Source organism: Helianthus annuus, chromosome 11 (assembly GCF_002127325.2).
Source record: "Helianthus annuus cultivar XRQ/B chromosome 11, HanXRQr2.0-SUNRISE, whole genome shotgun sequence".
Taxonomy (NCBI): Eukaryota; Viridiplantae; Streptophyta; class Magnoliopsida; order Asterales; family Asteraceae; genus Helianthus; species Helianthus annuus.
In genome coordinates, this window is record NC_035443.2 from 30,960,392 (window position 1) to 31,032,480 (window position 72,089).

Consider the following 72,089-nt stretch of genomic DNA (forward strand, 5'->3'; position numbering starts at 1 on the left):
TTATGGTCGGGTGGTCGGGTGGTGTTGAGTTTTTGATGTTATGTTTGGGTGGTGGAAGTTGGCGGTGTGTTGTTTAAAAGAAAAAAATATAAAAATATATAAAATGAAAAAGTCCAAAAACAAATTTGTGGTTTGAGTGTTTGAACTTTTGGTTGGTGTTGAAGAGTTTAAGTGATCAAAGCCGCTCAAAACCATACATTGGGGTCAATGTATCCCAAGTGTGGGGATGAGGGGAATTTTTGAGATTTTTGAAAAATTTTAAATCAAGCGACATAATGTGAAAATTTGAAACAACTTGGATTAACCCCAATTGATGCACCGGCAACCCTTAATACCCTTTATTCTTGGTGAGAGCTGAAGCTACACATGTAAATAAATAATACTTGTCTTTGATGAGAGTGGCAACGGGTGGGGGTGCATTAGAACTTGTGCCTTGATACGGTTTAAGTCTTTAGTTGGATATGAATGCGAAAAGGATAAGGGCATTTAGGTAGCTTCGTCATTGGTGTGTGCGAGTGTGGGATTTGGGGGGTTGGACCTCATAAATTATATATATGAGCTTGGTTGCGAGAGGGGCGGGGGTTTGGACATTTAGTTGCCCATTTTGTGCCTTAAAGCCTATCGTTTGTTGCCCTTAGCTAGTTCCTAAAAGTTACCCAACTTAATCCGGTCTTATAGTGTTAGTAGTAGTTGTAGTATTTTGTAGAGGCATTTGATGTTATGATGTGTTTGCTTTGTTGAAAAAAATATGAAAGAAAAGGAAAGAAAAAAAAATGGAAAAAGCAAAGGAAAAAGAAAAAAAGATTGATGTTGCATTGTCTTGTCTTGTACATAGTAGTTTAAGTTTGCTTTTTGTTAGTTTGTTTTATTGTGTAATAAAAGACTGGGTTAAGTTTTCGCTACTTCGTATATATTCCATTTCCTACCCATTCGCCTAGCCTTGTTACAACCTTAAAGTCCCTTTGAGTTGCATTCATATTTGACAATTATAGGAGGAGGACCGATTTAGGTACAAGCATATAGTTGTGACCCACTTGTTTGCCTTTTGTGTGTCTAGCTTGTAGTTGCTAGTGCTTACTTGTTGCCGAGAGGAGAGACATAGCGAGGGGTGCATTATTTTGGGTGTTAAGAAAAGGGGTAGCAAAAGGATTGCATGTTTGCGCTTGATTTATGTTGATCGCTTGTTTTAAAAATGGTTTGATGAGTTGCTTGGGACAAGCAACGGTTAAGTGCGGGGATGTGACGGGTGGTCCATACGACAACCCTTAATGATGTTAAAAGATGAATTTATCCTTCACTTAATCGCGTAATTATCTTGAATTAGATAACTACAGTTGCATATCTTTCAGGTATGTTTTGGGAGCCAAAAGTGGATAAAACGCTGCTTAGGATGGAACGGAGTGGAACGGGGCATGCATGGAAGGAAAGAAGGAAAGAAACAAGAAGATCAGGGCTCCACCGTAATTTACGGTGGGTACTGTAAATTACGGTAGACCCTGAATTTGCCCAGATCCCACCGTAACACAGTTAGATCTCACCGTAACACTTTGCAGACCACCGTAATTTACGGTGGAGACCGTAAATTATGGTGGAAGTGACGGAAAACTTGTAACTGCCTCATTAAAACAATTTTGGTGGTGCCTTTTCATCTTATCTCATCATTGGACATTTTCTCTGCATATTGGGGGCGATTTTGGCTAGTCTTTCTTGGTTCCAAACATTTCTAAACAATTTGTTTGTGTTTTCGATTCGTATGAACACTAATCGTTGTGTAATGATGATGTACCAAGTCATGCGTGGCTAAACTTTTGGGGATCATCCTAGATGTAAGGTTTGCTTTTGAAACACTATGTTTATGCTTGAATTTCTAGAATAATAACTTTGAATGTTTGTTTAAGTTATTATGGTGTTTGAATGTTTGTTTGTAAAGTGTTGATTTTTGTTTGATGATAATCTAAACCATACGTTCTTGGTGCCGTTGGCAATCGAGATATCATGGGAGGGATTAGGGTTGGATAATTGTCAATTGATCATCGGGTAACAACCTCGCATTTTATAATCTGAGTACTTAGTTCCCTTTCATCACAAACAGGTAATCAAACATGAGCCATGTCTATGTGGTTCTTTCTAGTTAAGCATAAACATTAGTGTTGATTAAAACCTGAAATCTAGGATGATCGCTTGTTCCTAATCTGTTTACAAAACCAATCTTTGATTTGCAATTTAATTAGTTAATATTAGTTCTTAAAACCAAAACAATCAACTCTTGAATTTTAATTTCTGCATTTTAGGTTAATTGTAGTTAAATCACAAAGCTATGACATAAACACATTTTCCACATACTCCCTGAGTTCGATACCCATTTACCACTATCTACTAGTTGTAATTTGGATTAAATTTGCGTGTACCGCGACTGCACGTCACCACTCCTCTATCATCTCTCTTGCATTTAAATACCCACTTAGTATTTATCTTTCGATGACCGTTGGGTAAATCAACCCGCTTCCAAATACCCAGCTTTTCAAATTAACTCAGTTCTTCCTACATTGCCTTGACCCATGACTCCTAAGTCAATGCTTCCTTATACACTTAGGTTCCACCTACGAAATAAAGCACTTGAGAGAAAAATCATTTTGCAATGGAGAAAGTTTAGAATAAAAACACGAAAGGCCCTGATCAATTTGATGGCTGGTTCGGACTCCCGTTTGTAGCTCTCCAATTATAAACTCCTCGGGGTGATATGAAAGTGTCCTCGGCATCATCTCACCAGGAACTATCACCTGTCCTCTAAATTTGAAACATTCTGCTCCATATCTTGATTAACAACGCATGTCTGATCATCAAGCTGGATTTGCTCCCCCTCAGATTCAGTATCACCTTAATCGAACGTAGGACTATCTGAACCATCTGAGTTGTCGAACATCATGGCTGGAGCATTCTCTACAGGTGTAATTGTTTCTGTGGCCTGAGTTTGATCATCATTCCGAGTGTGATTGGGGCCAGCTTCTGAATCATTAGTACCACCCTGTTGTTCATCAGTAACTACCATCGGTCTTGGTACTTGTTCTTGTGAGGACGACTTATGTTGCTGAAACAACTTTATCAAATCATCATCAGACGGTTCCTCTAGAAGCTCGAACGAATTCCATAACCCCTCGTAGTCGAATAGCCATGCATCGCAAGGTTTTTGTGTAGGCATTGTATACCTCTGGCAGTCAACATGTTGAGCTTGAATAATTCAGTTGAGACTTGGTAGATACACTCGTCTGAGTGGACTAGAATACCCAACAAATTATGCTTCCAAACATTTTGCCCCGAATTTTCCATCTGGATCTATTACTGTGCACGATGAATCAAAAGGTTCAAGAAACTCCAAATTTGGCCTTCGATTATTTAACAACTCAAAACATGTCTTGTTGTACGACATGACTGTCAACACTCTGTTTAGGGTATAGCATGCCGAGGCTACTCCTTCACTCCAAAAACTCACAGCGCGTTTTGAATCAGCTAACATTGTACATGCAGCCTTAATTAGCGTTCGATTTTTCTGTTCTGCTACTCCATTCTGCTGTGGCGTATATGGAGCGCTGAATTCATGCAGAATCTTCTTTTCTTCGCAAAATTCTGCCATTCTGATGTTTTTGAATTCCATACCATTATCGCTTCTGATTCTTCTGATGGGAACTTTGTACAGATTCTCCATCTTCCTGAACAGCATCATCAAACTCGTAAAAACCTCATCTTTCTTCTCCAGAAACAGTACCCAAGAAAATCTCGAGTAATCATCCGTTACAACGAGGCAATACAAATCTCCTGAAATGCTTTTTACGTTTACGAGACCAAAGAGATCCATGTGTAACCTCTCTAGTGGCATCTTGATTGAGTTTAGAAGTTTCCATGGGTGCGACTTTTTGGTTTGTTTCCCTTTTTACAGCTGATACACTCGTCACCCAGATGGAAATTCTTCAGATTAACACCTTCCACCAGATTGTTATGAACGAGATGATTCATTTTTCGCAAATGAATGTGAGACATTCTCCGGTGCCACAAGATTGATTCCTTTTCAGTCGCTTTAGACACAAAGCACTGTGGTTTATTGTCTGTCATGGTTGTGATGCTCATGTCGAGGACATAAAGGTCGTTCTTCTGTGGTGCCCGCATAAAAACCCACTCTTCAGGGATGACAAATCCTGCTTTGAGTATCAGACACTCTTTGTCGTTAAAATGTGTTGTGAACTGGCTGTCGCATATCTGCGAGATACTTAGTAAATTGTTCTCCAGTTTGGCGATGTAATTCACATTCTCAAACGACACTTTTCCATTTGACAAAGTTCCTTCCCCGATTATTCTCCCTCCTTGGTTACCCGCGAAACCAACATAACCACCTTTGATTGCTCAAACATCATATAACAGGGCGAGCATCCCTGTCATGTGCCTAGAAGCTCTGCTATCCATTATCCATTTTGACAGTATTGATCTCGGGAGCTCCTGCACATATCAAATGTGATTAGATGAATAGAGCAACCCAAGCCTCTATCGACTTAGGTAGCCGAATGCGGCTTTTACACAATACGGGAAATTCTTATCATTTTTCTCTAAACAGTTTTCTGTCTCAAGTTCAATCTTCTTGATTGAATCAGGTTTTGGACCAGAAGGTTGGACAGATTTTGGAACATACTTCTTGACCTGTGGGGCCGAAGAAGTTTGTTTCTTCTTTTCAACAATCGAAACTTTAGGAACATACTTCCTTACCTGTGCGGTTGATGAAGTTTGTTTCCTTTTTGTTTCATTTATAGAAACCTTTGGATCAGGCTTCTTGCCTTGAGCAGTCATGGTAGCTTGTTTCGGTTTTGTTTTAATAGATGCTTTGACTTGAGATTTTGGCTTCCTGATCAAAGACCACCTACGCCACCGGCGCCACCGGGACCACCGCCACCAAACCCTGGCACCATCGGGGTCACCACTACCAAACCCCGACACCTTATCCAAAAAATCAAACTGTAAATTTTATAAAACACTCATCCAAAAATCAAGAAAAATGAAGCTTTTTACATAAATCAAAAGAAACACATATAGTTACCAGAGCCTAGATCAGAAGCGGTGGACCCCCCGGCCCAACACCACGACCACCGCCACCGGAGACGGAGGCAGAAGGGGAGGAGAAACCGGCGGTGAACTTGATCACCGGAGCACACCCACGGTGGCGGCATCACTATCGGCGGTTCTGATGGTGGTTGACGATGACGGGACGGTGGTTGACGATGACGGCGGCATCACTACGGCGACGGGCATCACTACCGGCTGCTGTGGGTGGCTGGAGAGATCAGAGATAAGAGACAGAGAACATCATATTCGTCATCATTGGAGAATGGCCGGAGTCAGAACAACACCTGAACCGTCGCCGGCGGCATCATCTTTCTTTCTCTCTCTCTTTCTGTAGCTTTCTCTCTCTTTGATCTCTATCGTCGGAGCAAGAACGGGCTGACATAGTCGCCAGAGTCCAGCTCTCTAACACAGAAACATCACAGAACACATCACAGGGGCATCGCTAGAGTAAATGCATAGAGAGAGAGAGAGATTAGGGGGTGAAGGGTTTTTAGAGAGACGGGGGATTTAAAATTTAAGAGAGAGAGATGAGAGATTGAAAGTGTGGTGACTTCAAATGAAGAGGGAGAGGGAGAGATTGGACATTTGGAGGAAATGACCAAAATACCCTTTAGGATTTAAAATAATAGTGTATAGGTGACATAATCTGATTGGTGGAGAGTGGTTCTCGCAACTAGGGATGGTTTTCATTTTAACCGGTCCCTATATATCTATATATATATATATATATGTATATATATATGTATATATATATGTATATATATGTATATATATATAGGACAAAGATCCGTTAGGAACCACCCTTTATTGCGAGAACCGCGAGAACCAGTGTGAACACAAACAGTAATACCTAAAAAAATCTAAAAAACACCCAAAAATTTTTTTTTTATTTTTTACTATTTTTTATATAAAAATCGCTACTTTTAGTATCCAAAAAAAATTTTTTTTTAAATTTTAAAAAAAAAAAATTTTTTTTTGGCTACTAAAAGTAGCGATTTGAACATAAAAAATAGTAAAAAAATAAAAAAAAATTTTAGATTTTTTTTTGATTTTTTTAGATTTTTTAGGTTTTTGGGGGGTTTAGTTTTTAGCATTTTAGCTTGGGGGGGGGGGGGTGGGGGGGGGTTTAGGTTTTTGGGGGGTGGGGGAGGGGGGTTTAGGTTTTTTGGGGGGGGGGGTGGGGGGGGTTAGGTTTTTTTTAGGTTTTTAGGGTTTTAGTTTTTAGCATTTAGCTTTGGGGGGGGGGGGGGGTTAGGTTTTTGGGGGGCGGGGGGTTAGGTTTTTTTTTTGGGGGGGGGGGGTGGGGGGTTTAGGTTTTTGGGGGGTGGGGGGGTGGGGGTTAGGTTTTTTTTAGGGTTTTTTTAGGTTTTTTTTAGCTATTTTAGCTTGTGTTCACATTGGTTCTCGCGGTTCTCGCAATAAAGGTGGTTCTCGCATGAACCTTACCCTATGTATATATATATATATATATATATATTATATATATATATATATATAGTGGAAGGTTCAAATGAGAAGAATTTTTTTGTAAGAAGAAAAAAGAAGAAGTTTCAACCAATAAGAATGCTTCATTTTACTTCATTTAATATTTGCATTTAATTTTAATATAAGGGTATATTGATAAACTTACATAAATCATTAATTTGTATTCTTCCTCTTTAATAACTAACTAAATTAAATTTATAACTTCTTTTCAAAATATATACTTTTTCCAAATCAAAAAGACAACTTAATTTAAAGTGTAGAATAAATTATTAGTTGTGTAGGATAAATTACGAGTTGTGTAAGATGTATTTCGAGGTGTGTAGGATAAATTTCAACTGTGTAGAATAATATTCTATAATGTGTAGGGTATATGTAGGAAAATTTTGATATGTGTAGGTTTTGTAGATTATATATAGGATAATTAATGATTAGTTGACTAATTAATTAAAGAGAGAAAAATTAAAGATATGAGTTATAAATGAAATAGTATTTTACTAATATGCCCTTTCTTCTTTTTCTTCTCACATTAAAAGAATCTCAGCCATTAGATCTGAATTAATTGAAAAGGGTAAACAAGTAATTTTATCATTAATTCAATTAATTAAAAACTTCCCATAACCGCCACCTTAATTATAGGAAGTATATAACACCATTCAGCAAGTATATAACACCATTCAGTAAGTATATAACACCATTCAACAAGTATATAACACCATTCAGCATTCAGCAAGTATATAACACCATTCAGTAAGTATATAACACCATTCAGCAAGTATATAACACCATTCAGTAAGTATATAAACTATTTAGCAAGTATATAACACCATTCAGCAAGTATATAACACCATTCATTGACTAAACATTTGATCGAAACATATTTTTTTTCTCTATATAAGTATAGCAATATGGTACTCATATTAAAGATTAAAAAATGCTCGTTATTATGGTGTAATTTTTTTTAAAAGTTACGTATAAAAACTTATTGACGTTTAAAAAAGACGGGGGGAAGTTACATGTGCATTACCTAATTTCTAGTGGGTTTAAAAGACTATATTGCCCCTAGATATTTCAAATCAGTCCAAATTAATGAAAATATTTTACAATTTGCTCCATATTGATCTCAACCATTAGATCAAAAGATCTAATGGCTGAGATTCTTTCTTACCCTTCTCACACTTTAGGCCTTTTTTACAGGATCCTCTACCTATATATATATATATATATATATATATATATATATATATATATATATATATATATATATATATATATATGGAAACGGTGAAAAATGTGAGAACGGTGAGAACGCTTATAGGTCGTCCGATCAAAACAATCCATAGACTAGATTGCGCGGCGGCATTTTCGTATATAACATCAATTTTATTATGTGGGACACGCTTCATTAAGGGTAAAAAGGGTCTTTTACCGCTCATATTCAAAACGCCATCAAATGATAAAACGTCATTCAAAAAATAAAAAAATAAAACGCCATTAAAAACAAAACACCAAAAGTTAGTCATAAAATGCGTTGAATATTACAGGAAGATGAAACAACACAGAAACTGAATTTCAGTTATTAACATTTATTAGAAGAAAATTCCCTCCTAAATTACGCGCTAAAAACATCATTATATAAACAAGGTAAAACATAACTTCCATAATCACCTCAATCTATCCAATTCTGCAAAAAAAAAAAACATCTTTAACCAAAAACGCCAACTTAACCAAAACGCCAAAAATTGCAACAATCGTTTCGTGGAGATACTCTGGAAATCAGGCGATATGTCCTGCGTTTTGACAACAGAAGGAGGGTGTAAGTTAAGATGGTCAGGGCAATTCTGAAGATGGAAGAAGAGATACAGAGGGGAATCTTATACCTTGTCATCGCTCTAGACAACGAATGCCATGAAACACATATGCTTATGAAAGCATTAACCAGGAAATTTGGACCAATCAAAGCAGATGTGAAGCCGGACCCTGTCATGACATCATGGCGTTTTGATGATGAAACAAACACGGTGACCGTTACATACGATAGCGGAGAGCAGGAAGTCTACTGGCTAGAAAACATCATGACAAAGCAGCGTCTTGGTTTCATGGAAGAATTGCATAACACCACTTGTACCAACATAGAAACAGACTCAAAATTGGAGTTAATGCAAGACATGTTCAAGTGGAGGCTTCAGAATCTTCAGGAATAAGAAGCTGATGAAGGTGAAGGTGATGACATGGATAAAGATCCAGATGAAGACTCCGAGGAGGAAGAAGATGACGCAAGTGATGGATAATTTTCGGATAAAGTACTTTCTGACGAAGGCTTTTAATTTTTTTTTCCTCTTTTTTTTTCTGTGTAATCTTCTTTTGTTTAAGATAATTAAATGATATATTTCTCTCTTTGTTAGCAAAACACCAAAAATACTAAAAATGGTTATTTCTTACAAAACGCCAAAAATAACAAAAAATATTTTTCCTGCTTAATATTTTATTTACTCAGTTATTGTATCTTGTCATCTTGGTCTATATAACGCCATTTAAAAAAACGACAAACTTAGAAGATGGGACGTCTATCACCTGTAAAACTGTAAAACTGATAAAAGCTGATCAACACAATAAATACAAAAACAGTAACTGAAAGGACAGTTACTTTATTACTATCATTTATTACAATAAAAAATCACCGCCTAAACTACGCGCCAAAAAACTCCTATAAGAGAGGGGTCTATACACAATGAAATTGATCACACCCAGAAAACACAAACACCGTATCCTCTAGAAACCACTCACTTTAAAACGCCACAGATAGCAAAGCTTTCACTGAAATGGATTCTTCTTCTGAGGGGGTTATCTCAATAATATTTTACTGAATGAGATGGACAAATATTCAAGAAAAAGAGACTGATGACAATGATATGCCATCATGTGAGCTTTGTTCTTGATGAATATTGGCATGGAATAAAGGGTTCAACACAAGTGTAAAATGCTATTTTGGACTCCATTATTATAAATAGCATCAAGCAAGAGTTGATCTTCAACGACATGCCACCAAACAAGAATATTACACCAAAACACAGGATGCCACTAAGCAGCTTCTTCTGAAAAAGACGGGGTTTATGTAGGAAAGTTGGCATCTAGCTAAAGTATTCAAAAAAAGGCTCAAAACGCCAAAACAAATTCAAGAAGATAGAGGTTAATAACAGTGAAGATTCAGAAGAGAAATTAGATTACCATTTTTTATTTTTTTTATTTTCATTTTATATTGTTTTGATATCAAGTTATATGTTGTTTTGTTATCTAATTCTCTATAAACAAAATACATTATTATATAAAACGCCAAAAACTACAAACACCAAAACGCTAGAAGTATGAAAACTGGGAGAACGGGTGCTGGCAAAACACCTTGTAAAATGTATTAAACGCCAAAAAGTTCACTAAACGCCAAAAAATTGGTCTTATTGTAATCTTATGCAAATATTAATGACTCGTAGTGAATTATTATACAAAACAACACAAAACGCCAAAAAAATTGACCAAAAAACGCTATAACGCCAAAAAATTATCTATGTGACACAAAACAATTAATTCAACGCCAAAAAGTTTAATAAATACAATTAACGCCAAAAAAAAACTTAGACGCCAGAAAATATTATACCGCGTTGGGAAAATAAAAGAAGATTGAAAAGACAAAAAACCCCTCCGCCCTTCTCTACTTCACGTGACACGTGTTGGGCCAGGATGCGTTCTCACATTTCTCACACTTTTGAGCGTTTTCTCCTGATCCCGTGTTTATATATATATATATATATATATATAGGTTTAGGATCCTGTAAAAAAGATGACATTTGTGAGAAGGATAAGAAAGAACATGATGAGGACACATGTCATTATTTAATTTATTACGATAAGGACAAATAAGTAATTTAATAAAAAAATCTAATTAAAGATAAAATTCAAAAACTCACATGCAATACACATGCAAGTCCCCCCCCCTGTTTTTAAACGTCAATAATTTTTAAAAGAATAAATTAAACCATAATAATGAGTGTTTTTTATCTTTAATATATAAGCACCATATTACTATACTTATATAAAGAAAAAAAATTACGTTTCAATCAAATGTTTTAGTTCATGGTGTTTTCTCTATGTTGTTTTAATTGTATAGTAATAAAGGCATTGTGTTTTACACTAAAACACCATGAACATATATAAGACACCATAACATTGCAAATACCATTTACATTCAATCTTTCAGTCTTGTTTTCTATGATGTTTTATTTTAGACATTCAAAACAGATTATGGTGTCTTGTAAAATAAAACACTATAGAAAACAAGATTGAATGTAAATGGTATTTGCAATGTTATGGTGTATAAACGTTTATGGTGTTTTGCTGTAAAACACAATGCCTTAAATCACTATACAATTAAGACAACATTGACAAAACACCATGGACTAAAACATACGACCGAAACGTAAATTTTTTTCTCTATATAAGTATAGCAATATGGCACTCAAATTAAAGATAGAAAAACACTCGTTATTATGGTGTGATTTTTTTTTTGAAAAAAAGTTATGTATAAAAAGTTATTGACGTTTAAAAAATACGGGGGAGGGGGGGGACTTGTATGTGCATTGCATATGAGTTTTTCAATTTAAAAATTTTAAATTTACCTTTATACCCTTAATATAGAAAATTAATTATTTTAATGGTAAACACTATTTACAATTTTGCCGTTACAATTTCGTCGCTAAAGGTTTCAAACTTTGTATTTAGTAGAATTGGTTTTTCTATTCAAAATGGGGTGGCGGCGCAACTTGTTGCCCGACTACCTGCCATTGCTTTGTAATTGCCCTTTTTCGTGTGGAATGAAATAGAGATTTTCTCAAAAAAAAAAAAAATTATGGATCAAAGGGTGTATATTCCTTCCTACACTTCTCATAAAACACACCCTTTTTACAATAACCATACCATATATATATATATATAGGGGAAGGTTCAAATGAAAACCACTAGTTATCACGAAAACTAACTAAAAAATCCTAAAAAACATACCTTTTTTTTTGCATACGAATTTTCGCTATTTAAATTATATAAAAAGAAAACTTTTTTTCAAAAAAAAATTTTTATATAAAAAAACCAGCGATTTTTAATAAACGAATGAAAAAAATAAAAAAAAATTGGGTGTCTTTTAGGCTTTTTTTAATTAGTTTTCGAGTTTTCGCGATAAAAGTGGTTTTCATTTGAACCATCCCCTATATATATATATACATATATATATATATATATATATATATATATATATATATATATATATATATATATATATATAAGGTGAGGTTCGGCTAAAAAGTCCAAGTTTCCTAAAAAGTGTAAAAAGTCATAAAACACAGTAATTTCAGGCATAAAACACACCTAAAACTCACAAATAATAGAATGAACTTTACTAAAACACCATATTCAAACTCTAATTGTCCATAAAAACTTCAAATGCACCATCGTATAACTATGAATATAAAACACAAAATGCTAAGCAACATAAAACACAGTAATATTTGTCATTCCATAATCAGAGCCTTAACATCTAAAACACAACACAAAACCCACATACATGATGTTTTAGTAATCTTCATCATATTATTTGTGGGTTTTTGGTGTATTTTATGGTTGACATTATGGTGTTTTATGACTTTTTACACTTTTTAGGAAATTTGGACTTTCTGGCCAACTCCTAGCCTCTCTCTATATATATATATATATATAGGAGAAGGATCCGTTAGGAACCACCCTTTATTGCGAGAACCGCGAGAACCAGTGTGAACACAAACAGTAATTCCTAAAAAAATCTAAAAAACACCCATTTTTTTTTTTATTTTTTACTATTTTTTTTGGAAAAATCGCTATATTTTGTTAATAAAAAAATAAAAAAATTCAAAAAAAAAAAAATCGAGTAACAGTTATCCATGCACATGTGCATATGTATAATTTCTTTGACAAATTCCGTAATTCATTACAAATATTAGTCAATTGCACTTCCATTTACACTACCATATGTAATACACTACTTTTTACGTTAACAATATTAGAAATGCACATGTGCATCTATATGTATCAGCATGAAATAAAGTGTTTTGGTACACTACTTTGAATACACTTTCTCTTTCATCTATCATTCCATCCCTAATACACAAACATGCATATGTGCATATGTATCATTTTTTTGACAAATTTCGTAACTCATTACAAATATTAGACAATTGCACTTTCATTTACACTACCATATGTAAGACACTACTTTCTACATTACCAATATTAGAAATGCACATGTGCATCTATATGTATCAACATGAAATAAGGTGTTTTGGTACACTACTTTGAATACACTTTCCCTTTCATATATCATACCATCCATAATACACTACCATTACCTCCTACCATCTATAATACAATATCATTACCTCCTACCATCCATAATACAATACCATTACCAACTATAGCCAAACCATCAACCACTAGATATAACTAACCAAAAAACATGTATATGGGCCTACTTATCCATTCAAAATCACAAACTTTTTGTAACAAAACATGTTATATCATGGTTATACCTAATGATGCACATGTGCATTTTGAATATTGGTAATGTAAAAAGTAGTGTATTATAGATGGTATTGTCAATTAAAGTGCAATTGTCTATTACTGATAACGTATTACGGAATTTGTTGAAGTAATGATACATATGCACATGTGCATAGATAACTGTTACTCGAAAAAAAAAGGTTTATTTATTTTTTTTTTGGTAACTAAATATAACGATTTTTGTTAAAAAAATATTAGAAAAAAAAATAAAAATTTTTTTGAGTGCTTTTTTGATTTTTTTTAGATTTTATTTTGTGTTCACATTGGTTCTCGCAATCGCAATAAGGGTGGTTCTCGCATGAACCTTACCCTATATATATATATATATATATATATATATATAATTGCGCTAAAATAAGAACCATCTCGAGTTGTAAGAACCGTGAGAACTTTTTGATCCGGGCCGAGGTTGACCAAATTTTTTTTCATAAACGTAGATGCGTGTATTATAAACACATTTGTAAAAAAAGATTCAAAAAAAAATGTCGTGTGTGTAGTTTGAGCACCACAAGTTTGTGTTTATGGTACCCGTAAATTTTCCGGTTGGATTTACGGTACCCGTAAACACACACTTGTGGCGCTCAAAACTACACACACGACATTTTTTTTTGAATTTTTTTTTACAAATGTGTTTATAATACACGCAACTACGTTTATGAAAAAAAATTGGTCCACCTCGCCCCGCACGGTGTAGTTTTCACGGTTCTTACAACTCGAGGTGGTTCTCATTTTAGCGGTCCCCTATATATATATATATATATATATATATATAGGGAGCCGCTAAAATGAAAACCATCCCCAGTTGTAAGAACCATAAGAACCACTCTCCACCAATCACATCAAAGGGCATTTTAGTCATTTGACTAAAATGTCTAATCCTCTTTTTCGTTTGTCAGATCATTTTAAAAGTCACTTTCATTTGTCTCTCTCCTCTTTTATAACTCCCTCTGATCTTCACTCTTCACCATCTTTACCCATTGTCCTTTCTCTCTCTTCAAAATATAAATCCCCAACAACCATCATCTCTCCTTATTTTGAATCTGCAACAACCATCACCTCTCTCTCCTTAGGATATCAACAGGCAGCCGACAACCCCCCCACCCTCGTCTTTCTGATCGGCAACCGGTGGAGCCGGTTTCTGTTCCGGCGGCTCTCCTGTCCGTCAACAACCACCAGTAACACCCATACCCCATGTTAATCGAGAATACGCGGCCAGCCACCATGTCGGTGGCGGCGCACGGCTGTAGCGACAAAGACAGAGAAGACAGGAAGAAAGAGATGTGAGAGAGAGAAGCACATAGACGAGATAGAGAGAGACTTGAGAGAAGGAGAGAGAGAAGGAGGTTGGGAGCAGTGCCGCCGCTCACGGCAGCGGCAGTGAGGGGCGACGGCGGTGTTTCTAATGCCCGACGAATTTCCGGTAAGAATTTGGCTTCCCCTCTTCTTTCTTTCCTCATTTCTTTTCTGATGCTTGAAGATGATAATGCTAGGCAACTGTTGATGTTGAATATGATGATGTTTTGGTTTGGGTTTTCACGGGTTTCATCGGTCAAATCTAGCAGGTTCGGTTCTTAGAAGTTTCGGTTTGGGTCAAGCTGTTTTGGGTCAGATTATGGTCTCGGCTCAGGTCGGGTTTGGTTCGGTCAACCACGGGTCTCGGGTCTGGTTCGGGTTTGCTTCGGGTTCATGTTCAGTTCGGATGTCGAGTTAGTGGGTCAGATTTCAGGTTGGTCAATAACGGTCAACGGACTCGGTTCGGGTCAGATTATGAAGCGGTTCAGTTAGTTGGAAGATAAGGTTTCGTATAACTTGAAGAGATCGATTTGGTTGTGATTCTGTCTTCCATTGTTTGAATTGTTGTTAGTGTCGCGTTGGTTTGAACTGTTGTTGATTACGAATCGGTCAAATCATTGATTAAGCAAATTTTTTAACTGATTCTTGTTAGTGTCGCGTTGGTTTGAATTGTCGTTAGTTGGAAGAAAAGGTTTCGTATAACTTGAAGCTATCGATTTGGTTGTGATTCTGTCTTCCGTTGTTTTCTGTGAATTGTTGTTAGTTAGAAGAAAAGGTTCCGTAAAGTTTTTCACGTAAAACGTAAAGTTTTTAACGTAAAATGTAAAAAGTTTAACATAAAGCGTAAAAACGTAAACCGTAAAAAGTTTAACGTAAAACGTAAATCGTAAAAAGTTTAACGTAAAACGTAAAAAGTTTAACGTAAAACGTAAAACGTAAAAAGTCTAACATAAAACGTAAAAACGTAAAAAGTTTAACGTAAAACGTAAAAAGTTTAACGTAAAACGTAAAACGTAAAATGTTTAATGTAAAACGTAAAGTTTTTAACGTAAAACACAAAAAGTTTAACGTAAAAATGTAAAACGTAAAGACGTAAAACGTAAAAAGTTTAATGTAAAACGTAAAAAGTTTAACGTAAAACGTAAAAAGGTTAAAAAGTTTAACGTAAAACGTAAAACGTGAACTTTAACGTAAAACATAAAACGTAAACTTTTATGTTAAAACTTTTTAAAGTAAAACGCAAAACTTTTTCTACGTAAATTGTAAAACGTAAAAAACCGTGTGATAAAACTGCGCCTAAACAAGGGGCGTGAATACGAGGCATAAAAACGCCGCGAAAAAAACAGGACGTAAAAAATGCCGCGAAAAAAACGGGACGTAAAAAACGCCGCGTTAAAACGTGACGTAAAAAACGGCGCGTTAAAAAACGACGCTTGAAAAAGCCGAGCGTAAAAAAACGGCCTGCAAAAACGACGCGTTAAAAAATGATACGTGAAAAAGCCGGGCGTAAAAACGGCGTGCAAAAACCGGCGCACAATAAAAATTGTTTTGTTAAAAAAATTTGAATTTAAAAATGCTTCCAATAAAAAAATTTCGTTTAAAAAATAAAAAGTAATATAATAAAACAAAAAATTAATAAAAAATAGTAAAGACAAAAAAGAGTAATTTTACTAAACTACCCTTTTGGATTAAAATATTAAAGACATAATAAGACAAAATGTATTTAATATTAATTTTTGTTACTTTTAATCCCATCCATCCATCTTGTTGATCTAGTGGCTAGGAAGTGGTTCTCTCGGTTCTTACAACTGGAAGTTGTTTTCATTTTAGCGGTCCCCTATATATATATATATATATATATATATATATATATATATATATATATATATATATATATATATATATTGCGAGAACGCTAAATATTGCGAGAACCGTGAGAACGAATGAAAAAACCAATCAAAACCAATTTTTTTAATACAAACCTCATTGTAATTAAGATACAACATCAAAAAAAAGAATTTATAACATCAAATAATTCATTTCTCCTTTCAAAATCATTTTTTTGAGATTTTTTACACATGTGTAAATATAACAGATTTACACATGTGTAAATGGCAAACTTACACATGTGTAAATTTTCTTTATTTACAAAATTCACGTAAATTTAAACGTGTAAATTAAATTTCTAACATTGTATTCAAATAATAATGTTAAGTGTAGAAAAAAATTTGAATTTGAATTGTTTTTGACCAAGTTCTTGCGGTTTTTACATTTGATCTCACGGTTCTCGCAATATTTTAGCGTTCTCATTTAAACCCTCCCCTATATATATATATATATATATATATATATATATATATATATATATATATATATATATATTGTAACTCCCGGCTCTTTTGTACTTTCCATTTATAGAAAGCCTTGTTCGCATTTCTATTTTTGGAAACCTTGTATTCTTGTATTTGTTCCTTTCTTTGTAATCATTATCAAACCGAGACTTGGATCATTAATGAAGCTTGCATTTTTGTTACATTTATGTTAAACACACTCTATGTATGCTCGTATGTTCGACTTCGTGAATCAATCAATGTCTAATCGTTATTCTTGGAAACTATGTGCGAAACTTGTAATTGATCTAAACTTATGCATTGAACGTCTTTTGAACGAGAAGGATACTTGGTTATGACATTTATACGCTTAAACATACCTTGGTTATGATCATCATGCTTAACTACACTTTATACTATGCTTTTATATCAAAACAAGTCCCTAAACTATCAAAAATGCGCCTAATAGAATCAAGCATAAACTTCAGGGGGGTAAAATGCAAAACTTTGAAACTTGCCGGCACTAGGGCGCCGCGTGACGCGAGGGGGCTTGGCGTCACGCGAGCCCCTTGTTTCGGCAGAATGTGTGTTTCCTTTCAATTTTTGCACGAAATCCCAATAATCCAACCCACCCAATCACCTTTAATCCACCTCTAATCACCTCCAATCACCTTCTAACTCATTCATTATAAATACCCACCTTCTCCAACCCATTTGACACTTTCACAACTCTCTAATCTTCACAAAATCACTCTCAATCTGCAGTAAATCTGAGTTTTTGGACAGATTCTTGTACCTTCACTAAAGTGAGTATAACTTGTTCATTTCTTAACCAAATCACTTGGTTCTTCTTCCTATTGCTTTGTTATGTCCTTGGGTTTGAATCCTTGGTTTTTCCTTGGAAGAATCATGCTTGGATTTGCCCTAAAATGGACTAAAACTTTCTGTTTTGTTATTTATTAATCAACAACTTGTTATTTCTTATCCAACTTGTGTCTAACACATCTCACACCAATGTCCTAATGCTTACAACCTCTCCTATGGTTGGGTAAGCTTAAAAACATGGTTGAGACATTCAATATCAGAGGATTAAACCTCATAAACCTTGTGTTTTGTCTAGGGTTTCAACCCACAAATCATGTCAAACATAGTTTTTGATTTATGAGTGATTATGGAACAACTTGGGTTGTTCCAAACATAAAATCCTCACATGGTTTGATGATTTCTAATAGATAGTTTACTTTACTTACTTGTAATGACCTTAGTTCATGACCCTCCTTGGTTGTTTTTACATCAAGTGTAGTGGTGAACATCTAAGGGGTCCCTAAACGGAAGCATGTTCTTCCTACCCCGTACATGACATTCATGAATGACTCGAGGTGCCTAAACGAAGATCTTAATCTTCTACCTCCTACTTGAATTATTGGACTTAATAATATGTAATACTTAAATATATATACACACCCATTCGAACCTTTAATATTAAACTTGTGTTTATATGTTAAAGTAGTAGAATGACATCTAAGACTTAACACTCCAAGTATGATCCTAATGGGCTTACTACCCATGAAATACAATATAACCCTAGTGGTTACGTAGTGTCATATAAGAGTATAAGTCAAGGATGATTATTTTGATACCCTACCTTGTGCTATTTTGAACTCCAATTTATAATCTTCCGTAAACGCCAAACTCACACACCTACGTTTCCTCGTGTAGAAGGACTAGGTGCTCCAAGCTAGATCATCCACCAAACTTACTCTCGGAACTTCCAAGTCAAGACTTGTAAACCGTGAGTATACTCGTACTTTTCCCCTTTTTACTTTTACCACTTTTGGGGCGTAACATGTTTACCTATTGAAACTTACACATGAACTTGTATCTAAACACATGAACATTCCTATAAACATGCTTGTATATGTGATGACTTGATACTTTAAATTTGGGTGATTCTTATGTGTTGAACTTATCATTAACTTCGTACGAGCCAAACCTTGACATATGTAGCGCTATAGGATTAACGACCCGCCTCTACTGAAACTTTGGTTATGTCATGAGCAAGTTGCGTTTTCTTGGTTTGATTAGTTAGACACATGCCATATTTAATGTGTATCTTGAATCGCATGCTTGCTATGAGGAATTGTTCACACTTTTATCTTATGCTATGTATGTACCAAACTTGTATACTCGCCTTTGCTTTTGCATTGAATTGTATTTTTAAACATGTTACAGGTTGATGATGATGAAATGAAAACGGATAGCAAAGATGCCTAGATACTCACTTAGACGTTTAGGTTTAAAGTGTTGTATCAATTTTGTTTATGTTATGTTGAACAATGTTGTTATTTGCTTTTCTTGTAATGTTTGACAATTTATTTTGGAAATGAAATTTGGATTATTAAATTATTGTCACAAATAGCGTTATGATGTCTCGAGCAATCTTCACACTTCGTCTCATCCCGATGTTTCCGCCATTGGTTGGGGTGTGACATATATATATATATATATATATATATATATATATATATATATATATATATAGGTGAGGGCTATCTTGAGAACGCTAAATATTGCGAGAACCGTGAGAACGAATAAAAGAACCAATCAAAACCAATTTTTTTTAATACAAAGCCCATTGTAATTAAAATACAACATCAAAAAAAGAATTTACAACATAAAATAATTCATTTATCCTTTTAAAATCGCTTTTATTAGAATTTTTACACATGTGTAAATATAACAAATTTACACATGTGTAAATGGCAAACTTACACATGTGTAAATTTTCTTTATTTACGAATTCACGTAAATTTAAATGTATAACTGAAATTTATAACATTGTATTCGAATAATAATGATAAGTGTAAAAAGAAATTTTGAATTTGAATTGTTTTTGACAAAGTTCTCTCGGTTTTTTGATTCGTTCTCACGGTTCTCGCGATATTTAGCGTTCTCATTTAAACCCTCCCCTATATATATAGAGGGTTAGGTTCATTAATGAACAACCCCCTTGATAGTGAATATTAGTAAACTAATCCTAGCCCTTGATTATCAATACACAAGTGTATACACAAATGTAAATCAATGGCCAGGATTTGATTATTGAAATACACAAGTGTATTTTACGATTTGATGATGTAAATCAATGGTTAGGATTTGTTCACTCAGTTCACAAATACACTAGTGTTCTATAACATGCGTGATTAATGTTTTCAATATGCGTGATTATTGTGTTTCAACATGCGTGATTTTGGATTTTTGAATTATAACGTGCGTGATTTTAAAATGAACGTGCGTAATTACCTATCGTACGTGATGTACGTTAAGCCGTAATGTACGTTAACCTTCCATATATATATATATATATATATATATATATATATATATATATATATATATATATATATATAGGGCCAGGATTTAGAGAAAACGATGAAAAGTGTGAGAATAGTGAGAACGGTTATGGATCGTCCGATCAAAACAATCTATGGACTAGATTGGCGCGGTGGCGTTATCGTAAATAACACCAATTCTATTAAGTGGACGCATTTCATTAAGGGTAAAAGGGTCTTTTACCATTCAAATTCAAAACGCCACCAAAAAATGATAACACGCCATTCAAAATAAATAAAACGTCATTAAATACAAAACGCCAAAATTTAGTGATAAAACGCGTTGGAGATTACAGGAAAATGAAACAACACAATAACTGAAATTCAGTTATTAACATTTATTAGAAGAAATTCCCAACTAAATTACGTGCCAAAAACATCATTATATAAACGACGTTAAACATCGCTTCCATAATCACTTCAATCTATCATTCTGCAAAAACATCTTTTACCAAAAACGCCAAGTTTATCCAAAACGCCAAAAATGGCAACCATCGTTTGGTGGAGATACACTCTGGCAATCAGGCGATTCGTCCTACGTTTTGACAACAGAAGGAGGGTGTATGTTAGGACGATTAAGGCAATTTTGAAGATGGAAGAAGATGTACAGAGGGGTATCCTCTCGCTTGGCATCGCTCTGGATAACGAATGTCACGAAACACATAAGCTTTTGAAAACATTAAAAAAGAATTTTGGAGCAATCAAAGCAGATGGAAAATCGGACCCAGTCATGACATCATGGCGTTTTGATGAGGAAACAGACATGGTGACCATTATATATGACAGCTGAAAGCAGGAAGACTATCTGATTGAAAACATCATGACAAAGCAGGGGATTGGGTTCATGGAAGAATTGCACAACGCCACTTGTTTGAACACAGAAATGGACTCAAAAATGGCGTTGATGCAAGACATGTTCAAATGGAGGTTTCAGAATCTTCAGCAACAGGAAGCCGATGAAAGTGAAGGTAATGATATGGATGAAAGTCTAGATGAAGACTCCGAGGAAGAAGACGGCGGAAGTGATAGATACTTCTCGGATAAAGTACCTTCTGACGAGGAGTTTTAATTATTTTTTGTTGGTTTTCTTCTGTGTAATCTTTTATTTTTCTAAAGGTAATTAAATGCTATATTTCTCCATTTAGTTGCAAAACGCCAAAAAAATATTACAAAAAGTTATTGCTTACAAAACGCCAAAAATAATAAAAAATATTTTTCCTGTTTAATATTTTCTCCGTTATTGTATTTTGTCATCTTGGTCTACATAACGCCATTTAAAAAACGCTAAACTTGGAAGATGGGACGTCTATCACCCTAAAATTGATAAAGCTGAACAAAACAGTAAATACACACAGTAACTGAAAAGACGGTTACTTTATTTACTATCATTTATTATAATAAAATCCCGCCTAAACTACGAGCCAAAAAAACTCCTATAAGAGAGAGGTCTCTACACAATGAATTGATCACACCAAGAAAACAAAACTCCATGTTCCCTAGAAACAACTCACTTTAAAATGCCAATAAATAGTTAAAAAAACCACAGATGGCAAAGCTTGGCAAAGCTTTCACTGAATGAATTATTCTCTGAGGTGGGTATCTCTATAAGCTTTTGCTGAATGAGATAGAAAAATATTCAAGAAAAAGAGACTGATGATAGTGATATGTCATTATGTGAGCTTTGTTCTTGATGAATATATGTATGGCATGAAGGGATCAATACATGTGTAAAATGCTATTTTGGACTCCATTATTAAAAATAGCATTCAAGCAAGAGTTGATCTTTAATGACATGCCACCAAACAGGAATATCATACCAAAAAACAAGATGCGACTAATATGCTTCGTCTAAAGACGGGTGTTATGTAGGAAAGTTGGCATCTAGCTAAGGTATTCAAAGGTTCAAAACGCCAAAAAAAAAGTCAAGAAGAAGAGGATGGTGACAGTGAAAATTTGGATGAGAAATTAGATTACCATTTTTAATTTTTTTTATTTTTCATTTTCTATTGTTTTGTTATCTAATTATCTGTTGTTTGTTATCTAATTCTCTACTAATAAAATACATTATTATATAAAACGCCAAAAATTACAAACACCAAAACGCTAATAGTATGAAAACTGTGAGAACGGGTGCTGGCAAAGCACCTTGTCAATGTATTAAAAGCCAAAAAAATTGACTAAACGCCATAAAAAACATTTGGACTTATTGTAATCTTATGAAAATATTAATGACTCGTACTAAATTATTATACAACGCCACAAACGCAAAGAAAATTGACCAGGGAAACGCTATAACGCCAAAAAATTATCTATGTGACACAAAAACAATTAATTCAACGTGACAAATCTAAGAAAAATAAAACGCCAATTAGTTAATGAATATATTAACGCCAAAATAATCTTAGACGCCAAAAATGAAGCAACATGTTACGCAAAATTGGAAATAAAAGAAAATTGAAAAGACAAAAAAAACCCCTCACACCCTGATCATATCCCGCGCCACGTGTTGGGCTAGGATGCGTTTCAAATGAAAACCACTAGTTATTGTGAAAACTCGAAAACTAATTAAAAAAGCCAAAAAAACATACCAATTTTTTTTTGCAGACCAATTTTCGCAACTTTATGTATATAATTTTTTTTTTTCAAAAAAAAATTTGTTTTTTTGTAGTGCACATGTGTATGTGTACTATACATGTGTACTACAATTTTTTTTCGAAATTTTTTTATATAAAAAAACCTGCGATTTTTATAAAAAAATTGAAAAAATATTTTTTTTGTGTGTTTTTTAGCCTTTTTTAGTTAGTTTTTGAGTTTTCACAATAAAAGTGGTTTTCATTTGAACCATTCCCTATACATATATAGAGAAAGTATAATGTACTTCAAGGCTTAACCTACATTAACATACATGACAAAAAATATAACGTGCGTTATTATCATAGAACGTGCGTGATTATAGTCCCATGCGTGATTATGTGGTCCTATGCGTGATTATGTGGTCCCATGCGTGATTATACCCCTGATCCAACGGTTACCATGTTCTCCTACGTGATGTATGATAAGGCTTTTTGTATGTTAACCTTACTCTACATATATATATATATATATATATATATATATATATATATATATATATATATATATATATATATATATATATATATATAGGGCAGGGATATGATAAAAAGTGTCTAAAATGTAAGAAGGGTAAGAAGTGTTTTAAACCATTGGATATTTGATCTAATGGTTAAGATCAATAGGGTATAAAAATGTAAATTGTGTTTCAATTAGAGGGACCTTATGTAAAATTAAAGGGCAATAGTGTCTTTTTCAATGTTTGAAATATGGTAACCATATCATACACGACCAAGAAACTCCTACATTTACTCCTTTTTCCTTAAATAAAGGAATTAATGATTCACCTTAATTGTAGGAGGTCTTTGGTTGCATATTCGTCGTACATTATCATAACGAGAACTGTAATCAGATTCATGGTATGGTGTTTTAAAACAACTGGATAAATTGACTATGATTCAAGTCATGGTGTTTTATCTGGAGACATTGTTCATTGCGTGTTGTTTTAAAAATCTATGATTCAAGTCATGGTGTTTTATCTGGAGACATTGTATAAAAATCGTAAACACCATGACTATGATTCAAGTCATGGTGTTTTATCTGGAGACATTGTTCATGGCGTGGTGTTTTAAACATCTATGATTCAAGTCATGGTGTTTTATCTAGAAACATTGTTCATGGTGTGGTGTTTTAAACATCTATGATTCAAGGCATAGTGTTTTATCAATACAAAACATTCCCAGATTTTAAAACACCATGACTATGATTCAAGTCATGGTGTTTTATTTGGAGACATTGTTCATTGCGTGGTGTTTTAAAAATATATGATTCAAGTCATGGTGTTTTATCAATACAAAACATTCTCAGATTTTAAAACACCATGATGAACCCATATTAGATCTTGCAAAATGGACGACATACTTGATATCAGTATATGCAGATTTAGTGGCCATGGTCTACATTTTAAGAACAAAAAATAGTAATACGTTTGTTGGCAATCTAAGTCTCACTTTCACTTCATTTTGTGGCCACCATCATAAATGTATAACTGATGTTTCATGGCATACGTAGGTGAAAATGGAATTTGATCTTGCAAAAAAAAATAGGAGTGAGAATGGAATTTGATCTTGCAAAAAAATAGGACAACAGTTTTTTTTTTCAGTTATCTTGAAACTCAATTAATTGATAAGAAAGGTAAATTACTAATATACCCTTTTGAATTAATTAAGATAGAGGACACTTGTCATCACCAAATTATTTCTCACACTTCTTACAAAAGTATGATTTTGTACAGGATCCTTTACCTATATATGTATATATATATATATATATATATATATATATATAATCTTCAAATACTATTAAATGAAAACATTTTAATATATTATATATTATTCTGTCTATCTTTCCGATTAAAATTTAAAATATATGAAATGATAATTTTATATTTTCTCTCTACCATTAAATAATGAAATCAAATCCTAATCTTCTATCTTTCCGATTAAAAATATATGAAATGATAATTTTATATTTTCTCTCTACCATTAAATAATGAAATTAAATCCTAATCTTCCTGTTTTCTTTCTTATTTATTTATTTTTTTCTCAACTATTTCTTATATTTTTTCGCCAGTTAATACTTCATTGGTTTATCCCGGTATAATTCACGTGTTTCTAACCTAATAATAAAATAAACAATATTTTAAATGCATCTTCACGACTATATTAATGGATTACATATTTATTCAAACTGGTTAATACATAAGTTTATTCAATCAGCGTAACACAAAGGTTTTTTAAACATATATCTTTTCTATTACTTACTATAGAAATTATATTTATGCAACCGTTTATTACACAAAATTCTAACCTAACCTAGTACCATAATAAACTAAATCAATACCGCCAAATTGGAGAGGTGGGTGCATTTTGATGTAGCGGACATTATATAAGTCCCGTTTGTTTCCCTTTTTTTGTTTTGTTTGTTGTTTTTCCTCCAATTTCTTGCTGGCCATATATATATATATATATATATATATATATATATATGTATAGGGTTAGGTTCATTTATGAACCTTACCCTATTTGTGAACAAAACGAACACATCTTGGCCCTTAATCTAGTTTAATATTTATAAGGGTAGGATTGTCATTAGACATTTAAGAATTATTTATTAATTAAATTTAATATAGAATTCATTTTGAATAACTAAGGGCAATTACCAAATAAATATAACTTCTCCTACAATCATGCATTCTAAAATTTGAATTCATCTTTTCCAAAAAAGAAAAACCCACTTACATCTTTATTTTAATTTCCTTTCAATGTCTTCTTCCATATTAACTAAGGGTAAAACCCTCATCTAACGATATGTAAGACCATTTAACCATATACAATTTATTGTTTACCAAAAAGCACTTACTAGTCCTCATTTTTTATCCTTATAAATCACCTAAAACAAAACAACACGAAAACCAACTCAGAATGTATTAGAAACAAACAAGTCTCAGCCATAATTATATGAGAAACTAATAAAAAATACTACGAAAAACATATCAATCTATTGCTACACGTACATATATGTACATCTCAGTTTGCCCAACTGTAATACACATGTGTACTTTGTCACTTACACATGTGTATTATTACAATCATTAAGTTCACAAATTACACCATTTTAAAATCGACAGAAGTACACAACATATCACAATGTTTCATAATGAAGTTTGAAAAAATACACCTCTCATCGGTTCGTTTTACCCGGCACACTTAACTGTAAACTTCCATTTTGCTCCCTGTGGTTTGGTCATTTTAACGGTTTTGCTCCAATAGTTTAAAAATAGCCATTTTCCTCCCTGATTTTTCTAACTTATCTTCATTTTGCTCCCAGTCTCTAACTCCATCAGGGAGGAAACTGGCGACAAACTCGAAAGATTAGAGAGCAAACTGGCGACAAACTCAAAAGATCAGGGAGGAAAATGACTATTTTTAAACTATTGGAGCAAAACCGTTAAAATGATCAAAACACATAGAGCAAAACGGAAGTTTACTAAAATATATATATATATATATATATATATATATATATATATATATATATATATATATATATATAGGGGATGGTTCAAATGAAAACCACTTTTATTGTGAAAACTCGAAAACTAACTAAAAAAAGCCTAAAAAACATACAAATTTTTTTTTTCAATTTTTTTTATAAAAATCGCTAATTTTTATATATAAAAAAAACTTTTTTTCAAAAAAAAAAAAAAATTTGTGTAGTGCACATGTGTAATAATACACATGTGTAGTACACATACATATGTGCAGTATTACACATGTGCACTACACAAAAATTTTTTTTTTTTTTTTTTTTTGAAAATTTTTTTTTATATTAAAAAACCTGCGAAATTTTGATTGCAAAAAAAAAATTAAAAAAAAAAATTTTTTTGTATGTTTTTTTGGCTTTTTTTAATTAGTTTTCGAGTTTTCACAATAACTAGTGGTTTTCATTTGAACCTTCCCCTATATATATATATATATATAGGGCCAATCTATCCGGACACCCACTGCGCCTAAATCCACACTTTTGCAAACCTAGACGCCTCGTATAGACCTATACGAGGCGTCCATGCACTGAATTCGATGGGTGTACAGGGGGTGTCAGGCACGTTGTTTAAGGAACCCTATACGCGGGGTCTTGGTCTATACGAGGCGTCTCCGTTTGGAAGTTTTTTTTGGCTGAAATGAGGGGTGTTTTGGTGGGTTTTGGGTTGGTTTTTTGGATGGTTTTTGAAGATTTGTTTTTTTGATGAAATTTTTTTAGGTTTTAAAAAAAGTTTTTTTTTTCTTTTTTACACTATAAAAAGTTGTTGTTTTTTAAAAATTAACTATTTGCCTTTAAAAATCGTTTTTTTTTTATTTTTAAAAAAGTTTTGTTTTTTTTTTGTTTTTTACAATATAAAAAGTTTAAAAAAATTTTTTGTTTCAGCGTCGATTAAATCAACTATTTTAAAAATCGGCTCTTTAAATATATTATATTGTTTTTAACATTTTACTTTTTTAAATATTATTCTTTCGATTAAAATTTTATTTCTTTCAAATATTGTTTCCGTATTATATTCAGGGGTTATATTGTTTCCGTATTATCTAAATTTAAGAGAACAATCATTGAGTAACCGAATAACTGAAAACAAACATAAATATGACATATATAAGATAACTGTTTACATCCATAACAAAAATATAGAAGATAAGTTTGTACATCCACAATAACAATAAAAACAACAACAGGTCTATGCATCAAAATCCGAATCTGAATCCTGATGCTGCTGCTGCGGCTGGTGCTGCTGCTGCGGCTGCTGCTGCTGATGTGGTGCTCGAACCGGTGGAAGCGGTATCGGGGGTAATCCCTCTCTCTCTCGTCTATCCTGCTCCGCCCGTACCAACCAACCTACCAAATCGTCGAGCCTGTCAAGCCTGGCTCGTACATCCGGATGTAGTGCAGCTCCTGGGGCACCACCTCGAATAGCGTGACGTGGAAACTGAGGTGCCCCGGCAGGTGGCGGTGGCTGTGGCCCCGCTGCACCGTCTAGATCCTCCGGAGGGTCCTCCACGGGCACTACATCAGCAGGATCTGCAGGAGGATGAACGTCCTCGAAATGCTCTGGTAGGTCCTCCTCTCTCCATACGCCCCCCTCGCGGTTTTTAAACCGCGGGCCAACCGGGAACCTCTTGATAACCCTCATCCCCCATAGCGACGGCATACCCATCCGCGTCGGCATGATGGCCGGCGTCCGTAGATGTGGGTCCTGATGTGGTACGAGGCCAAATGAACGGGCAATGACGGTCACGTACGCCCCGCCATACAAAAATCCGCGCTCCTGCCGGTGATGGCCGGAGGCGAAGTACTGGGCTAGACCGTGTGCTAGCGCGCACGGCCTCCTATACAACAAACAATATAGGAAAAAAAGATCTGTGGTCGTACACCACTCACGGCTGTAGCCGCGCGCTGATATAGAAGTGGCGAGCAAATGGTGCAGATACCTGCAGATAGTGTTAGCGAAATACAAAAACAGAGATTAATAAACAGTGCATATAATCACAATAATTGCAATAATAAACGTACATACCTGTATAGTGGGTCGCTAACAAACGACACCCTCCCCTTCGACTTGTCATGCTCCCAATGATCCGCCCCCGCAATCACCTGCCAAAACCCAACAAGAGTGGGTTTTTCAACCACCACTAGCCCCGCTGTGTAGATCTCAGTCTCGATCTCCTCCTGCATGTATAAACCAGAGCGCACCGCAAACTCTGCTAGCGTCATCGAACGCTGAACGCCAGCAAGCCTGAAAGAAACCTCAGGCGGAGGGGGAGCACCTGGGTACGGAATCATAAATAAAACAATATAATAATAAATAATAAATAATAAATAATAATAATAATATTAATAACAATAACAATAATTAATAATAATAATAATAATAATATAAAGAAATAAATAAATAAATAAATAAATAAATAAATAATATTAATAAATAAATAAATAAATATCAATAACATTCACCTGGGTACGGAATCGGCACTGGCTCCCCAGGAGGGTGAAATGTGAATGACGAAATGAACTCGACCAGCAGCTCCCTGTAGGTCGGCGTGTGCGCCAAATCAAAAAGACGATGCCACGGGGAATCGATAGGTATAAACCGACGCACTCTCGGCGTCTCAGCAATCTCCTCCATCGCATCCCAGTCGATCGATGCATGCGATCCAACGTGCATCCTCCTAAGCTTCTGGCAATGACGGGCGGCGTCAGTGCCGTCGGGAAACTCTAGATAGGGATGCCCCTGCAACGTATCCACAGGCGGTCGCTGTCTCCGTCGTGGACCCTGCTGAACCGGCTCTATGTGCATGTCATCGCCCGGCATCAGATCGTCCTCCATAATAAATACTGTATACGTATACAATAATAATAATATTAATAAATAATAAATAATAAATAATAAATAATAAATAATAATATTAATAACAATAACAATAATTAATAATTAATAATAATAAATAATAAATAATAAATAATAATATTAATAACAATAACAATAATTAATAATAATAAATAATAAATAATAAATAATAATATTAATAACAATAACAATAATTAATAATAATAATAATATAAATAAATAAATAATAAATAATAAATAATAATATTAATAACAATAACAATAATTAATAATAATAATAATATAAATAAATAAATAAATAAATAAATAATAATAATATTAATAATAATGTTTTTAATAATAATAATTAATAAATAATAATAATAATAATAATATTTAATAATATAATTAATAAATAATAATAATATTTAATAATAATTAATAAATAATAATAATAATATAATTAATAAAAAAAAAAAAAAAAAAAAAACAGACCCTCGTATAGCCCTCGTATAGGGCTATACTCAGCGTCCTGTTCCACAAGTTCTTCATCATCATCAACATCAAACCCCCAAAACCCAACCAAATTCAACTTTTAGGGCAAACCTACGGTCTAAAGGCATAAACGAGACAAAAATACTTAACTACGGGATGAAATACGTACCGGTGATGCTTCGATTCTTCAAAAATACGGTTGAAATACGTACGAGGCGTATAGATCCGAATGCACCGTATATGTGTGTGTTTTTGTTTGTGTGTGTGATCTGTGTCGTCTAGGCCCCCCCCCTGTGTTATACGAAGCCTAGACGCCTCGTATAGAGCTATACGAGGCGTCTATGCTTTTTGCTAAATGACATTTTTGCCCCTGTTTTACCCTTAGTATAGCCTTTTATCAGGGGCAAAATGGTAATTAACCATTCCAAAAAGATATTTCTGGAATGGTTAATTACCATTTTGCCCCTGAAAAAAGGCTATACTAAGGGGTAAACAGGGGCATAATGGTAATTTAATAATACATTTTATTAATTAAAAAAAGAAATGGCAAAAAGTAACCGCCTCAACTGTACTCCTCGTACAGGTCTGTACGAGTCGTACAATTTTGAAATTACCTTTTAGCCCCTGCTAAGTGGCTATACTGGGGGCATATCAGGGGTAAAATAGTAATTAACTAAAATGATTTTCAAAATTCAAATTCAAAATTCAAATTTAAACCGCTCAAAGAGACGCCCCGTACAGGTCTGTACGAAGCGTCTACTTTCAAAAAATTCAAATTTTGAATTTCAGATATTCAAAAATTGAATTTTCAAAATCCCGCTCAACTGTACTCCTCGTACAGGTCTGTACGAGGCGTCTGGTTGGTGTAAAATTACCTTTGAGCCCCTGGAATAAGCCTCTATTGGGGGCCTATCAGGGGCTAAATGGTCTTTTGTGCAATATGATACGAGGAGTCTAGTTCTATACGAAGCGTATAGTTTTTTTTTTGTAGAAAAATTTAAAAAAATACTATTAATTCCAAAAAAATATTATTCATTACAAAAAAAATACTATTAATTACAAAGTTACACTATTAATTCCAAAAAAAATACTATTAATTACAAAAAAAATACTAATAATTATAAAAAAATACTAATAATTACAAAAAAATTCTATTAATTACAAAAAAAATACTAATAATTACAAAAAAATTCTATTAATTCCAAAAAAATACTATTAATTACAAAAATCATTCTTCCGTGTAACTATCTATGTAATTAAGACTGGGGTTTGATCTTGGTCGAGGATTCATTATCGATGTATACCATTCTAGACGTGGCAAGTACATATCTTCCCATTGTTCTGTGTGGGGTCTTCGGTGGGTCAACCATAGCCCGTGTGCTGGTGGCATAGGATAATCCCCTTCCAGCTTAACATGTATGAAGTGGTTCTCGTTAACATGTGTAAGCGTTATGAATAATGGTTGTTGATTAGCCGGAGGACTTAGTATTGGGAAGTAAGTGGAACTCGCACCCATGGTTGTCGTTAACAGGTGCACCCCGATACCGTACGTTTGTGCAATAAGAAGTCCTGCAAAGGGGAAGTCCATCCAGTGATTCTCCCCACAACCGGCCACTGAATCCCAAATTAGGCCCTGACGATGCGTGTAAAAATAACCTGCAGCCCATGCTTCAAATATTGGGAACCAGATCGATTCGTTCTGATCCATTTCTTGGACAAGGTCCCTTCTAATACGCCCCCATGAACTCTGATCCATCCCTAAGCCCACAGCCACAGACCGAAACCCACAATGACCGTCCGGCATCACATCTCGTATGCACGAGACGTACGGATGGAACACTGGCGGAATGTCAGACTTAAACCGTTCGATGATTCCCACGTACTCGTCCCCAATGATTAAAGGAAAACCGTGATCATCTCGTGTCTCTTTCTTCTTAGAACTCTTTGAACGGCTTAGGGTCGCTTTGGGTTTTTGGGACCTTATAACCGACTGTTGTGAGGCTTGAGACGGAACGTACGAGCTGTGGCGAGGTTTATCGTACTTACTTTGTCGTGAACCTTCAAAGCACGTGTTTGCATCACCGAAGGAGCTTCTCCTCAATTCTTCATCTATACGAGAGGCCTCGTCCAACCTTTCTTGTACCTGCTTTGTTGTTGGTCGGCCACGAGTATTTTGTTGGACAACCGGTGGTTTCTTGGTAGATTTCGTTGGAGTCAACACCGCTTTAATCTTTGAAAGCAGGCTTTTTTGCTGAGCTGGAGGGTGCGACTGTAATTGTTGTCTAACAACATCTAGCTCTTCGACCACGTCAAGGGAGTCGTCTATCAATTTACAACTTTGGAAGTTAAGTTTCCGCCAGAAGACGTCTATGTCTTCGAGTTGAATCGGATGCTCTGCACGGTTAAAAACAATATTGTTTAGGTAAAATGAAGGAAAGGAAATATATCACACAAGTGTTGTACGACGTTCAATAATTATTACCTTCACGCATGTACTTTTCTATCCTACAAGCACAGGGCAACCCACAGCTGTGCCACATTTGGCAACCACATGATGAATTAAAGCGCTCCAAGACATCTAGCCTCCTAATTGCCTCTCCATGCAACAAGTCAAGGGCTTTGTGGGATACTTTTCCAAGTAGGTGTTGAAACATCGGGTGTTTGTGGTGTTTCATTGTTTTTTCGATGCTTTCTCGAAAAGTCTTCCTTATTTCACCGAACTGTGTCTCAACTATATCCCGGACACAACCAACTATACGGTCCAGCGAGCTCCTATCTTCGACGTATCTCTTTAAGTTGGCATGTTGGCTCTCAACTCTGTTTGTAGTACGATTACCAAAGTTGCGCCTCTTATCAGTCCACGCAAAGACAAACATCTCCTTGTAGTCTTTTAGCCAGTTATCGTACACGTATTTGAAGACTCCTAAAAAGTAAAAATAATTTAATAAAATTTGCATAGGTGAGTCGTATGTTATTAGAAAAACTTACTAGAACGTTTGCACTCCACAAGTCGCTTTCGCATGTTGCGCAAGTGGTAGTCGTAGATGGGTATGGATGGAGACTCAATCAATGAACCCCAGAATGACAAAAATGTCTTCCAGTCGTCGTCTGTGAAGGCACCCTTGCAGTGCTTCATAACATTCTGTTGTATGTGCCACCTGCAAAGAAGCCTGGAGGCGTCTGGAAATACTTTAGCACACGCGCCCATAAGGGCTAGGTCTCTATCCGTTAAAATCACACGTGGCTCCATACATTCATCCAACATTGCCTTAACCCTCTCAAGCACCCACACAAAGTTATCACCCCGTTCTTTACTAACAACGGCATGCGCGATAATAAACGATTTGTTGGTAGGCGTCATACCAACAATCTGGATAAAGGGCATATTGTATATGTTTGTCTTGTACGTTGCATCGATCATCATGACGTGGGGGAATGCACGCCACAAGACTCTCGAGTCCCGATGAAGAAAGAAGATCTCTGTTACGATCTCTGTTCCGGGTTCTTCCCGGATCTCGTAAATAAAGTCGTTCTTCATCAGCACATTTTCTAGTGACTGCATGGGAGTCAATCCTTGTCTTTGTTCGGCTCTAATCTTCGCTACAACGTTTTGAACGTCTTTCTGAACATGAAACCTGTCGGGGTCCTGCTTCCTTATCGTTTGAAATATTTTGCGCGGCTCCATGTTTTGAGCTGTCAGCTGCTCGATCAGTTTCATTTCGCTTGGAGTAAACCTTCGCACAAACGCGTGGGCCGACAGGTCCTCACAAAGTTCGTGGTTATGTTCAATTGTTCCGTCTTTTATCTCCCAGGTTTCATACGGGTGGTTTCGGACAGCCAGCAGGTAAAACGGGCAACCGGTTTTTTTGCTTCCAGCTTTTCTAAGTGTTGCTGTACTCTGGTGCTCACCACCACGATCACATTCAAGCCATACCCTCCCGGTTCTTCCCCCGATTTTCTTTGATCGACGGGTGACAATAACGAAACCATCCGCATTTGCTATTTCTTGTATCCGTTTCTTTAGTTCATCTAAGGAGTTGAAAACCTGTAACATCGACAATAATAATAATAATAATAATAATAATAATAATAATAATAATAATAATAATAATAATATAATAATAATAATAATATAATAAAATAATAATAATAAAATTAATAATAATAAAATATTAATAATAAAATAGTAATTTATACCGTCTTTTTTAAGTACAGACTGTCCAGAATGGGAGGTGCTTCACTACCATATCTACCATATCCACCATAACCACCATATCCTCCAACGTCCGAATTGTTTTGATGAACATAAGGAGTGCCCGGGGAAATGAATTGCTGATGATCACCGTCTCCTCCGTATCCACCGTATCCCCCGTATCCACCGTATCCACCATATCCACCGTCCCCTCCGTATCCACCGTCTCCTCCGTATCCACCGTCTCCTCCGTATCCACGGTCTCCTCCGTATCCACCGTCTCCTCCGTATCCACCGTCTCCTCCGTATCCACGGTCTCCTCCGTATCCACGGTCTCCTCCGTATCCACCGTCTCCTCCGTATCCACCGTGTCCTCCGTATCCACCGTCTCCTCCGTATCCACCGTCTCCTCCGTATCCACTAGCAGGGTATGAGTCATCTACAGGGGCTGTTTCATCAACAGGAGGATGCTTGTTCAAATCTAGAAACGGGCTGTTTTGTTTTCCTTGTATACTAGACACAACCTCCTCTTGCTCATTAGAATCGGGAATGCCAGACTCCTCCAAAATAGACAACCGTATCATCATTAGTAAATAATAAACGAAAACAACAAGTAATTATAACATTTACGCTAATAACTGTTACCGGAACGCTTTCGTGCCCCCAGTTTTCGCTAGAATATTGCCCGAAGATATAGTTGCCGTTCCAATATGATGACATTTCAACACTCCGGGATGATAATAACGCAAACACAAATAAAAAAACAAACAGAATGTGAGTGGTTTTTTGTTGAAACCTCGGATGTGGACCAAGAACGCACTGTAGGTTGCATTTTATGGGAGCTAAAGACGCCTCGTATAGGTCTTTACTCCCCGTATGCCTTTAAGTCATGTCAGACATAGTCCCTTCATAGTCAAATCGGTCAGTCCAAGACGCCTCGTATAGGTCTATACGAGGCGTCTAAGGGCCTTCGTATTGGCCCCTCGTACAGGCCTAGACTCCCCGTATAAGTTGACTGATGTGACGTTGTACGAGGTGCAGAAGTTGGTCGGGAAAAGCAACCCTATACGCTTCGTATAGCCCTATACGAAGCGTATAGAAGGGTGTGGATTTAGGGAACAAGGTGTCTGAATATGTACACCCTATATATATATACCGCCAAATTCTCGCGTACATACTTTTGGAATCCCACTAGTTTTATTAAATCTTGAGATTCCCGAGATTTTGGACTATTTTAGAGTTACAAACGGACTTGTGGTGGTTTTTTTTCCTGTGATATCAACGCCATTTCAGTCGAACGATGATAACAAGTAACGGTGAAACTTTCTTTTGTAATGCATTATTCTTTTAATTTCCTTTCAGTTTGGGTTGATTTCACCGCTACAATCGACGTGGTTTCAATCCCTAGACACTTTCGTAATCGACGGAAATTGTTAGGTAACAGCTAGGGTTAAGTTTTGGTCTTTTCGGTTTCTATATGATTATATGAATTGCTTTGCAGCTGTAGGATCCATGAGAGATTGGGTTCATGTCTCTTGTCTGATTGCATTCTTGTTGGTAATTTCCTGGAATACACAAATTTTGTTTTATAAATATTTTGTTTTCGAATGAATCTTATCGTAACAAGAACAATGTGCTCCAGTTGTAGAGTAGATAATTAACTTCACTGGTTTCAAATATAACAAGTGGATTATGTTGCGCGTTGTGGGGGTTCGGTTTTGAATTAAATATTTAGCGAAACGTATATAATGATAAGCGCGTTGTGTATTCAAAATTTTGTGAACATTATATTTCAAAAGAAATAATACGGATTCCAGTACCGTTGTTCGGTCAGTATCGGTTGACATGCACTCGATATAGTGTACGATACCAAAAGAATACTCAATTTCGATATGGTGTTTGTCACGGCACCGGTACGGCACAAGCACTTGATATAGCATACGATTCTAAAAGAATACTCAACTTCGATATAGTGTTCGTCACGACACCAGAATGTTGAGAAAAAAACACAGATATATTTAGTGTAAGAAAAATAGTTAACGAACGCAAGATATCTCAAAAAACCAAATTAGTAAAAAAAATCAAATGGGTTAAAAGTGTATATTATAGTATAAGGGATGAACATGAATTTTTTATTAAATTTACTGTTTAAACTAATTGCTCTTTTAATATAGGGTATAATATAATATAATATAAAATATAATTGTTTTTTTATTAAATTTACTGTTTAAACTAGTTGCTCTTATAATATAGAGTATAATATAATTAGGAAGCCTGTTTTGGATTTCCCAAAGCTGCTTATCATGAATTAGTAACTTATTCACCAAGGTTTTCTATATAGGACTTGATATGCATGTAAGGCCAATGCTTCTTTCGTCATTTAGAGCTAGGACAAGGAAACATAGGCATTGGAAGGATGTTTTTTTTTCAACGTATTGTTACCAAACAATTTTCCATTGCGTAGGCGTTTTTGTTTTTTGGCTTAAGGCTTGCAGCTTGCAAATTGCTATATAATCACTTGCAAAATTACGTTGTTTATCATTCACACTTCATTTCTCACCATGGATGCTATTGTTTCTGCTGTAATTGATGGCGCTAAAATAATGTTTAAGTTCACCTGGTCAAGAATCAAGACTCTTTCCAAATGTGGAAAGAACATTCTTGAACTCAGGGAACAGTTTGGAAACCTCATGGACAAAAAGTTGTTAATCGAAGAAGATATCACCTTAGCCAAAATGGAAGGGAAAACTCCAAAACCGCAAGTGATTGAATGGTTGATGAAGGTTTCTCAAGCAGAAGATGTTGTAAGGCCGCTATTAGAGATGCCTAACAAGATGATGCTCCGGTACCGCAAGTGTTGGAGACTGTCAAAGAAACTTGATCTGGTGAAGGAGCTGAATTCTATTCATTTTGAAACTGTTGCCACTGAAAGAAGCTCTCCAATAAATTCAGTGGTGGAAATTGCAGTGTCGCCTCTTGTGGGGCAGGGGGCAGCATCAAATATGAAGCGGCTTTTGGAAATCCTAAACAAGGATGATAACAGAAGGATTGCTGTCTGGGGAGAGGGTGGCATAGGGAAGACGGCTTTGATCATGAACTTGAACAATGAGCTGTGCATTTCCTCCACGAATTCTTTTGATCTTGTTATCTGGGTTCAAGTTTCAAGATCATCAGATTTGAGCACAATTCAGTCTCAGATTGCCAAGAGAATCCATTTAAAAGTGGAAGCAGGTGACACCACAAACAGTATAGCTAGCAGAATTCTTCAAAGACTGAGGCTGAGAAGGAAGATCCTCCTGATCCTTGATGATGTATGGGAAAAGATTGATCTTGATGCTGTGGGTATTCCATCAAGAGAGCCTTTCTGTAAGATCCTTTTAACCACCCGATCTCGTGATGTGTGTAGACACATGGCTGTTGATTTTTCTTTTCAGGTAAATCTCATGAGTGAAGAAGATTCTTGGAATCTTTTTGCTGAAAGTGTTGGAGCTGTGGTACATTCAGATGGGATAGAATCTCTAGCAAGAAAAATGGCTGCAAGTTGCCATGGGCTGCCATTGGCAATCAAGACTCTTGGAAACTCCATGAGGGACGTTTCACAGGTTGAGTTGTGGGAAAATGCATGTCTTAGGTGGCAGAGCTCATCACCTTTGTTCAATAACATCAATCAAGAAGTCTATCAGCATCTGGCATTGAGTTATCATTCCTTACCAAGTAAGGATCTAAAGCAATGCTTTCTTTATTGTTCTTTGTACCCAGAAAGCGTCTCAATAAATGTTGGTGAACTAATCCAATGTTGGGTGTCTGATGGCTTAATCATTGGGAATCAAACCGTAGAACAAACTTTTAATTATGGGATTGCTTTAGTTGAACGCCTGAAGAACTTGGGCCTACTTGATCACGATGCAGCAGTAGGAACAGTGAAACTACATGGCATTGTTCGTGAGTTAGCCATACGTCTTTCTAAGAGTGAAGAACTGTTTGGATTTCAATCTCAGTGCAACTCTCCATCCTATCAGATGCCAAATAAGTCTTCTAAAAGAGTTTCTTTAGTACGCTGCGGGATCACAAAGTTGCCGGTATTTCCTCTGTATTCTCTGCTAACTGTTCTGTTTCTCCAAGATAATCCTATAAAGGATATTCCAAATGAGTTCTTTCACAATCTCAAGTATCTAAGAGTACTAAATTTAAGCAAAACTCAAATTACTTCTTTGCCCTCATCTTTACTTTGCCTGAGTGAACTGCGTTCCCTCTTTCTGAGAGACTGTTCAATAGAAAAGCTACCTTCTCTTAAATCTCTCGGTAAACTCTTAGTTTTAGACCTTTCTCGAACCCAGATAAAAGCTCTTCCTGAAGGGTTAGGAAGTCTACATAGTCTAAGAGAATTAGATTTGTCATGCACACACTTTTTGGAGAGGATAATAGCTGGAAGCATATCAGGACTATCAAGTCTTGAGACTCTGAATATGTCATGTAGTGCTTTCAGTTGGAATCCCAAGATGGGTCATGCAGCTGCTCAAAGAGCAACGTTTGAGGAGTTATCATCATTGGACCACCTTTCGGCCCTTCAAATAAGGCTGGACACAGTCGAGTGTCTTGCACATGCATCTTGTTGGCTCATGAAATTAAAAAGATTTGATATTCAGATTAGTCCATGGACCCAAGACCCAAACTATCATATTGCCAAAGACAATGAAAAGAGATTGGGTCTTAGAGGAGTTAATCTTCTGCAAGAAGATTTTAAAGATTTTCTACACAACATAAATTCTCTGGATGTGTTAACGTGTGTAGGCTTGACCCGGAGACACTTGCTTAGCCTATCATCATTGATATCACTCACTATATCAAACTGCAATGATATATCATGTTTAATAAGCAAGGAAAGAAGTTCCAAGGAAATGTTTCCAAATCTAAAGCACTTGGTTCTTGATCATTTGCAAAGTTTAGAGACCATTGTTGAGGGGATTATCCGGAGAGGTGTATGCCTCAGAAAGCTGACAACGATTCAAGTTTTGGATTGCCCAATGTTAAAAGTAGCCGTATCTTATGCAATGCTTCGTCATGTTAAAAGTCTTGAAGAAGTTAAGGTAAGCGGTTGTAAAAACATGTCTTGTATCATCTATTCAGGGGAGCATCAAGAAACTGTTCCTAATTTGAGGGTCTTAGAAATGAACAACATGGCCAATTTGAGGTCAATCTGTGATGGTACATCAGTTTGTCCTGCATTGCAGCGCATTGAAGTTTCTTCTTGTCCCGAGCTGAAGGAACTTCCTCTCTCAATCTCTAATATATGTAGTTTGAAAGAGATTAAAGGTGAGATCAAATGGTGGAACAATCTAAGATGGGATGATGATGATGCTAAGAACATGTTTCTGCAATACTTTCAAGTATGTCCTGGGGAGAACTACTCATGCATGAAAGGTAAATACAAGTAAGAACATAATTTTGCTTTTTGTTTCTTTTTTAAACTTGGTGCTGTTGGCATTGACTTTCTGTTTTGTTTTTACATTTTGTGTGTTAGTTATCATACAAAAATAATATAATTACAATAACAATCTAAATATAATATAATTACAATAATAATCTAAGGGGCTGTTTGGTTGCCTCTAAATGATTCCATTAAGAGGCTACCTCTGAATTAGTAAGAGGTAAGGGTGTTTGGTTCACAAAAATAGATAAGATGATGCTGAATGGTTAAGAGACACATTTACCCTTACCCTAATAAACTTCATTAACCCTAAAACTTCAGCCACCACCACCCATGACAAACACTGCCAACCACCACCACCGGCCACCGCCAACCACCACCACCCACTACCACCACCACCCATGACAAACCAAGCATAACCACCACCACCAACACCCGTCACCGCCAAGCACCACCACCACCCGTCATCGCTAACCACCACCACCACCACCCACCAACAACACCGCCAACCACCAATGCCACCACCCGCCACCGCCAACAACCACCATCACCACCCACCAACCACCAAATACATTTTATTCAACACAAAATAGTTTAGAAGGGTAAAATAGTCATTTTGCACAGTTTTTCAGAGCTTTATCCAAACAACACTTATTGGCTCAAACACTTACTGGTTCAGGGCCTCTTACCCGATCAGACCTCTTATTAGTTTAGCACTTACTGATTCAAAGGTTGCTAAACAACCCCTAAATATTTAAAAATTACAGTAATCATCCAAATCTTTTAATAAAAATGATTTAGGAACTTGTATGCATTAAACGGTATCTTTTGGCAACTTTGAACCCGTTTGACAGCTCCCTTTAGTTAAAAAGTTAATTGGAGCAGTTTGACCAGTTCCCTTTTAGCTAAAAAGTTAACTGGAGTACTAATTTAGCCCTGTTAAGATGAACACAATCCAAATCGACCAATTCACAAGTAACCCAGACTCCCAGAGTATATTCTGCAGGGTATGTTTTTTCAACACTTCGTTTAACACTTAGACAGCATTCCTTTGTGTTTTCATTGCAGAATAAAGATACCCCCAGACTTGGGAAAAAGTTGTCCTAAAGTTCTTCAGAAGTGGCAGATAAACAGGAAGTTTAAAATTACTTATACATCTCATGGAATAAATTTGTAGCAGGACAAAGAAACAACGTTAGCAATTGTTCATGTATTTAAACTCGAGGTAGTTTGATCCTCAAGGTATTGAGGATTCGATACCCACCTGTTTAATTGGGAAAGACTGATAAGGAGTAAATTATTTTGTATCGTGCAAATAATTTGGTAATGCGCAAGTTCTATCTTCTTGTACTTTAATATTTTAGTAAGTTGTACAAGATAAATTGAAAAACAGAAGGTTGAACAGCTCTCTTAAGCAAACACAAGATGATTCGAAAAACAGAAAGTTGAACAAAACCAGTTCAACTCTTCACTGATTAAACTTCGAAATCACCAGAACACTATAAAACAACTGTCCACATGCCCTATAAATACTAAACAAGACCTAAACATACTGATAGAATCTGTAACTTCGATTAACTGAAACTAGATTACAAGATAGTTGGCCCTATTTCGAGATGGGCAAATTCTCCAGGATACAAGGTATAAACCCTATATTGATAAACATAAAACATCGACCCCCTAATCTGAAATAAAAACAGATATTAATAATACAAAATATAACTGATTGTCCCACGAACAACTCCCCACTAATTCGGTTTTCCCCACATACGTAACTTCTAATTGACTGGGTCAACTGTTAATTATGATTTAGGTTATGGGCTCATTCAATTAGGCTCAAACTGATCCAGCCCAGAAAGCTTTGAATTGTAGGTTCGTATCACATACTCAAACTCATACTCCTATCTTCTAGACATCCAAATAAACTTGATAAACATGAAAAATAAATTTAACAACTATAACCAATAATCATACTGAAAAATAATAATAAACTTAAAGACACTTTTTCGTTTCTAACAGTCAGTAATGGTCAGATTATCTTTCTGAAATGCATTATGCCTTTGATTTTCTACATTCGAAATCAAATTTCAATTCCATTCCACCGAATGAACGCTACCTAAATGACTCGGTCCATAATTGGACAAAGGAAAAAAAAATGTAATTTAGTTGTTAAACCTGTACACAGCTTTGGAGTTTAAAAGGAATGGACTTGTGGCGGTTTTCTTTTCCGGTGATATCAACGCCATTTCAGTCGAATGACTCAACTAGTACCGGTAAAACTTTCATTCTAAAATACATTAATCGTGTGATTTCCTTTCAGTTTTCGTTAGTTTCACTGCTACAATAGACTGGTTTCAATCCCTAGGCTATTTCGTAATCGAAGAAGACTGTATCGCTATTTTGAGATCTTCGACATATGTTAGGTAAGAGCCTGGGTTAGGTTTTCGATTTCTATATGAATTGTTGGTAGGTAAGAGCTACGGTTAGGTTTTCGATTTCTATATGAATTGTTGGTGATTTCCTGGAACATACAAATTTTGTTTTATATATTTTGTTCTCGAATGAATCTTATTGTAACAAGAACAAGGTGCCCCAGTAGTTGCAGAGTAGATATTCAACTTGATTAAATTTAATTTTTTAAGTATAGTTAGGAAGCCAGTTTTGGATTTCCCAAAGCTGCTTATGTATTGGTAACTTATTCACCAAGGTTTCCTAGGATTTGTTAATTGGATTTCCCAAAGCTGCTTATGTATTAGTAACTTGTTCACCAAGGTTTCCTAGGATTTGTTAATTGGATTTCCCAAAGCTGCTTATGTATTAGTAACTTGTTCACCAAGGTTTCCTAGGATTTGTTAATACTTCATGGATGTCAGAACAATGTTTTTTGTTATTTAGAGGCAGAACAAGCAACATAGGCATTGGAAGTATGTGTTCTTTTTTAAACTTATTGTTACCAAACAAACTTCCATTGCGTAGTCATTCTTGTTTTTTTTTTTGTTTAAGGGTTTCTATATAATCACAAGCAAAGTTATATTACCTGTCATCCAACCCTCATTTCTCACAGTCTCACCATGGAAGCTATAGTTTCTGCGGTCATTGATGGCGCTAAAACAGTGCTTAAGTTCACCTGGTCAAGAATTAAGACTCTTTCCGAATATGGAAAGAACATTCTTGAACTCAGGGAACAGTTTGGAAACCTCATGGACAAAAAGTTGTTAATAGAAGAAGATATCACCTTAGCCAAACTGGAAGGAAAAACTACAAAACCGCAAGTAAATGAATGGTTGATGAAGGTTTCTCGAGCAGAAGATGTTGTAAGGCCGCTGATATAGATGCCTGGCATGATGTTGCAGTGCTGGAGAGTGGCAAAGAAACTTGATCTGGTGAAGGAGCTGAATTCTACCCATTTTGAAACTGTTGCCACTGAAAGTAGCTCTCCAATAACAGCGGTGCAGGAAATGGCAGTGGCATCTCTTGTGGGGCAGGGGGCAGCATCGCAAATGAAGCAGCTTTTGGAAATCCTGTGTAGGTCCCTTTTCGCGGAGGATTACGAACCTAAACCTTGTTATACAAACCTACTAGCGAGTGCGGAATCCAAGCTAGCAAGCAAACCGAGTTAGTAGCAAGTAGAGAAACAAACACACAAAGATTCACCGATTAACACAACTTGTATTAATGCAATGAGGGTTCGGTTACAAGCTCAATGTTTACAGAAGTGTTCTATAAACTCTCTAAGTGTGTGAGTGAGTTCTGGGCAGAATGCTCTCTAAGCTTCTATCTCTCGGGTGTGTGAAAATGGCAGAACTCAGAACTAACTCACACTCAACACATGCATGGGTATATATACCCAGCTCAGCAGGTCTGGATCGAAGGATCTGATAGATGGTCCGAAGGATCATCTATCGATCATAGTTCACACGAAAGATCAGCATGGACCTCGAAGGATCATCCTTCGAGGTCTAATGGTCGAACCATGGTCGAACCATATCTTTCGATCACCTCGAAGGATCAGGTGTATCCTTCGAGGCTATCCTTCGATCAGAACATCTTTCAACTGTTGTCCAAGTCAAACCGGAGGATGGTTGACTTGGTCAACTTACAGACTACTAAGGACATCGTTTATATCAGACCGAATACAGACAAAGTACAGACACAAGTGCACCAACAAACTCCCCCTTGGCTGTAGCTTTGTCTTTGATCTCTAAGCTTTGTCTTGTTCTTCTAAAAGTGTAGACTTGTCTGGAACTTCGACAGTCTTTGGTCTTCAGGTCTTCAAGACTCTGATGTCCTATCATGTCTTCAATGCCGGAGGATCTTCAAAGTCTTCACGTCTTGAAAGTAGAAAGTGTATCAACAAACTACCCGTATCATGTAGGAAGTGTGTTGACAAACTCCCCCTTAACATAAGCTCCCCCTTGAGTTATGCTCGTGAAAAGACTTTATCTTTATGAAGTGAGATCCTTGTGGTGTTGATGATGGCCAGCGGCAACTCGATCATCTTCATCTTTTGAGCGCCTTCTCGTCGTGTCTTCATTCCAATGCTTGTCATCGACCATGTTCTCCTAGCCTTTAGAATCTGCACATGCAAGAAATCTAAACGCATAATGAGAACAACTGCTTGGAATATAGTATAAACAAATGACACACGAATAACCATGTCACAATCAAACACCGTCCGACAGTTTGAAAGTTTAAGTTTGTCAACTTTAGTTTTTAACTTTCAAACATGCAAATTTTTGACCGTTTATGAAGATTTAGTCAGTTAGGTTTTCGTTCAGGTTTCAGGTAACGAAGACTTGAGCTCCAACATCGTACGATCGAAAATAAAGTAGAAAGAAAATCTTTTTGGTTTTTATAAAGTATAAGACAACAATTTAAAATCCTTTGAGTGTTATCAAACGACATCACCGCTAATGTCGTGCTGATATGCACCAAACGACGAAACTGTTTAAAAGAAAAACAATAAAAGTTAAGCAATAAATAAATATATACAGACATTCTTTTTGCGAGTTTCGAGGGTAAGAGAATCATATCAGTGTACGGTCATGCCAAAACACTCTTGCTGTTCAGTTAGTTAACATTAAAATAAGCATCCTATAACAATTATCGGTATTGTTGTCCACTTAAGCTCAACTTATCAGATGTAATCATGGCGAGGGGATACGTTAAGGTATGATTTATACTTACCGACCGGTGTTCATCCACATCACGACACATTCCCGTATCAAGGTATGCACGAGAGTTCATCTTACCAGTGAGTATACCGATTATCATCTGTTTGACCGTATAAATTGTGAGATACTCACTTATTTTGATTTGAAAACAAGTCCTATGTGATATAATCACTTATTGATGAGGAACTTGATTTTCGTATGCATGAGGGCACAGGTGCAAGTCCGTGAACAGGTCAGTACTTTCGTACAGCAGAGAGACGAACTTGACACCCGGATAAATGTGATATTTTATCACTTATTTGTATGGACATGTGATTGTTTATCACTTATTGAGGTCGAATGCAGTATGCAATATGTACACGTATGTATAGTATCATGGAAGATCTAGACTTGCGTCCCCGTTATTTTTCGGTAAAAGATACAACCATGATACCCAGATGATAAGCAGCATAAAGACCGAATATCTCAGAACCTCGGCAATCTATCAAACGAAATTTCGGTACTAAGACCATATGCCAATGAATGGTTCCCACCTGATCTTCAGTCGATTAAGATTTATATCACCCTGCACACTTTAAAATGATTGTGAGCCTACCGATACATCTTATATAGAGCTGCTTATCGTTTTGCATTTAAGGTTTAAAGAGGTTTGGATAGACCACTGATGTACAATCATTTTCTCTTTTGCTCGCCAGGAAACTCATTTTTGTTTTTCTATTGTTTTTGTGTTTTTGAATTTTTCGATGTTTTTGGATTTTCCGATTTTTGGATTTACTCCCCCTAAAATCAATAAACTAAGACAAATTTAAAACACAAAGTTATTTACAAAAATGATTTTCCGATGCTGGTTTACTCTTGTGCTTGACCTTAATGCCGTTTACCAAAATTAAGTTTTATCCGAAAAGACTTAACAAATTTTGGAAAAATGAGTTGGCAGGTCGGTAAGCGGTGCGGACCTTGACAACATTGATGAGTTTCATATTGAAACAATCACGTGTGAGGTGATATCCGAGATCAACGTGTCAGGTCAAAGAGTGCTGTTCGAGATAATACTAATTCACAAAGTAGCTTAAATATCGACAAGTATAGGAGAGATTAAGAAATTTGAGGCATATCCTGCGACTGTTCCGTGCATTGCAAGGAATCTAAGCACTCTCCCAACTGGATATCCACCCGGTGTGGACTTCAAGGTCGAATTTGCAACTACTGAAAAGTCTCTTGACAGCAATAAGCTCATAAACCTCCGGGTCCGGCTGGTCTTCCACATTTCACCAGCGAAGGTCTTTGACTTTCTCTTTCAGAAATGGTGTGCGGATGTTCAATCCATGCCAAGGCATCGGCACACATTTCACTTCATTCGTTCCTGAGGACCCGATCAAAACCAGAAAGACCAAATTTTTTGGCACGTTCTTCATTTGGTCAAATTTTGCAACTTCATTCAGCCACATTCTCTTTTTCTTTTCTCTCTCTCCATCAAAGGCAACAATTTCTTCTGTCGCCTATCTTGTGCAAGGACATTCCACTATCAACAATCCTAAGACTATCAATAGTTCCTCCTGGAACTTCCTGCACACTCACTCAGAGATTAGTTGGAGAGAGGGACCCAAGCCATTGTGGTCTTGGGTCTTCCATTTTCATCAATGACAATAACTTCTTGTCTTTGATGGTTTGTAAATTGTGATGGTCCCCCTGATTCAGTAACCGATTTAGGTTTCCATGTCTGTTTTGTTTTATCAGTGTCATTCTTTAAAATTTTAACTTCATTACAGTTTGAAGTTTTTGAATTTGTTGATTTTACAGAAACAGATTGTTTTTGAACCACATCGGTTTTAATTGCTTTTTCGATCCTTTTGACCTGTTGGCGTTTCTGCTTCATCTCCCTTTCTTTTACAAGTCGGGGATCTTGTTTTGTGGAAACAGATGGCTTACGGTCAGTCTTGTCACGGGGATCATCAACCTTCCCTTTTTGCTTATGAAGATAAGGGCAATTCCGAATTATATGCCCAATAGTTCCACACTCAAAACATGATCTTCGTTCAACATACCTCGAAGAATCATGTGTTCTCTTAGCCGATGATGTTGAACCTTGTGAACTCGAGGTACTAGGCTTTGAGCTGTTTTGTTCATTCCTTTTCAAAACAGTAGCTTTCTTGACAAAATCTAAGTTAGATTTATTTTCAAACGTTTCAATTTTGTCCGTTCCCATCGATTTCACAAAGTTAACATTTTTCTTCTTCTTTTGATTCGGCTTCTTCTGGACTTGAGCCGGTGCCTTTCCTTTGGGCTTGGTGTGATTTTGCTGTTTTGGCATTGCTGGTAATTTCTTGTTGCCAAATTGTTTTCGAACTTCAGCCTTTGGGATTGGAGGACACTGTGTAACTGTAACATGTGGTCCTTTCTTCCCCAGAAACTTACTTGTCGAATTTTCAAAGACTTTATCGATTAAGGATTGATTAACGTTCTTAATCGGAAAATCTTTGTCTGAGTAAATTTTATCATCACCAACCAAAGTGTACAGCAAGGTCACACTCTCCGACTCCTTCTCAGACGAGGACTCAGTTGCAACAGTCTTAGCGGGTGTGGTAGGGGGATCACATAGAATGTGATTCTCAAGAGGTATGTCCTCATTTTTTACTACCGCATCAGACTTTGCTGGAGCAGCATCATCAGATTCATCATCTGAAGAATCAGCATCCTCAACCTCAACTGGAGGATCCTGTTTCTGTTCGGCAGTTACAGAAGTATCTGCTGACACATCCGAATCTGAGGATACTTCTTTCTGGTATCCGAGTCCTGCTGCAAACTCCTTCACATCAAGAGGAACAGATGGTTCGAAGAACACTCTATCCTCCTCATCAGGCATGGCATCATAATTGTGTCTGACTGGTGGTGGACATTTTTTGTATCCTATGCATGTGACATCCTTCTTTTCTTTCTGAACGTCAATGATGTGATCCAACACGTAGCTAGAGCTCAAATAGCTGTCTAGCTTGAGTTGGATTGCCTCACTTTCCGTTTTTACACAGACCATTTCTTTTTGCATTGCCTCAAGACGTGAGATGTACAAATTAATGTCCGTTTGTTTTCTGGAAACCATTTTAGTCAATTCAGTTTTGTCTTTCTTTAATGTCTCAATCATTGACTTAAATTCCTTTTCATGGTTTTCATAAAACATATTAGCTTCTGTGCATTTTGAAAGATCCACAGTCAACTTCTGATTGTGGATGAATGTCACATCATATTTTTCTTGCAAAGCGTCGTGTTTGCTTTGCAATGCACACCACTCAGCATTCAAGGAATCATGTTTGTCTTGCAAGTCAAACAAACTAGCTTGTAAAGCATCATGTTTGGCTTGCAACTCAGACATGCTTGCCTCAAACTCAGCACATTTAGCCTGTAAGCTATCACAATTATCACAGTTTACAGCAATGGGTTCATCGACACATACCTGACTTGAAGAACTGTCGACATTAGCCATAAAGGCTGAATGGAGAGAAGACGAAGTACAAGCAGCTTGATCCATCAGAACAGATCTTCTTTGAGTTTCTGCTGCAGCTTCCTCCAAAAGTTCATCAATATCAGCATCAACTGAGACACCAGATGTCTCACCCATATTCTCATCGCCTGACCCAGAAGAATCTTCATCAACACTTCTGCTGTACCCAGAAGAGTCTTCATCTTCAGACGATTCACCACCACTGGCGGAAGATTCTCCACCACTGGTGTTAACTACATCCTTCACAACTTGAGCAAAGCAAGCTGTACCATTAGGAGCATCACCACCAAACTGGATTGTCCAGTCGCAACCTTCATCCATCTGAACTACAAGTGCCCGGTTGTCTTGATTGTTGACAGGCACTAATGTACGTTCATTATTCCTGTTCTGGTTCTGCTGGTTGCCCTGGTTTCTGAAGGGGTTCTGGTTTCCATGCTGTGCTGGCTTTGCACATTCCCTCTTGAAGTGACCCCGTTCACCACAGTTGAAGCACCTTACTGCTTGTTTATCGAACCCATACTTGGTGTCTCTCTTACTTTCCAAGCTGGTTCTGCCAGTACTTTCCATCCAATCCTTTGCTCTTCTCACAGCACTAGCAAAGGCCCACTTGATATCCATCAAGTCCATCTCTTCTTTATCTATCTGCCGATAGTCTTCCTGTGTCAGATTAATGTTGCCAATCTGACCTTCTATCAATCCACAGTACGCGCTCACTATAGTGTTAAGTAGCTCCATGTGTTCCTTGGCTACTTCTACACTGACTTTTGAGAAGCTTGAAGTGTCGAGCTGTACTGTATTTGGCTTTGATTGTTGACCAGCAGATGATGTTCCTCCATAACATGCACGTTGTTGTTGAGCAGGAGGCGGAGGAGGAGGTGGTTGGATTGGATTTCCAAATATGTCTGTGGTGGGAGGCGGCTTAACAGGAACTTGTATTGGATTGCCAAAACAATCTGTACTTGTGACAAACGCCGTTTGAATTGGAGCATGTGAACCAGTTCTTGCAGACGAAGAGCTGGAAGTTCCATAATACACTTCTGGATTCTGTGGCAATGGAACTCTCTTCGCCTTCAAGGTTTCCTCCTGATCCTTGTTTTCCAAAAGCTGCACGAAGTCGTTAAAAGTTGTAGTTCTCAACGCTCCGTTATACTTAAGAATTTCCAAGAAACTACTCCATTGAGGAGGTAAGGCATCAGCAAACTTCTTTACCACCTCTGCTTGAGTTGTTGTAACTCCAAAATTGTTCAATTCAGTAAGCAGGTGATAGAACCGACTTGTCATGTCTCCCAGAGACTCCTTATCCAGGCAAGCGAAGCTGTCAAATTCTTTCTTGAGTAGGTCATGACGCAGCTGACGTGTTGCTTCATTCCCTACTCCTCTTGTTTTCAACCCGTCCCACAACTTCTTAGTTGTCTTGAAGCTGACAAACTGGTGATAAATATCCTTGCTCAAAGCCTGGGTGAGAATGGCGTATGCTTTCTTTTCCAGATCATACGTTTTCTTTTTATCTTCGGGAAGATCAGCAAATGACGCAGTCTCTGAAGCAGCAACCTCTATGGCTTGATCGAAATCTGTGGTGAAACGTATCCACAGTTCCGTATTTTGACCAAGAACATATGTTTTAAACCTCTCAGCCCATCCTGGATATTCATTCAAACTCATCAGTTTTGGGGGTCGATTCAAACTTCCTGTTTCGCTTTCGCTTAATAAGATACTTTGTACACTCGGAGTTTGACCCGTTACTAATGCCCATTGATTTGATGGTAAAGCATTTGCTTGTGAAGATGTAGATACTGGAGATTCGGCCCATGATGGTGATAGACTTGTACACGTGTATTTTCCACTATCAGGAGCCGGTGTACCCCACCATGAAGGAGTAACTCCTGAACTTGTATATTTACCACTATCTGGAGCAGGATTCCACCAACTCGGATTCATCTTTGACAAGAAAAATAAATTCTAAGTGAATAATCCGAGAGATCACACAACCGAAGGTTCCTGGTCGAAAGATCTGCAATCACAGAAAGTTGTTAACAATAAACAGATCACAATCGAAAGATATAATCTTGTTCGAAGGATCAGCAGTACTCGAAGGATTACTGTTGACTCTCGAACAATGATCTCGAAAGATTCAAGAACTCGAAGGATTCCCTTTTGAAAGATCCTTATCTTTCGAGTCAAATCCCTATCTTTCGGACACTTATCTTTCGAATAGCTAACTTCCGAAGGATCACACTTGTTCGAATGATCAACAGTGTTCGAAGGATCACTGTTGACTTTCGAGCACTGGCTTCGAAAGACTCAAAATCTCGAAAGATTCACACTTGAAAGATCCTTATCTTTCGAGATAAAACAACTATCTTTCGAAAAGATTCCCTGATCGAAAGATATGTTTCGAACTTCGAAGGACTACTCGAAAGATGTTTATCTATCGAGCTGTCACTGATCGAAGGATTGTCTTTCGATGTCGAAGGATATCTTTCGATGTCGAAGGATATCTTTCGAATGAGCACTGACACACTGACACAGATATGACGGGTTGGTGAAAAGGTGATGGGTAGGTAAGTCAACTTTCGGCAGAATGGTATGGCAGGCTGACAACTTTCCCACCAACCAAGATTTTCAAAGATAATTTACCCAAAAAGGAAAACTTAACCCAGAAACCGGTGACCGGAACCTTAACCGGAATATTTGCCGGAATTCACCAAAACACTCAAAAACAAGTTTTCAAGTTACCCAACCCAACCTTGAACACTCCCGAAGGTTTAGGAACCGTTTTTCAGTTTAAACAAGCAAGAAAACCACCAAAAACGGGTGCTAAACCAAGTGTCCAAACACACCAAACACTTGAACAAACCCGGTTTTAAACAAGGTAAAGAGCGAGGCTCTGATACCACTTGTAGGTCCCTTTTCGCGGAGGATTACGAACCTAAACCTTGTTATACAAACCTACTAGCGAGTGCGGAATCCAAGCTAGCAAGCAAACCGAGTTAGTAGCAAGTAGAGAAACAAACACACAAAGATTCACCGATTAACACAACTTGTATTAATGCAATGAGGGTTCGGTTACAAGCTCAATGTTTACAGAAGTGTTCTATAAACTCTCTAAGTGTGTGAGTGAGTTCTGGGCAGAATGCTCTCTAAGCTTCTATCTCTCGGGTGTGTGAAAATGGCAGAACTCAGAACTAACTCACACTCAACACATGCATGGGTATATATACCCAGCTCAGCAGGTCTGGATCGAAGGATCTGATAGATGGTCCGAAGGATCATCTATCGATCATAGTTCACACGAAAGATCAGCATGGACCTCGAAGGATCATCCTTCGAGGTCTAATGGTCGAACCATGGTCGAACCATATCTTTCGATCACCTCGAAGGATCAGGTGTATCCTTCGAGGCTATCCTTCGATCAGAACATCTTTCAACTGTTGTCCAAGTCAAACCGGAGGATGGTTGACTTGGTCAACTTACAGACTACTAAGGACATCGTTTATATCAGACCGAATACAGACAAAGTACAGACACAAGTGCACCAACATCCTGAAGAGGGATGATATCGGAAGAATTGCTGTTTGGGGGATGGGTGGGATAGGGAAGACAACTTTGGTCAAGAACTTGAGCAATGAGCTGTGTTTTTCCTCTCCTAATTCTTTTGATATTGTCATCTGGGTTCAAGTTTCTAGATCATTGGATTTGAGCACAATTCAGTCTCAGATTGCCAAGAGAATTCATCTAAAAGTAGAAGCAGGTGACCGCACTCACATTATAGCTAGCAAAATTCTTCGAAGACTGAAGCTGAGAAAGAAGATCCTTCTGATTCTTGATGATGTGTGGGAAATGATTGATCTTGATGCTGTGGGTGTTCCATCAAAGGATCCCTGCTGTAAGATCCTTTTAACCACTCGATCCCTTGATGTGTGCAGGCACATGGACGTTCATGTTTCTTTTCAGTTAAATCAACTGAGTGAAGAAGATGCTTGGAATCTTTTCGTGCACAGTGCTGGACCTGTACTTGATACAAATGGTATAGAATCTCCAGCAAGGAAAATTGTTGCAAGTTGCAATGGGCTGCCCTTAGCCATTAAGGCTCTTGGAAACTCAATGAGGGACAGACCACAGATCGAATTGTGGCGAAACGCGCATCTTAGGTGGCGCTGCTCATCACCTTTGTTCAAGAACATTGAGAAAGAGATATTTGGGACTCTAGCAACAAGTTATCATTTCTTACCAAGTAAGATTCTAAAACAATGCTTCTTGTTTTGTTCTTTATACCCAGCAAGCTTTTCAATAGATGTCGCTGAACTCATCCAATGTTGGGTATCTGATGGTTTAATCAATGAGAGCCAAAGTCTAGAGGAAGCACACAATTACGGGGTTGCTTTGGTTGAACACCTGAAGGACTCGTGCCTACTGGATCAAGACTCAGAAGGAACTGTGAAGATGCATGACATTTTTCGTGACTTAGCCATAGTTCTGTCCCAAAGTCAAGAATTGTTGTATGGGTTTCACACCCAGTCCGGCCTTCCATTCCATCAGATGCCAAACGAGTCTTCCCAAAGAGTTTCTTTCATACGTTGCAGGATCAAAAGGTTGCCAGAATTTCCTGTATATTCCCAGCTGACTGTCCTTTTTCTCCAAGGCAACCCTATACAGAAAATTCCAAAGAAGTTCTTTTACAATCTTGTCTCTTTAAGGGTACTAAATTTAAGCGAAACTCGAATTACTTCTTTGCCCCGATCAATTCTTTGCCTGTGTGAACTGCGTTCTCTCTTTCTTAGAAACTGTTCTATTCAAAAGCTACCTTCTCTTAAATCTCTTTGTAAACTCCTAGTTCTTGACCTTTCTAGCACCCGCATAAAAGCTCTTCCTAAAGGGTTTGGAAGTTTACGTAGTCTAAGAGAATTAAACTTGTCATGCACACCGTTTTTGAATAAAATAGTAGCAGGAAGCATATCAGGGTTATCAAGTCTCGAGACTCTATATATGTCTTCTAGTTCTTATAACTGGAACCTAAAGACTGGCAAAAATCAAGGAGCAACATTTGATGAGTTATTATCACTGGAACACCTATCAGTTCTTCAAATAAGACTGGACTCGGCCAAGTGTCTTGAATCTGCATCTTTTTGGCTCAAGAAGTTAACAAGATTTGATATCCAGATAAGACTATGGAGCCATGACTCAAACCATCATGTTGCCAAACACAATAAAAAACGATTGGTTCTTAGAGGAGTTGATATTCGGCTAGAAAACCTTCAAGATCTTCTATACAACACAAGCTCTCTAGATGTGTTAACGTGTGTTGGCATGAGTCGGAGACACTTGCTTAGCCTATCATCATTGGTATCACTCACTATATCACATTGCAATGATATAACATGTTTAATAAACAATGAAATAAGTTCCTGGGAAGTGTTTCCTAATCTACAACACTTGGTTCTTGATCATTTGCCAAATTTAGAGACTATTGTTGAGGGGATAATCCCGAGAGGCGTATTTCTCATAAAGATGACAACAATTCAAATTTTGGATTGTCCAATGTTAAAAGGAGCCGTATCTTATGCAATGCTTCGTCATGTTAAAAATCTTGAAAAGATTACAGTAAGTGGATGTGAAAACATGTCTTGTATCATCTATTCAGGGGAGCATGAAGAAACTGTTCCTAATTTGAGGGTCTTAGAGATGAACAACATGGTCAATTTGAGGTCAATCTGTTATGGTACATCGGTTTGTCCTGCATTGCAGCGGATTGAAGTTTCTTGTTGTCCCGAGTTGAAGGAACTTCCTCTCTCAGTCTCTAATTTATCCAGTTTGAAAGAGATTAGAGGTGAGATCAAGTGGTGGAACAATTTAAGATGGGAGGATGATGATGCTAAAAATATGTTTCTACGGTACTTTCAAGCATACCCTAGGGAGAATTGCTCATGAAATGAAAATACAAGTAAGAACATAATATTGAATCATAATTTTGCTCTTTGTTAATTTTCTTTTAACTTGGTGCTGTTGGCATTGATTTTCTGTTTTGTTCATACATCTAGCGTGTTAGTGTTAGCACATTGGCGGATCTTAAACTTAGTTTTCGGTAAAATCAGGGGGCTGGAGTAAATACATATAATTTTTTCAGAAATTTTCGGTAAAATTTACACCACTAAGCGAAGAAAAAACAGGAGGGACCGGGGACCCCCCTGCCCCAAGCTAAGCTCTGTAGTACTGTAATGATCTAGATCTAGATCTTCACATTACAGAAATAATCTAAATCTTTAAGTAAAATGATTTAGGAAATTATATTCATTAAATGGAATCTTTGGGCAACTTTCAACCCGATTGACCGTTCACTATTAGTTAAATCGTTGATTGGATCCTTTTAGCTAAAAATTTAGTTGGAGTACTAATGTGGCCCGGTTAAGATAGACACAATCCAAATCACCCAAATCGTAAGTAACCCAGCCTCCCAAAGTATTAGCATATATTCTGTAGGGTATAGTTTATGGGTTTTTAACACTTTGTTGCAACACCTAGACAACATTCCTTTGTGTTTTCATTGCAGAATACAGATACCCACAGACTTGGGAAGAAGTTGTCCTAAAGTTCCTCGGGAAGCCGCAGATAAATGGGAAGTTTATAAATTACTACTTGTAATTCTCATGGAATAGAAGTGTAGCAGGAATAAAAAAAAATGTTAGCATTTACTTGTGTAAGGTGGTCATCACTGCGAGAAATGATGATGTTGCCATTATCTTGACAGTGAGACGTTTGTACATTGGTGTACTCTAACCTTTAAAGGAAAAGTTGAGTGAAGAGCAACTATATATCCTTTGTTTGTGTAGTGCTTCTTTCTTTGTTGTTATAATGTTGAATATGGAAGCATCTGATACATGCGGAATTGAGGGTCTGCTTCCATATGTGAAATCATTTATTCTCGCAGATTTGAGGACTTGATATTCATGTATTTAAACGCGAGGTCGTTTGATCCTCAAGGTATCGAGGACCCGATACCCACCTATTTGTTGGTAATCGAACTTGCAAATCACAGGTATGAATATCAAAGAATTGAGAATCAAGGATAATAAACTTGCTTGTATTGAATGAAAAGTGATGATTACAATTGACATACATGAACCCTATATATACTATACGAATAGGTGCGATTGAACAGTTGCGTCTCCTCTTGAATCGATGTGTCTCCTTGCGAACAGTCGCGTCTTCCTTGTGTTGCCGCCGTTTCTGAAGAGGTATGTCTCCAGGAGAGGCGTCCCTTGATTAAGTGTAGGTTACAATCTTTCACTTTGTCGCATCCGGTCCTCGCACTTACTAACTAATCTAATTATAACATAAAACTAACTAACTACTAATTACAGAACCACCCCTATACCTATATTTAGTTTAAAACATCAATACTCCCCCATAAACTAAATATAGTTTAACATAGGTCTTGAACTTGCTCGACTTGCAGTAGCATTGGTTCCTCTTCCAATGTGAGGTTGGCTTCTTGTTGCGTGTCTTTCTCCTTTTCCTTCCACTTGGTGCAATCTCTTGCAAAATGACCAAGTTCTCCACAATCATAACATCTGAACTTGCTCTTGTCTTGGTTTCTTGGACCCATTTCTTTTCCACGTCCTCTTCCTCATTTGAAAGATCCTTGTCCTTGACTTCTGCCATGGTTTTGAACACCACGACCTTTTCCATGATGCAAACTTTCAAATTGGTTATCTGCACGTGCCATCATGAGTCCTCCTTGATTATTATCTTCTTGCTTGTCTTGACTTTTGAGACGTTCTTCAAAAGCTATTATTCTTCCCACTGCTTCTTCAAATGACATTTTGTCTATTTCTGAATATTGTTCGATATTTGCCACGATGGGTAGGAACTTCTTCGGAACGGAGATAAGTAACTTCCTTACGAGTTTCTTGTCTTTGATAGTGGTACCGAGAGTTTTAAATTTGGCTTTTATACCACTCAACTTGCTTGCGAAACTACTTACTGTTTCGTTCTCATCCATCTTTAGAACTTCTAGTTCGCTCCTCAAAGTTTGTAGACGTGCTTCTTCTGAACCATATCTGCTCTGAGATAACGAACTTTGATTGCATCCCATACTTCCTTTGCTTTTTCGTATTGCGCAACTTGCATCAAAACATCTTCCGGTAACGTTTGGAAGATAAGTGCTTTCGTTGTGTGCGCCTTCTTTTCATTTATCCCTTCCGTTGAAACAACTGTTTCCCAAAGACTATATGCCTTCAAGATTGTTTCCATCATAACTGCCCATTGGGTGTAATTCGCCTCTTTCAATTTTGGGCATTGGAGAGATACATTCCCTTGCTCGTGGAGTGCCGTTGATGCGTTTCCATCTTTTTCTGTCATGCCTCCTTTCTTTCTCGCCTTGCTTTTCTTGCCTATCTTGCTTATGATCGGATGATCCCTTTCTTGACCGCGTAGATCAAATTTCTTACTTAGTACTTACGTCTGGCCAACTTGCTAACTGTAGGTCCCTTTTCTCGGAGGATCGAGAACAAACCTAAACCTTGTTATACTAACCCACTAGCGAGTGCGGAATCCAAGCTAGCGGGCAAACCGGGATGATGCAAGAACAAACACAAGAACACACAAAGTTCACCGATTAACACCACTGTATTAATACGTATGAAGGTTTACGGTTACAAGCACAATGTTTACAATCTTGTTTGCAAACTCTCTAAAGTGTGTGTGTGTGTGTTTTCCAGCAGAGTTTCACTAACTCTCCAAATGTGCATCTGTCTAACACTAACACACTGCATGGGTATTTATACCCATACATAACAGGTCTTGGTCGAAGGATCGATAGATGGTCCGAAGGATCATCTGTCGATGACAATGTGTCCGAAAGATCAGCATGGACATCGAAGGATCATCCTTCGATGCCTAATGGTCGAACCATGGTCGAACCATATCTTTCGAGCACCTCGAAGGATCAGTTGTATCCTTCGAGGCTATCCTTCGATCCAGACAAACATCATGTTGTCCAAGTCAAACTAGGAGGATAGTTAACTTGGTCAACTTACAGACTGATTTAGGACATCGTTTACATACAGACCGAATACAGACAAAGTACAGACACAAGTGCACCAACAAACTCCCCCTTGGCTGTAGCTTTGTCTTTATCTTGTCTTTATCTTCTATAGATGTAGACTTGTCTCGAACTTCGACAGTCTTTGGTCTTCGAGTTTCCAAAACTCTGATGTCCTTTCAAGTCTTCATGGTCGGAGGATCTTCAAAGTCTTCACGTCTTGAAAGCAGAGAGTGTATCAACAAACTACCCGTATCATGTAGGCAGTGTGTTAACAAACTCCCCCTTAACATAAGCTCCCCCTTGAGTTATGCTCGTGAAATACTTTAACTTTATGAAGTGAGATCCTTGTGGTGTTGATGATAGCCAGCGGCAACTCGATCATCTTCATCTTTTGAGTGCCTTCTCGTCGTGTCTTCATTCCAAAGCTTGTCATCGACCATGTTCTCCTAGCCTTTAGAATCTGCACATGCAAGAAATCTAAACGCGTAATGAGAACGACTGCTTGGAACATAGTATAAGCAAATGACACACGAATGACCATGTCACAATCAAGCACCGTCCGACAGTTTGAAAGTTTAATAAATTTTTTAAATTTTAAATTCTAACTTTCAAAACATGCAAATTTCGACCGTTTATGAAGATTTAGTCAGTTTGGTTTTCGTTCAGGTTTCAGGTAACGAAGACTTGAGCTCCAACATCGTACGATCGAAAATAAAGTAGAAATAAAATCTTTTTGGCTTTTATAAAGTTTATATTAAAACACAGATTTCAGGTGTGTTTTTGAAATAAAAAGACAACAATTTAAAATCCTTTGAGTGTTATCAAACGACATCACCGCTAATGTCGTGCTGATATGCACCAAACGACGAAACTGTTTAAAAGAAAAAAAAACAATAAAAGTTAAGCAGTAAATAAATATATACAGACATTCTTTTTGCGAGTTTCGAGGGTAAGAGAATCATATCAGTGTACGGTCATGCCAAAACACTCTTGTTGTTCAGTTAGTTAACATTAAGATAAGCATCCTATAACAATTATCGGTATTGTTGTCCACTTAAGCTCAACTTATCAGATGTAATCATGTTTAGAGGATACGTTAATGTATGATTTATACTTACCGACCGGTGTTCATCCACATCACGACACATTCCCGTATCAAGGTATGCACGAGAGTTCATCTTACCGGTGAGTATACCGATTATCATCTGTTTGACCGTATAAAATTGTGAGATACTCACTTATTTTGATTTGAAAACAAGCCCTATGTGATATAATCACTTATTGATGAGGAACTTGATTTTCGTATGCATGAGGGCACAGGTGCAAGTCCGTGAACAGGTCAGTACTTCCGTACAGCAGAGAGACGAACTTGACACCCGGATAAATGTGATATTTTATCACTTATTTGATTTGGACATGTGATTGTTTATCACTTATTGAGGTCGAATGCGGTATGCAATATGTACACGTATGTATAGTATCATGGAAGATCTAGACTTGCGTCCCCGTTATTTTTCGGTAAAAGATACAACCATGATACCCAGATGATAAGCAGCATAAAGACCGAATATCTCAGAACCTCGGCAATCTATCAAACGAAATTTCGGTACTAAGACCATATGCCAATGAATGGTTCCCACCTGGTCTTCAGTCGATTAAGATTTATATCACCCTGCACACTTTAAAATGATTGTGAGCCTACCGATACATCTTATATAGAGCTGCTTATCGTTTTGCATTTAAGGTTTAAAGAGGTTTGGATAGACCACTGATGTACTATCATTTTCTCTTTTGCTCGCCAGGAAACTCATTTTTGTTTTTCTATTGTTTTTGTGTTTTTGAAATTTTTCAATGTTTTTGTATTTTCCGATTTTTGGATTTACTCCCCCTAAAATCAACAAACTAAGATAAATTTAAAAACACAAAGGTATTTACAAAAATGATTTTCCGATGTTGGTTTACTCTTGCTTGACCTTAATGCCGTTTACCAATAATAAGAAGTCAAATCTAGATTTGTCAAAGGCTTTGGTAAATAAGTCGGCACGTTGGTCATCGGTGTGGACCTTAACAACATCGATTAGCCTTTTCTCAAAGCAGTCACGTATGAAGTGATATTTGATTTCGATGTGTTTGGTCTTTGAATGCTGCACAGGATTTTTAGTGATATCTAAAGCAGCAGAATTATCAACGTATATAGGAGTAGTTAGGAATTCAAAACCGTAGTCCCGCAATTGTTGTTGGATCCAGAGAACTTGTGAACAACAACTTGAGGCAGCAATGTATTCAGCTTCGCATGTTGATGTAGCTACACACGTCTGCTTCTTGCACTGCCATGTGACTAGGCGATTTCCTAAAAACTGACATCCAGCCGTTGTGGATTTGCCGTCGATTTTACATCCGCCAAAATCAGAATCACTGAATGCGACCAAGTCAAAGTTATTATCCCTAGGATACCACAGACCGGTGTCTGGATAAGCCTTCAAATAACGAAAAATCCTTTTGACAGCTGCAAGATGTGAGGCCTTCGGGTTAACTTGATATCTGGCAAGCAGGCACGTTGGGTACATTATATCTGGCCTTGATGCTGTGAGGTACATAAGGGATCCGATCATCGCGCGATAGTATGAAGGGCTAACAGGTTCACCCTTCAAGTCAGGAGTTATTCCATGATTAGTTGGCAATGGGGTACCAATGGGCGTTGCATCGGACATCTGGAACCGGCTCAAGATGTCACCAACATATTTAGTCTGATGAATGAATATCCCAGACTCCGTTTGTTGCACTTGTAGGCCCAAAAAGAAATTCATTTCCCCCATAGCACTCATCTCGAACTTATCCTGCATGATGCGCTCGAAATTCCTACACAAAACATCATTAGTAGAACCAAAAATAATATCATCAACATATACCTGTACCAGAAGAAGATCTCCATCTTGTTCTTTGATGAAGAGAGTACAATCGATAAGACCTCTTCGAAAACCGTTCTCCAACAGATATGTAGATAGGGTTGCATACCAAGCTCGTGGCGCTTGATGAAGACCATATAGAGCTTTGTTGAGCAACCAAACCCGATCGGGATGAACAGGATCTTCAAAACCTGGAGGCTGTTCGACATATACCTCTTCTTCAACCACACCATGTAAAAATGCACTTTTGACGTCCATCTGGTAAACTTTGAATCCTTTGAATGATGCATAAGCCAGAAAGATCCGAATAGCTTCCAGACGTGCAACTGGTGCATAGACTTCGTTGTAGTCGATCCCCTCTATCTGACGAAAACCTTGAACGACTAAACGAGCTTTGTTTCGAATAACCACTCCACGGTCGTCTTTCTTGCATTTGAAGACCCATCGAGTGCCAATCTTCTTATAATTCTCAGGCTTTTCAACAAGCTTCCAAACACCCAGCTTGTGAAATTGCTGTAATTCTTCCTGCATGGCCTCAACCCAAGCACTGTCTTTCAATGCTTCTTTCCACGACTTTGGTTCTTCTTGTGACACATAACACGCGAAGGACCAGTCATTTTGTTGACCAGATTCTCTTATAGCTGAATACAAACCAGCATTCCGGTTGTTTCTCAGCTGATTACGCGTCTGCACCCCGCGATGGACATCTCCTATGATATTCTGCTGGGGATGGGTATCGTGAATCCGCATTTCAGGATTATCTGGCACACGTGCATTGATACCCAAATTGTTCAGATTAAGATCAACAACCAACTCCACACCAGGAATGTGGTTAGAAGTGGATGCATTCCCTTCAGCAGTATCTATATTCTGCGTATGAGGTGTATCCCCAGAGGCACCTTGAACAGGAGCAGCTGGAGCTGAAGATCCTTCGGCTGCATCATGATATTCATCATCTTCAGAAGAGTCATTATAATCAGCAGCATCTTCATAAACCTCATTTTGAACCATATTGTTGACTGACGTAGAAGCTTGAGGGTCAACAACAATAGGTCTAACCAATGGCGAGACAGCAGCGTTGTCACTTTCCAACAACATTCGAGCCGCTGCTGATTCTTCGTCAAAGGTTGGCAGATTGAAGGAGTCAAATAGCCCATCATAATCGAACATCCACGGATCACCCGGAGCCCTAACAGGACTCGTGTACCTTTGAACCCTAACTTCACTCCATAGCTCAATCTTTTTGGTAGCTAGATTCCAAACACGAAAATTCGGAGTTGCATATCCAAGGAAGAAACCCTCGATAGCTCGTGCACCAAACTTTCCATCCGGTTCAATCATAGTACAAGGAGCACCAAACGGTTCAAGGTAAGAAAGATCCGGTTTCCTTCTCTGAAGGAGTTCGAAGCAAGTCTTGCCATGTCTCTTAACTGTAAGAACTCTGTTCAACGTGTAGCAAGCAGCCGATACAGCCTCTCCCCAGAATTGAATAGGGAGTTCCGACTCTACTAACATTGTTCTTGCAGTTTCAATAATAGTTCGATTCTTCCTCTCAGCGACACCATTTTGTTGTGGAGTATAACGAGAACTGTACTCATGAAGAATGCCTTTAGAAGTACAAAACTCATCCATAACTTGATTCTTGAATTCAGTTCCATTGTCGCTTCGGATCCTTTTCACTTTCAACGTATAGAGATTCTCCAACATTGTAAGAAGATCCTTGAGGATGCCAGGAGTTTCACTCTTGTGTGCCATAAAAGATACCCAAGAAAATCTAGAGTAGTCATCGGTAACTACTAAACAATAAGCATCACCAAACGTTGTCTTGTGCTTCATAGGTCCAAAAAGGTCCATATGAAGACGTTCGAGAGGCATGCTGACAGTGTTGATTTTCTTCAAAGGGTGAGACTTCTTCGTTTGCTTCCCCTTTTGGCACGAGACACAGATATCTTGTAGATGAAAACTTCTTACAGGCACACCATTCACAAGATTATTTTTCACCAAATGGTTCATTTTTCTCAAGTGAATGTGTCCCATTCTTCTGTGCCAAGATATAGACTCCTTTTCTGTGGCTTTTGAGACAAAACAAGTAACTTGTGCAGATGTAGTAATTGCTTGGCTCATGTCGAGAATATAAAGATCATTAACTCTCGGAGCCGATAAGAGAACCCATTCTTGTGGAATTTTGAATCCAGGCTTCAGCACATAACAGCCAGCATCATCAAAAATCACTGAGAACTTTTTATCGCAGATTTGCGACACACTGAGAAGATTGTGATCAATTTGCTTCACATAATTGATCTTATCAAAGCACACGATGCCATTGGAGATACTTCCTTCTCCAGTAATGTACCCGCCTTTATCACCCGCAAAAGCAACATACCCTCCTCTAATATTTCTCACGTCATACAGGAGCCGTAAGTCGCCAGTCATGTGCCTGGATGCTCCACTATCAACAATCCAATGACTATTAATAGTTCCTCCTAGAACATCCTGCACATGTCAATTAAACACATCAGTTGAGAATGGGGACCCAAGCCTTAGTGGTCTTGGGTCGTCCCTTGGCATCAAGATACGTAAGCTCTATCTCTTGATGGTTTTCAAGAACAACTGCTCCCCCTGAATTGTCACCCGACTTAGGTAACCAAGTTTGTCTGTGCCTACCAGTTTTTGAAGATTCTGGTTTTACAGGTTGTGACACTCTTGGTTCCTTTTGAACTGTTTTAACTTCAGATTTTAAAGCTTTTTCAACAGTTTTTATGTTCTTACGTCGTTGCTTAGTTTCTTGTTCTCTTACAGTTCGTTTATCTTGTTTAGGTGAAACTGACCGACGTTGAGGGTGAACTGCTTCAGGTGGAGCCTTTTCAACAAACTTCTTCTTTGGAGCATTTGGGCAATTTCTGATAATGTGCCCAATTTCTCCACATTTGAAACAAGTTCTCCTTTCAACAGACTTAGGAGAACTTGATCGACTACCAGATGTCGATCTTGTAGAACCTGAGGTACTTGCTTTTTCATCACACCCGTTTGTGTGTTGGGTGTAATTGTTATCACTGTTTCGTTTCAAAATTTTGACTTGTTGTACAAAATCAGTATTTGATTTGTTTTCAAAAGTCTCAATTTTATCTGTACCTCTTGATGCTACAAACTTAACATCTTTTCCTTTCTTCATGTCACGAGCTCCTTTTGATTCAACTTTACCCTTTGGCTTTGGAGCTCGTTGTGGTTGTTTACCCTTAGAAGCAGTAGGTTGTCGAGTGGTTGGAGATTTTTGATTGCCAAATTGTTTCCTAATCTCAGCCTTAGGAATTGGATCACATTGTGTTACCACAATTCCTGGAAGTGTTTTTCCCAAAAATTTATTTGTATTGTCTTCAAAGACTTTGTCAATCAAAGATTTATTTACATTTTTAATTGGAAAAACATGATCTGAGTAGATTTTATTATCTCCGACCAAAGTGTACAACACATTACTGCTTTTAACAGTAGACACACCTGTTTTATCAACTTTGACAGGATCAATCACTTGCTCCTTAACAGATGGAACATCAGGAGTATCAGGATCACAAAGGATGTGATTCTCTGGTGGAATGACTACTCCTTTCATCTTGCTAAGTGATTTATCCTGATCACCTACATCCAATTCCGATTCATCATCCCTTCTAACCGCACTAGCAAAAGCCCATTTAATATCCATCAACTCCATTTCTTCCTTGTCGATCTGATCATAATCTTCATTGGTCATGTTGATGTTTCCAAGCTGACCAGCTACCAAACCACAGTAAGCACTGACCATGGTGTTGATAATTTCCATATGTTCCTTAGCAACTTCAATGCTAAGGTGTGAAAGATTTGAGTTGTCGACTCGGATTGTGTGATGACTTTGAGGTTGAGGTTGAGGATTGCTTGTATAGTGAGCTTGCTGTTGTTGTTGTTGAGGTTGTGGTTGTGGCTGTGTTGGAACAGGAATATAGGACCTCGGATCGAATTGAGGTTGTGGTGGAGCAGCTGTTGATTGAGAAAATGGAAAGGAACTCGTATTGGACACAAAAGCAGTTTGAAGCTTCGGTTGCTGAACAGAACTAGCTGAAGGACCAAAACCAGGCAAATACATTTCTGTATTCTGAGGGGCTGGAGCACGCCTTGCTTTCCTAATTTCTTCATCATTTTTATGTTCCAGCTTCTGAATGAACTCATAGATGTTAATCTCATCTAGAGCTTTAGTATGCTTCAACAACTCAATAAACGAACTCCACTTTGGGGGTAGGGCGTCAGCAAACCTATTCACCATGTCTTGTTGAGTAGCTGCCACCCCATAAGCACACATTTCACTGATCAAATGATAGAAACGTGTGGTCATATCATTCAGAGTCTCGTTTTCCAAGAACTGAAAGGATTCAAATTCTTTCTTCAACAAATCATGCCTAGATTTTCGAGCAGCTGCATTGCCTTCTCCTCTAGCAACTAAGGCATCCCACAATGCTTTCGTGGTCTTGCAATATGAAAACTGATGGTAGATGTCTTTGTTGAGTGCTTGAGTAAGTATGGCATAGGCCTTTTTCTCCAATTCATAAGCCTTCTTGTCATTTTCAAGCATGTTGGCGTAACCTTCTGAAGTGGATGCTCTACTTTCAAGACTTTCGTTGAATGCATTGACAAAACACATCCAAAGATCGGTGCTTTGTCCTTGAACATATGTGTGAAAGCGGCCTTTCCATGACGGAAAATCGTTCATGTGGTTCAGCTTTGGTGGACGATTGTTACTGCCCGTTTCACTTTCACTAATCAGAAGATTCTGAAGACTTTGACTTTGATTGGAAACCAAAGCCCATTGACATGAACTTATTGATTGTTGTTGTTTTGGAATGGCACTCGTCATATATTCAGCCATCGACATCTGTTTCAGATCTGGTTGTGGATCCGTACTCCAATCCCAAGGACTTGTGCAACTCATTGTGATCGAAAATTAACAAATAACCTACACACCACAAACTGTTAACAACAAACAGACAACAATTGAAAGATACAATCTGATCGAAAGATCAAGACTTGTTCGAAGGATCAACAGTGATCGAAAGATTACTGTTGAGTTTCGAGCAATAGTCTTCGAAAGATTCTCAATGAAAGATCCTTATCTTTCGACTGATTATCACGAAAGATTCAATGTTCGAAAGATTTATATCTTTCGAATACTGATCTCGAAGGATTCACAATGAAAGATCCTTATCTTTCGAGATGTATCCTTATCTTTCGGACAACCAACTTTCGAAAAGATTCCAACTACGAAGGATAACCCTTAGACTTCGAAAGACTACTCGAAGGATGCTTATCTTTCGAGCTGCCTTTGATCGAAAGATGTCGAAGGATATCTTTCGATGTCGAAGGATATCTTTCGACAGCTCTGACACACTGACACAAAGTACGACAGGTTGGTGAAAAGTTGATGTGGTTGGTGAGCCAACTTTCGGCAGAAAGGATGGTTCTGTCAACAACTTTTTCACCAACTTTTGACTTTCAAAAATTTTTGCCAAAATAAGCAACCTTATCTTCAAGATCTGGTCACCGGAAACAAATCGGAATATGGCCGGAAAAATCAAAGTTTTACAAACACGATTTTTATGTTACCCAAACCGACCCCGAACACTCCCGATAGGTTTAGAACACGTTTTTCAGTTTCAAAACGCAAGGAAATCTCCAAAAACGGGTGCTAAACCAAGTGTTCAAACACACCAAGAACTCGAACAACCCGGTTTTAAACAAGGTAAAGAGCGAGGCTCTGATACCACTTGTAGGTCCCTTTTCTCGGAGGATCGAGAACAAACCTAAACCTTGTTATACTAACCCACTAGCGAGTGCGGAATCCAAGCTAGCGGGCAAACCGGGATGATGCAAGAACAAACACAAGAACACACAAAGTTCACCGATTAACACCACTGTATTAATACGTATGAAGGTTTACGGTTACAAGCACAATGTTTACAATCTTGTTTGCAAACTCTCTAAAGTGTGTGTGTGTGTGTTTTCCAGCAGAGTTTCACTAACTCTCCAAATGTGCATCTGTCTAACACTAACACACTGCATGGGTATTTATACCCATACATAACAGGTCTTGGTCGAAGGATCGATAGATGGTCCGAAGGATCATCTGTCGATGACAATGTGTCCGAAAGATCAGCATGGACATCGAAGGATCATCCTTCGATGCCTAATGGTCGAACCATGGTCGAACCATATCTTTCGAGCACCTCGAAGGATCAGTTGTATCCTTCGAGGCTATCCTTCGATCCAGACAAACATCATGTTGTCCAAGTCAAACTAGGAGGATAGTTAACTTGGTCAACTTACAGACTGATTTAGGACATCGTTTACATACAGACCGAATACAGACAAAGTACAGACACAAGTGCACCAACACTAACCAGGTTCTTGCGTTTCTGACCGACTTGCTAATCAGATTTTTTGTACCCTGACCCACTTGCTAATCAGGTTCTTGCGTTTCTGACGGACTTGCTAATCAGATTCTTGCTAACTTGCTGTTGCGAGTGATAAAAAAAATATCCAACCAACTTGCTAATTGGACTTAGTTTGATCGACCCGCTGTACTTGCTTTTTCTTGCTTTGACCAAGAATGGTCGTTTCTTGCTAGACTGAATCGTGAAGATTCGACGTGCTATTTGCTATTTTGAACCAAACGATCCGGAACTTGCTATTTGAACCAAGAATCGGTTTGACTTGCTAGAACCGATACGGGTTCGATTTCTTGCTATACGTATCGTTTATGATTCAAAATTGACTTGCTTTATTTTAAACAACATGCTAATGATCCCCTTTTCAATGTACAAAAACTTGATTTCTTTTTTTTTTTTTTGAGAAGCCGTTTGAATTTTACTTAAAAGAATTTGAGACAACAACCCTCTTTTCTATGTTTGTGATTCCAATATGGCTTTGCAAAAGTCAAACTTGCAATTAAAATATAAACTCGTGCTCCTTGTTTATGATTCTTTAATGAATCAGTACAAGTAAAATTGATGCAAACAATGGAATCAAACCAAGAAATCAACTCTGACTCACTTTTTTTTAGAACATGAAAAACCACGGTGACCCTATTGTTCCCTTTTTTTGGTGGTTCGACTAAATCAAAAGGAAAACACACTTACGAAATCGAACACCGTCGCCCGGTTCTTGATAGATAATTCTCTGATTCAATCGGCAAACTCGGATTTTCGTTTCTTGCTCGTAATCTTGCACTGAGATTTTCTTTCTTGCTTCCTGGATCGATTAACGTGGTGCTCTGATACCAATGTTGGTAATCGAACTTGCAAATCACAGGTATGAATATAAAAGAATTGAGAATCAAGGATAATAAACTTGCTTGTATTGAATGAAAAGTGATGATTACAATTGACATACATGAACCCTATATATACTATACGAATAGGTGCGATTGAACAGTTGCGTCTCCTCTTGAATCGATGTGTCTCCTTGCGAACAGTCGCGTCTTCCTTGTGTTGCCGCCGTTTCTAAAGAGGTATGTCTCCAGGAGAGGCGTCCTTTGATTAAGTGTAGGTTACAATCTTTCACTTTGTCGCATCCGGTCCTCGCACTTACTAACTAATCTAATTATAACATAAAACTAACTAACTACTAATTACAGAACGACCCCTATACCTATATTTAGTTTAAAACATCAATACTGTTTAATTGGGAAAGACTGATAAGGAGCAAGTTATTTTGTATCATGCAATTAATTTGGTAACGCACAAGTTCTATCTTCATATGCTTTAATATTTTAGTGAGCTGTACAAGATAATTCGAAAAATAGAAGGTTGAACAGCTCCCTTAATCACTCACGATAATTCAAAAAACAGGTTGAACAAAACTAGTTCAACTCTTTATTGATTAAACTTGGAAATCACCATAACACAATAAAATCGTGGACACATGCCCTATAAATACTAAACAAGACCTAAACATACTCGAACTCATACTCCTATCTTCTAGACATTCAAATAAACTTGATAAACATGCAAAATACGTCAAACGCCTAACAAATAATCAAACTAATAAAAATAATAATAAACTTAGACACTTTTTCGTTTCTAACAGTCAGTAACGCCCATTTTTTCTTTCTGAGATGCATTATGCCTTTGATTTCCTTTCTTTTCGATAATCTTTTTTTCTTTTTATTGAATTACAATGAAACAAAGGAAAACAAGATGATAAATAGGGAAGCTAGCACCAAAGGGTCATGCAACTGCTCAAAGAGCAGCATTTGAGGAATTATTATCATTGGTGATTGGACCATCTGTCGGTCCTTTAAATTAAGGCTGGACTCGGTCAAGTGTCTTGCATATGCATCTTGATGACTCATGAAATCAACAAGATTTGATATCCAGATTAGTTCATTGACCCACGACCCAAACCATCACATTGCCACACTCAGTGAAAATTGCTTGTGTTGTATCTGAATGGGTGTGCCTATTGGCACACTAAAGTGCCTATTGGCACACCAAACCCTAGCAAAACCCTAGCAAATCAGGGTTTATCTACGCTGCGTATTGGTCAATACGCAGCGTAGATAAACCCTAGATCTCAGTGCCTGACAACCAATCATTGCACAGAAAACAAGGTGTATATACGCTGCGTAGTGGTCAATACGCAGCGCGTATATAAAACAGCTGCAAATTTGGGGTCATTTTGGTATGTTTGAAGTGTCAAATTTTTTCTAGGTTTATATACGCTGCGTATAGGTCAATACGCAGCGTATATAAAACAGCTACAAATTTGGGGTCTTTTTGGTAGGTTTGAAGTGTTAGATTTTTTCCAGGTTTATATACTTATAATTATAATTATAATTATTATTATTATTATTAACGTAACTTTTTTTAGCGTTTCATGTCTCTAACTGATTTGAAGAATTGGGTACAAGAAACGGGAAAGGAGTATGGTTACGTAATTGTTACCCGCCGATAAAAAATATACGCTGCGTATTGACCTATTTGGTCATTTTATGAAACTCGTACTTCAGGGACTAATATGGTCATTATTGAAACTATTTTAACTGAATGGTTTAGCCAGGTTAACTTTCATATAAAGATTTCTTCTTTAAACACTAACTCAGTTAGCATACTTAACTGAACAGTACAGGGACCATTTTTGTCAATTATCGAAACTTCAGGGACCGTTTTTGTAAATTTTCGAAACATCAGGGACCATTTTTGTAAATTTTCGAAACTTCAGGGACCATTTGTGTCAATTTTTGAAACCTCAGGGACCATTTTTGTAAAAATTGGAACTTCAGGGACCAAAGTGTAAATATATCAAAAATCGGTAAGAAGGGGGTCTTCTTTAAAGAATTAGAACCGCAACGCCTTAACCAGTTTATCCTCCTACTAGGAGCTGTTAGAATATGAAACTTAATTCCTTATATACACTAGTTAGGTTATACGCTGCGTATTGACCTATACGCAGCGTATGCCAGGTTTATATACGCTGCGTATAGGTCAATACGCAGCGTATATAACCTTCCTCAATTTTTTACTCACAACAGAACATGTTAAACTGCCAGAATTTTATATAACCTGCCAGAATTTTATATGTACACCATAGTATATATATAACCTTTCAGAATATACAAGAGTTTGATATATACAAGAAAAGTTTGTGCATACATAACAAAATGATAAAATACTACTGCTGCTGCTCCTGCTGCTGATGCTGATCCCATTCCGCATCCGTAATAAAGGGTAGTGGAGGTAACCCGTCATGCTGTCGCTGCAGCGCCGCAACCACCCACTCCAACAGATAATTGTTCCTTTCAGCTAACCGAAGCTGCCGCTGATGTGATGGGTCAGGACCGGGCCAAATATGGCGTGGGAACTGAGGCGCCCCGGGTGGTCCACGCGGCGGTGGTGGGTGCGGAATGACAACGGGCGGCTCATACGGCTCCGGCACCTCTGGATCGGCAGGGGGATATACCAGAGGGAACTGTGCCGGCAGCTGTTGAAGCTAGTATTGCGTGCCGTTCGGGTTCTTAAACCGCTTCTCGTCTGGGAAGTCTTTGGTAACGTGCATTCCGGATAAAACGTTCTTCCCCATCCGCTTCGGCTGTGCCAGCGGGCCTACATGGTCGCGGTCAATCTCCGGATGATAGCCCAACGAAAGGGCTATCATAGTCACTTAGGCGCCGTCGAATAACTGTCCGCGCTCCTGTCGATGATGCGCGGAGGCAAAGTATTGTGCCAACCCGCAGGCGAGAGCGCACGACTTCTTGTATAAGAGGCAATATAAGAAAAATAAATCACCACTGGTGCACCACTCCCGGGTTTTGTTTCGAGCAGTGATCGAAGTGGAAACCATTTTGTGCAAATACCTGCACAAAAGGAAACTAGTCAGTAAATAATAATCAGACGACATCGACTAAAATCGTCGTTAAATTATATTTTTTTATTATTTAGTCGACGTCGTCCGTAAGGCGCGTACGGGCCTAACGAGCGTCGAAACTAAGTTCATCGTTAAAATATATATATTTTTTTATTATTTAGTCGAAGTCGAACCGTAAGGCTCGTAGGTCCCTAACGAGCATCGAAACTAAGATCGAAGTTTTATATTTTAACAACGATCTTAGTTTCGACGCTCGTTAGGCCCGTACGCGCCTTACGAGCGTCAAAACTAAGATCGTCGTTAAATTATATTTTTTTTATTATTTAGTCTACGTCGTCCGTAAGGCGCGTACGGGCCTAACGAGCGTCGAAACTAAGTTCGTCGTTAAAATATAAAACGACGAACTTAGTTTCGACGCTCGTTAGAGACCTACGCGCCTTATGGTTCGACTTCGACTAAATAATAAAAAAAATATATATTTTAACGATGAACTTAGTTTCGACGCTCGTTAGGCCCGTACGCGCCTTACGGACGACGTCGACTAAATAATACTCCCTCCGTCCCATTAAAAGTGTCTTATTTTGATTTTTTAAAGTCTTTATTTATAAACTTTGACCTTAAATAATTTTGTTTGTGTTAGATAATACTTGATGAAAGTTATATGATTTGAGTGTGTTTTACAAGTGTTTTTATCGGGTTAATTTTCATCAAGTTTTATATAACACAAAAAATATATAATTAAAGTCAAAGTTTATAAATAAAGACTTTGAAAATTCAAAATATGACACTTTTGGTGGGACGGAGGTAGTAATTTTTATTATTTAGTCGACGTCATCCGTAAGGCGCGTACGGGCCTAACGAGCGTCGAAACTAAGTTCGTCGTTAAAATATATATTTTTTTATTATTTAGTCGAAGTCGAACCGTAAGGCGCGTAGGTCTCTAACGAGCGTCGAAACTAAGATTTAAACAGAATTTTTTTAAACAGATTTATTTTTTTAAACAAATTTTTTTTTAATTATTTAGTCGAAGTCTTCCCGTAAGGCGCGTAGGTCCCTAACGAGCGTCGAAACTAAGATTTCACAGCCGTCTGCGGCTGCAAGCTGCGTTTGCAGCCGTTTAAACGTCCGTTTACGGCTGCAAATGCGGCCGCAAACGGCTGTGAAATATCGACGCTCGTTAGGGACCTACGCGCCTTACGGTTCGACTTCGACTAAATAATAAAAAAAATTTAACGCCGAACTTAGTTTCGACGCTCGTTAAGATCGTACGCGCGTTACGAGTGTCAAAACTAAGATTGTCAAAAAAATCTGCTTAAAAAAATATTCTGTTTAAAAAAAACAGTTTTCTGCTTAGAAAAAAAAACAATTTAGGTTTAAAAAAAAATATATTTTCTATTTAAATAATAATAACTATTATTAAAATAATAATAACTAACGTACCTCAAGAGCGGATCCTTAATTGTCGTAACCCTCCCCTTGGATTGTTGGTTGTCCCACTAACCGATGTCCGCGATCAGAGCCCAAGAAACCGCAAAATGGGCATCGACGTGCATCTTCCGAAGCATGTCGCAACGGAGAGCAGCGTCGGAATCCGGAGGAAACTCCAAATACGGGTGATTCAGGAGAGGATCCGCCGGTGGACGCTTCTGCGGCTGCGGCTGCTCCGGATTAATGTCTTCTATTTCCATTTCATCATCCATCTTTCTCGTCCTGAAACAGCAAA

The 72,089-nt window shown here is 37.3% G+C and overlaps 4 protein-coding genes across 4 annotated transcripts; 2 read left to right on the plus strand and 2 right to left on the minus strand.

Moving 5' to 3' along the window:
* Positions 1 to 27,373: 27,373 nt before the first annotated feature.
* LOC110888038 lies at positions 27,374 to 34,125 on the minus strand. Its single transcript, XM_035979693.1, has 5 exons — positions 33,942 to 34,125; positions 32,733 to 33,789; positions 28,877 to 29,257; positions 28,440 to 28,689; positions 27,374 to 28,353 (listed from the first exon to the last, which is right to left on the minus strand). The coding sequence occupies exons 2-5, from the start codon at positions 33,460 to 33,462 to the stop codon at positions 27,603 to 27,605; spliced, it is 2,112 nt and encodes a 703-aa protein (XP_035835586.1). The 5' UTR covers positions 33,463 to 33,789; positions 33,942 to 34,125; the 3' UTR covers positions 27,374 to 27,602.
* LOC110889971 lies at positions 30,924 to 32,739 on the minus strand. The gene is made up of 2 exons (XM_022137540.2): positions 32,227 to 32,739; positions 30,924 to 32,138 (listed from the first exon to the last, which is right to left on the minus strand). The coding sequence occupies exons 1-2, from the start codon at positions 32,699 to 32,701 to the stop codon at positions 30,973 to 30,975; spliced, it is 1,641 nt and encodes a 546-aa protein (XP_021993232.2). The 5' UTR covers positions 32,702 to 32,739; the 3' UTR covers positions 30,924 to 30,972.
* Positions 34,126 to 36,497: 2,372 nt separating the features above from the next.
* Positions 36,498 to 39,371, plus strand: LOC110888039 (disease resistance protein At4g27190). The gene has a single exon (XM_022135584.1). It carries the CDS (start codon positions 36,498 to 36,500, stop codon positions 39,369 to 39,371), a length of 2,874 nt encoding a protein of 957 aa, XP_021991276.1.
* A 3,064-nt stretch (positions 39,372 to 42,435) lies between these two features.
* Positions 42,436 to 53,962, plus strand: LOC110888040 (disease resistance protein At4g27190). The gene is made up of 3 exons (XM_022135585.1): positions 42,436 to 42,636; positions 42,718 to 42,889; positions 51,630 to 53,962. Exons 1-3 carry the CDS (start codon positions 42,436 to 42,438, stop codon positions 53,960 to 53,962), a joined length of 2,706 nt encoding a protein of 901 aa, XP_021991277.1.
* The last annotated feature ends 18,127 nt before the right edge of the window (positions 53,963 to 72,089 follow it).

Bases quoted from the DNA above. Each gene is read 5' to 3' on its own strand.
- LOC110888039 (XM_022135584.1), top strand. From the start codon at position 36,498: ATGGATGCTATTGTTTCTGCTGTAATTGATGGCGCTAAAATAATGTTT.
- LOC110889971 (XM_022137540.2), bottom strand. From the start codon at position 32,701: ATGCAAATTTTATTAAATTATTTTTACTTTTTAGGAGTCTTCAAATAC. The intron at 32,139-32,226 runs GTAATAATTATT...TTAACCGTGCAG, and splicing joins AGAAAAGTACATGCGTGAAG to AGCATCCGATTCAACTCGAA.
- LOC110888040 (XM_022135585.1), top strand. From the start codon at position 42,436: ATGGAAGCTATAGTTTCTGCGGTCATTGATGGCGCTAAAACAGTGCTT. The intron at 42,637-42,717 runs GTAAATGAATGG...ATGATGTTGCAG, and splicing joins GAAAAACTACAAAACCGCAA to TGCTGGAGAGTGGCAAAGAA. The intron at 42,890-51,629 runs GTAGGTCCCTTT...TGGGTGGGATAG, and splicing joins GCAGCTTTTGGAAATCCTGT to GGAAGACAACTTTGGTCAAG.
- LOC110888038 (XM_035979693.1), bottom strand. From the start codon at position 33,462: ATGAAACTGATCGAGCAGCTGACAGCTCAAAACATGGAGCCGCGCAAA. The intron at 29,258-32,732 runs GTAAGTTTTTCT...ATACGTATACAG, and splicing joins TGTGGAGTGCAAACGTTCTA to TATTTATTATGGAGGACGAT. The intron at 28,354-28,439 runs GTATGTACGTTT...CACTATCTGCAG, and splicing joins GTTAGCGACCCACTATACAG to GTATCTGCACCATTTGCTCG.